General features: G+C 36.6%; 1 protein-coding gene across 1 annotated transcript; it reads left to right on the top strand.

Moving 5' to 3' along the window:
• The first annotated feature begins 44,255 nt into the window (after positions 1-44,255).
• On the top strand, positions 44,256-69,561 carry TYRP1 (tyrosinase related protein 1). Its single transcript, XM_072596601.1, has 8 exons — positions 44,256-44,491; positions 44,993-45,488; positions 47,821-48,143; positions 53,363-53,567; positions 58,355-58,522; positions 61,049-61,228; positions 67,512-67,658; positions 68,165-69,561. The coding sequence occupies exons 2-8, from the start codon at positions 45,110-45,112 to the stop codon at positions 68,368-68,370; spliced, it is 1,608 nt and encodes a 535-aa protein (XP_072452702.1). The 5' UTR covers positions 44,256-44,491; positions 44,993-45,109; the 3' UTR covers positions 68,371-69,561.
• Positions 69,562-72,089: the final 2,528 nt, after the last annotated feature.

Raw genomic sequence — 72,089 nt, 5'->3', positions numbered from 1 at the left:
CAGTTTCCTCATATATAAAACACAGGATTAGATTAGATTAGATTCTTTCAAGTTCTAAATATCTGATTTACCTCTACAGCAGACATGTAAATAGATCCTGAACTTGAGGAATAAGGACACCGGACAATCCAAGAATTCAAGAACCCATTTAAGTAGTTACAATGTTCTACTGATCTTTAAAGTCCAGAACCAATTTTCAAAGAATCAAAAAAATTCAGTTAAAGGTTACCTAATCCAAGCTCAAACTCATTTGAACCTGAAAGTCTCTACAAAGCTTCAAAAAACAAAAAAATGGTCTTTCAGCATCTACTTGGGAAAACTGATACCATTTGAAGTAGCTCCTCACACTTCCAATCAGTTCTGTTGGATTCGCTTTCCCTTTACTCTTCTAAAAATATCACTGAAATGTTCACTTAATGCCTATAGTTCTGCACTCTAGGGTCAAGCAAGATAAGTGTAACATTAGGGATCATGATGGAACCCAAAGACTCTGTTAGGTGACACATTGGAGAGAGCACTGGACCTGGAGTCAGGACAACCTGAGTTTAAATCTGACCTCATACCCTGACTAGCTATGTGACTGCGCAAATCTCTTAAACTCTGCCTGCCTCTCCCCAACAGTAAAATGGGGATAATAATAGTGCCTAACTCATGTGGTTGTGTGCTTAGCACAATTGCTGGCATAGAGTAGGCACTTTATAAAGTGAGCCAGACAACCAAGTGGCAAATCAAAATGTTAGGCTTACAGTGTGAAATAGCAGATTGAAAGAAAGCCAAAGTTCATATTAATTCTGTCCTGGGGGATTTAGTTATAGAACATATTAATAGTTTGTCATAATGCTCCCTATGAGAAAGGGAGAGAGAGACAGAGACACACAGAGGGAGAGACAAGAGAGAGAGAGAGGGAGAGATAAAGATTATCTCACAACTGGCTAGGGGTTAGGATCCCAGACTCCTACTTGCAATAATTATCTCCTATGTCACTCCCAGAGCTGCCCCTATACCCTACAGTGGACATAAGGAAATAAGGCATCTGAGTGGACCACAGAAGTTTATGAGAAATAAAGCTAGATCTGCAAAGCACAATTAAAAGCAGAATAGAAGAATATGATTATAACGGGGCTACAGTCATACCCAGCCAGAGAAGTGAGCAATAAAAATAACATGTGTGTGGTCATTCATATCTATCTGAGTGATCTATCCTTCTTTGTATCATATGCCCTTTCCCTATGACCTGGAAAATGAAAATCCCATCTCAGGCTGCCGTTCCAAATGCCCATCTGGCTCTCTTCTGAGTGGTTATGGCAACCCAGCTCTCCATCCCTGTGTCCCTTTTTTTCTCTTTTCCCTTTGCAAACTATCTTAGTTTATGAGATGTCAACACTACAAACCCCAGCATGCTTTGCAGTTTTCTAAACTACTTCTCTAATAAAGACCTCAAATGAGTCGCAGAACTGTTTTACAAGTTCACTATGTCTTCCAAAAACAGTCCTTCAAATTCTTATGTTCCCTTGCCTTTAAGTCATCATTTTTGCAGTGCAAATATTCCTTGGTCCTTCCATTGATCCTCATGTTCCATGGTTGCCACTGTCCTAGCCATCTTGGTTTCCCTTTTCTGAATGTATCATAGATTTTCCTCTCTAAAAGATAGTTGCACAGAACTGAAGAGTTCACTCAGATGACATCTGACTAGAACAGAGTACAATGGCATTATCATTTCTTTCTCTTGGAAGACTATTTGTATTAATGTAGCTTAAGACCATGCCAGCTCTTTTGGCTGTTCTATCACACGTTTGACTCATAGGCCACTTATATCCCCAGGATTTTTTGGCATGAACTGTGCTCTATCCTTTCTTGTAATTGTATTGTTGAGTTATTGTTGGGTCATTTTTGGTCATGTCTGACTTTTCATGATGCAAATTGGTGATTTCTGGGCAAAGGTCCCAGAGTGGTTTGTCATTTTCTTCTCCAACTCACTCTACAGATGAGGAAAATGAGGTAAGTGATTTGCACAGGATCACACCGCTAGTACCGGAGACCAGATTTAAACTCTTCAGGTCTGGCACTCTATGCACTGCCCTGCCACCCAGCTAACCCCTATAATTGTGTCATTGATTAAAAAACAAGATGAATGAAGACACAGTAATTGAACACTTAAGTGATCTCAATGAGTTCAAGTCAATAAATTAACAGACAAGTGGGAGAGTCTGAGGCTTCCTTGTCACCCAAAGCATAGAAGGCCTACCCAAGAGGACTTACCATCTGAAGTTTTGACCAGAGCTACAGTGCTTCCCTAAAGGGAATGCCTTTCTAATGTGGCTGATCCCACATTTTCTTAATCTATGTCAGTATTCTTTTCAATTTCATAAGATGTTTTATTGCATTTTATGGTCCCTGTTGCCTTACTACATTGCTACCCACCTGAAGCACATGACTTACCTAAGATAAGAAATTTCCTTCCCAGATACAAAAGGAGAGAGCAAGTTTTGTGCGGGCTGTCCTAAGAGCAAGCTTGCAAGTCATGAAGACTTCTTTGCTTGACTTTTGGAGCTTCAAGCCCATTGACATCTGTAAATAACTGCCTCTTGTCTTGTGAGCTACCAAAGCTGCTGCTGCAGCTTATCCATGTTCACACCTCCATTCCCACTACAGCCACTTTATTCCCATTTCAGACTTAAGATTTAAGATTTTCCCAAGATTCATAGCTGAAACATTCTTAGTAGCTGTGGGGTTCAACCCCCTCACTGCCTAAAGAAACAAAAGGAGGAACAGAGAAGTTATGTCATTTGTCCAAGGTCCCAATGTTTGCCTCAGGGTTAGGATTTGATCTCCAGTCTTCCTGACTCCATGACTGACTTTCTTTGTACTTCATCTCACTACCTCTCAGAAAACATTTGTATTTGTTAAGTAGATTGTATTGAATTGTATAGTATTGTTTTTATATTAAAATCTTAAGGTAGAAAAAAATTTTTTAGTTGTAACTGGGACCACCTATAAGGGTAGATTAGTCTATAATGAAAATTCATCAATTGTTATAAAATTTAGTTAGCACAGTTGTCAATAACTAGTTCACAAAGGAGTTAAATGTTCTCTAGAGATGATACAAAGAAAGGAAAGGAATGAGTGCTTACAAAATGGCAGAGGAAGATGATATACGTACAACTCAAGGAGAAAGAGGGACAAGAAAACACCTGGGAGGAAAATTTCCCATCCCATCTTGCTCCACCAGCAGTTCCCAGATTCAATTCTTGTGCTGCGCCAGATGCTGTGACCAGATGCTGCTTTTGCTTTCTCCATTTTCCTCACCCACTCCCCTGAGCTATCACCACAGAAAGTCAAATTTTTAACAAATCTGTTCCTTTAAGTTTTTGGCATCCAACTTACAGGGCATCTACATAGGGCACTCATTCTACTGAAGTTAATCAAACCAGGCTTGTTATTAAAATGTTAATGCCAAAATGCACAATTGAGTGGTAGCTTCCTCAGACTTGTTTAAACATAGTGCTAAATGTACCAATTTGGTGTTGAAGATGCTGAGGTTGAGGGGGAATCCAAATAACAGGTTTATTCTTCTATGACTTCAACAGAGTCAAAAGTTGATGGAAGGAAATTGCAAAATTCAGATGCCAAAATGGTGCTTTCACTTCAATCATAAACACAATTGTGGTCATTTAAAGTTGCCATACAAAATCTGTCAGTAGTTACAACCACAAGAGAAGAAAAATACTGGTTGTAGGGAAAACCAAATTCATTACCCTCAAAGAATTTTTTCAAGAAATTCATGATACTTTCCCATTTTAAGCAGTATGCATTTTTCTTCCCTCATTAAATAAATTCAGATTTAAGGATTAAATTCAGAATTATAAGCTCTTTCTCATCAAGAATTTATACTCTGGACCTTGGAGTGTGATTAAAAGATCATTGCAGAACTGCTAGCTAGATACCAGGTCACTTAAGTGAGTCAATAGGTTCCTCCTTGCCTGTCCCACTGAGTTAGAAGTTTTACAGCTGTGGAACGGAGGTAGTGAGCATACAATTTTCTTGGAGAAAAGGCCTAAGGTGAATCAAATCTATCAGATTCATCAAGCTAAAAGTAACTTTTAAAATTGAGACAGAGATGATATTGCCAAACATATGCTATTTTGGAAGGGGTATTTGTTCTGGACTTGGAGGACCTTTTTTTTCAAATTTCATATCTATTGTTTACTACCTACATGACCCTGGGCAAGACACATAAGCTCTTCTCCTCAGTTTCCACATTGTCAAATAGGAATGTTGCACGAGAGGGCCACTGAAGTCATTTAAAATTCTAAATATACAAATAATAAATTCTATAACTTGCAATCAAAAAAACGTGGACCAGTCAGTACAAGTTGAAATGCCGGTGAAAGGAATATAAGAAGGAGAAGAAACTCCTGACTTTTTCTTCTCCTTCCTCTAATAATCAATAAGCAACTCCACCTTTTTTCAACTTTCCTTTGAATATTATTTCACCCAGATCCTACTTCTCTTCTCTGTTAAAAGTATCATCATTTCCAGCCAGCCATGTTCCTAACTCTAAAGTCAGCTTTGAGTTCTCATTTTTCCACTCATTCATATACCAGGTCCTATATACTTTACCTCTACAATCACCATCACATCACTTCTCTTCTTACCTTCCTATCTTCTACTACTTTAACTCAGTCAATCACTTCTTGAATACAACTGTCTCATAGCAGGTGTCCCCAATTCCATTCTTTTCCCTTTTAAATATACTACACACTGATTATAGATTTATCCCCAATCTACAGATATGATCATGTCAACCAACTACTCAAAAATTGCAACGTTTTCCCATTACCTGTGGAATGAACCCCTTAGTCTAGTATTCAAGGTCTTCCACACTATGGCCCCAAGTTAACTTTCCAATCTTATTATATTCTATTTGCCCTAACATTTCCTGTTACAGTCAAACTTATTCATTTAACACCAAACACACACACACACACACACACACACACACACACACACACACACACACACCCACACACACCTTCCAGCACATTCCCCTTACTATTTTGGCAGCTTTCTTCAACCTATTCTTTACATTGACCCCACTACCACAACTACTATAACATCTGTCCTTATACACAACAGAACATTCAATGTAGATGCAATTTCTCTCATCTGAGCTGGTTACCCTCAGAAATGCAGCATTTTAATAATGGAAATATCATTGACTTTGAAGTTAGAAGACCCAGATCTGATTCCTGGCTTTGCTAGCTAGTTGTGGTAAACTATGAAAAATTACTTTACCTTTCTGATCCTCAGTTTCTTTATTTGTAAAATAGAGATTATGCTTTTATTATTTCTGTTCCTCAGAGAGTTATTGTGAGATAACTGTAAAGAGAAATATAATTGGGCTATTGTTATCATAGCACTTCTCAGATAATTGTCGTATTCTAGTTTGTATACTTATTTGTCCGATCTTCTTGTCTTCCCCCATCCCCATCAACTAAATTTTAAGTTCCTTGAGGGTAGGTGTTATGTCTTATTTATCCCTCTGTTTTCTTTGGCTTCTACCATGTTGAATTATACACTGGAACTGCTTGATACATGATTATTGAATATGATTGAATTTTTTTTGTCCTTGAAGTAAAAAAATAACCCAACACACAGACAATTTAAGTATGGAGAAGTGTAGAGAAGTCCAAATACAACAAGGGCTGTCATTGGGTGGCTGAAAGGGAGTCAGGGTCAACATTTCTAGCCTATTCTTCCCCTGCCCTTCTTCAAGGGAAATTAATTCCTTCTAGGAGTGGAAACATGAAATTGAAACTGGAGGCCACTCCAATTGAAGGTCCCCAGAGAGAGGGAGTGCCAGGCTAGAATTATATCTATCTTCATTGGCAAATATTATTAATTTAGGGGATGTGATCAGTTTCAATTTAACTTCTGATTGCCTTGTTATAATTGGGGGAAAGTGGGACCCTAAGCTCTACATCCAAGGCTTGGTCTCTATCCCACCAAATAACAATTCCATATGATGTATGCATCATGAATAGCAAAGAAAAACCACTTGTCCAAATCAGGAGCAAAACAGAAATCAGAAAAGGCATACATAGGATTTACCAAACAATACAGAATGAAAGAGCTCTCCCATTGGAAGCAAGATAACTCAGCTCAACCAAGAGAGAGTGCTAGATTTTACCCAAGGAGAAACTCCCTGAATTCTAGAGTGTAGCAAACCCACTTGAAGTGGGTTGTCCTCTTCCATCTTCTCTCCCAAAGCTCAAAGGCAAAAATTTCAAAAGCAACTCAATGCTTAAAAATTGTGGGAGAACTCATGAAGATTGAGTTGCTAAAGAGGACTGAAGAAGGATGGAACTTTCCTGTTTTCCATAACTCTGCTCCACCCCTCACATGAATGTGATCCCAATCAAATTAGTATCTTTTGCTGTTTTTGTTTTACTAAAAGTGCCTCTAATTGAATCATATGATTAAAGAAGATCTTCCCCACCCATTGATGGGCCTGTCCATTGTGGGAAGCTTGATTAGGGGAGTTGTTTTGAAGGAGGGTCCCAAAAACCTTTCATTTTTTCTGTTGAGGCACTGGGTAAGAAAGTTATGCCCTCTGGCTGTAAAAAGTGTATAAATACTCTGAGGGTGAGGTTTTACTTTGGGGCTTAGTTTTTGTAAGAAAGTTGGAGTGCCAGACAAGGACACTGGGAAGCCACTTTAAGGAGACCCCCAGTTTTGAAAACCCAGATGTCAGTGTTGCCCTCTCTAGTAACTGTGGTCAGACAGTTGTACCATCTGTTGAATTATGGTCAGGCAGAAGAAGCCATGTCTGTTGATTACTTCGGGGTTTTCTGACTGGAAGTGTTTATTTGGCCAGATGAGGACTCTGGGAAGCCACTAAAGGAGCCCCACTACCACCACTCCCAACTTTGAAAACCCAGATGTCAGTGTATCCCTCTCTGGTGACTATGGTCAGACACTTGGGGTCCAACTGTCTGTTGAATTCAGGCAGAGAAAGCCATGTCTGTTGATCTTTTGATCTCTCTGTATTTTCTTTGAAATTCAGGGCGCTGAATCCCCTGAAATAACTGAATTATATATGTACTTGGTTAAAGGAATGATATATGTGCTTGATACATGTGCTTGTTAACCCTTTGAAAGTTGCTTTCCTTTTATGAATGCAGATCTAAGAACCTGTGATAGCCACCCCCCTTGTGTATGTTGGGGTGCTTAATGATACAACAGGGGAAGGAATTGATCTATCCCAATGAAGAGAAATTCCCATACAAATGAGCTTTGGCACAGAGGTTACATAAGGAATATTTTTCAGAAGTTGAAAAAAAATAGTAACAAGGATAAAATTGTATGAAGAGATGGGTTTTTATTTTCTTGACGTTCCAAAGTGTGTACATAGGATCAAAAAGTAAGCAGAATAGCACTGTGTAAATTACTTGAATTAGTGAAAATCCTAGAGCCAAGATTATGAATTCATAGAAAGCCAGATAAAGGAGAACCAACAAATGTATAAATATCCTCTTCATGTGCACAGAAAATTGGACAGGACATGATGAACTCCTTATCATTCCCATCTGATTGAACTCCTCTGGACTTTCCTCATGCTCTCAGAATCTGAATCTCATCATCCTACAAGATTATATCAACTCTGAAACTCACACCTCCTTAGTACCACCTCACCATGGGTCCATCCCTCCTTATTAGAGATGGCTGAGGGTAGACAGTGGAGGTATGATCTGTCCCAGATCCTTCTTGGAGGCTGGCAATTCATCTCCTAGCTGCTTGTGCATTTTACATGATTCTTACAGATATGGAGCTTCAATCCTAAAGATTTAGTTTCTATTTTGGCAGCTGTAGAATTTCAAAACAATGCATGGCTTCAGTGATTAGTTGACAGACTTCTTAGTTTTGAAGTTGTAGATCAAGTCCCTATCTGATTTTGTAGAGTGAATTTCCTCATCATGGTGAGTTGCCTATCCCAATGAAATCAATGGCTTCCCCTACACACACACACACACGCACAGAGGAAATAAAAAGCCTGAATTCTATCTCTAGCCCTGGTATCAACTGACTATGTGACCCTGGGTAGGTCATTTAGTGTCTCAGAGTTCTAGTTTCCTCATACATTACGTGAAAGAGTTGCGATAGATGATCTCAAAGGTCTCCTTCTTCTCTAATATTCCACAATTTCTAAACTACTTGGAAGATGAAACTAGGATCCTACAGACAAGTTTTATTCCTGTTTTCACCTCTGACTGAAGACCAACTTTGGCAAATCAAGCATTGTTTTTGTCATCTAGTTTCTCAATTTTCAAGACAAGTATAATGTCACCTGTCAATGTCTCACCAACCTTGAGACTGACTCCAATATTATAAAAATGAAAAATTCCGAGGAGTTTAATAAACTAATGAAAAATTATGCAAGTAGAACCAGGAGGAAAAAAGTACAATAGCAGCAGCATTGTAAAAGCAGAAAACAACTCTAAATACTTAAGAGCTTTGATTAATACAATGACCATCATGATTCCAGAGGATCAATGATAAAAACATGTTATCCGTTAGGAAGGAAGGGAACAAGCATTTATGCAGCACCCACTATATATTAAGCACTTTATAAAAAATCTTTCACTTGATCCTTATAACAACCCTAGGAGATGAGGTCTATTATTATCCCCATTTTACAATTGAGGAAACTGAGGCAAACAGCGGGTTAAATGACTTACCCAAGGTCACATAGCTAATAAGTATATAAGGCCAGATTTGAATTCTGGTTTTCTTTACTTTGGACCTAGAACTCTATCTACTGTACCACCTAACTATCTCTTGTTAATGCAGTAATGGATTTAGGGTAAACAGTGAGATATATGTATTTTCATAGACAGCTAATAAGACGATCTGTTTTTCTTGGTTATGTATATTTGCTACAAGAAATTTGTTTTTGTTTTTTTTCCCTTCCCCCTGCCCCCCATGGAATGTAGGATGAAAGAAAATAGATTTCTGTTGATTGTTTTTTTGTAGATAGAGGGGTGGACTGGAGCAGTGCTGCAGATATGAAATGCTGCATATGCTTTCAGATGAAGTGACTCTATTGCTCCTTTTATTTAGCTGCTTTATTTTGTTATGCGTAACTCTTCACAAAGTAAGAGTGATTTGTAAATATTTGCAATGTAAAAACCAAAATGCATCAATAAAAAGCTTTTTTAAAGTAGTGCGTCGGATTTCCTTAGTCCCTGGTTCAGCATTTGCAAAATATTTAGAGTTCATTGGAATAAAGGTTCAATAGGAATTGTAAAATATAGTTTTATCAATGTAGCATAATATACACCAAGCCACAAACATGTACTGGAGAAAAAATATCAGTGGTCACCTATATCTTCTTTGTTTATAGTTTTAATATTTACTTTTACTGGATTTTTTTAAAAAAGGTGCCAGAGACATACCCAGGTGTCCTCAGATAATAAGAAAACTGTCCTGCAGAAAAGTTCTTTCACTGGATTTTCCCCCAAAGAGTTCTGAGAAACTAAAAACAATATCTAGGAATCTAATTAGGTGGTGTAACAGATGGAGCTCTGGGCCTAGAATCAGGAAGAACCGAGTTCAAATATGACACAGATACTTACTAGCTCTTCTACTCTGAGAAAATCAGTTGATTTCTGTCTACTTCAGTTACCTTGATGGTAAAACTGATGTCAAAATAGCATCTGTCTCCCAGGACTGTTATTGAAAATCATTGAGATGATATTTGTAAAGCACTTAACACATTAACTGGCACATAGTAGGGGCTCAATAATATCTGTTCCACTCTTCTTAGTCAGAAACTGTTCTTGAGAAATAGAAAGAAGGCTAACAATGGGAACGGACTAAAGACCAGCAAGGAAATTCTAAGGCTAAAGCAACAGTCATTGGGAAAAAGGGGGAAGAAATAGCCAATGAATATTTAATAAGCATTTACTATGTGTCAAGCACTGTGCTAAGCCCTGGGGACAAAAAGAAGACCAAAACACTAGTTCCTGCTCTCCAGGAGCTCACAGCCTAATGGCGGGAAGAGTAAGGTGTAATGTGCTGGCAATATGTAAATAATTATGTACAAAAGGAATCTACTTGATATTTGAAGATAATCCATCCCCACACAGGAATTCACTAGCATTAAGGAGGATTAAGAAAGACTTCTTGTAGGTTGGGACTTGTGTTGGGATATGAACAAAGTGTGGGAAGTCAGGAGGTCAAGACAGAGAATTCCGGACAAGGTAGACAGCAAGTAAAAATGCCTGAGTCAAGAGGTGAAAGTATCTTGTGTGAGGAACACCAAAAAAGTCAGTGTCACTTGGTGAAGGAGGGCCAAAGTTTCAAGAGTGGAAAGTGGAGGAAGTGGCAGGTTACGAAGGACTTTGAACTCCAAATATGATCTTATAGTTGATCCTGTGGTTGACAGGGAGTCACAGGAGGAAAATGGCATGGTAGACCTGCACTTTAGGAAGATCACAGAGGCAGGGAGATTAAGCTGTAGGCTATTGCAATAATATAGGTTGAGGGAAGATCACCTATCCAGACTGGTGATTCTGTCAGAGATGAGAAGGGACTGTATACAAGAGATGTTACAATGGTAAAAAAAAAAAAAAGGAAAGAAATCCAATAGATGTTAGACAAAGACTAGGCCAAAATCAAGCTTCAGAAGTATGATGAAGGTCTTTGCTGGGCCTTTATTTCATTCAATTCAATTTAACAAATATCTTTTAAAAGTCTATTGTGTCACAAGAACCAAATTTAAGATTGAAAGATTATTTAGTCAGCTTTATTTTCTCTTTTAACAAACTACCACTACTAAGTCCATTTTTAGAATTTTTTCTTTTAAATAGGTATAACTATACTAAATTTCATTTCCTTGTTTGCAAAATAATTATTTTTCAAAGAAAGTTTGCTATGCGTATAATGTGACAAGGATATCCTGAAAATATTACACTTGGTCAGAACTCTTTGTTTTAAACTCTTGTTATGGCCAGAATTTAATATTCTCAAAAATACTTTAGAAAAGGACTTGTTTCCTTTTTTTTCCTTGTTTTTAGTTCTCATGGATATTACAGTGTTTTATAAATGTCTTATAAATACATTTATAAATGTTTAAAAAGTTATGTCTCCATTCTGTTGAAAGTAACATAGTAATTTCTAAAAGCAAATTATATTGGAAATTTCTGTGGTAGGATTTCAGTGAGAGTGTTTTGTTAGTTATAAACCAAAAGCCTTCAATAGTAAAACATTTCTAAAAAAGTTTTCCTAAAAATCGCTTACAAACTTTGCCTATATGTGTGTAGATAGATAAATAGACAGACAGAGAGAGAGATAAACTTCTTTCGGTTCAATTCAGCAAATGCTTTTTAAGCACATACAGCTTGCAAGGAGCAGTTGGGCCATGAGAGATCTAAGAATACAAAGTCAAAGACCAAGAAGTCCCTGACTTCAATACCAAAAAAAGGGAGAAAAGAAAAGGAATTCTCTAACATGCCCAAAATATAAAATAAAAAAGGATTTTTAGCGCTGAATTATTACTTTAAGATAATCCCCTCTAAGGTCATAAACATTGGACAAAGATGTTAAGCTTATTCAATAATATTGCTCTTAATGAATGAACGAACAAAAACATTTATTAAATACTTAGAAGATGCAAACACTGAACTAAGTTCTGGGAATACAAAAGAGAAAAGCAAGACATTTCTGGCTCTCAAAGAGCTCACATTTCAATGGGAAGTCAAATTTAGGAAAAGCTGGATGACAATACTTATACGGTTTTAGCTGCAAGTCAGAGGGACAGGTCCCATGGTCCTTAGAATTCAGCTGCAAAGCAGGAGGTAATTAATATTTTTTAAACTTTTCCATTGATTATCTTATGTGTTTCTGATATTGAAACATCTGGATTTTGGTGATAAGAACTTTATTTTCTGAGTCTTCAGTTGCTGTGGGTGATGAAGAGGGAGGGGCTCTAGCATCCACAAAAGTAGTTGTCAGCTCCCATCTTAACAGAGGTTGCTTCCCAGGATGGTAACTATGAGACTTGAACTGGAAGAAGGACCAGTGCTGGGAGACTTGGAGAGGGGAGAGGCTCTACTTGACGGTGGCATGGACAGAAGTTGGTATTGATGGAGACAAGAAAGGTTGACCCCTTCTCCATCTTGATTATTCCCCTCAATGATAGTTATAAGCTCAGGTATATGCAAATTTGACTTCCTTCATGAAAGTATTCCACTAACATCTCATGGATGGAGAAATTAACCTGATATATCTAGAAAGATATATCAAGGAAACACATGCTTTGGCACACCCAGCTCGTCTGGAAAGAACTTAAGTACAGCTTAACAAAACACTGTATGTCTGTCATCCAAAAAAAAAAAAAAAATACTAGCTTAGTTCAAAGGGGCATATTGATCACCAAAGGACACCAGATGATGATTTATTTAGGGCACAACAATTTATAAAGACCATCTGATAAAGAGCAAAAGAGTTGTGATTTGCATAATTAAACAGAATTATTTTCCTCAATTAAAAAAAAAAACATCTTTTGAAAAATTAAGATAAGTTTAAAATTTAGGCTAATGTGAATGTCACTTATATAATGGTTTAGAGTTATAAAACACTATACCTAAATTATTTCATTTGATTTAAGGGCAATTAAAAATGCTAAGTTTAGAATCAGAAAATTTATGTACAAGCCTCTGTTCAATTATTTACTACTTGTATGTCTTCTGGCAAATTACTACACAGTCAGTACAAGTGAGACACTATTTATGGCGTGATAAATTTTAAGCAGATGGTACACAGATACCCAGCATTCAAAATAAAATACTTTTATCTCTAATTTGGTCATGATTTCATATTGAGGGCATGAAAATATTGCTGGGAATACATTAATAACAACCATGAATTATAAATAATAAAAAAAAATCTTCTTATGGTTTAATATTTGTCTATTCAGAAGTTAATTGTCAATACTAAATGTGTTTCAATAGCTACCAAATATTTTAACTTGGAAAAAATAAATACAGAATATATCTCAGTATCATTATTTTTATGTTTGGAAATATGTTGTTTTGATTTCTATACCTAGCAAAGATAAACCCGAAAAAGAAAATTATAAACCAATATAATTAACAAACTATTATTACAAAAATATTAAACAAAATGCCAAAATGTAGAGTAACAATACATTTGTAACTTTTAACCTTTATAGCCAAACAGGTTTTGTATTTAAAACAAAGACATTTTCATATCAGAAAAGTCATGATTATCATGAATGCTGTATGTGATTATTATTTTCAATTCAGAACAAAGTTAAATAGAAGATTAATTCATATTTTAAGCCCATTAATAAGTATATGAATAATCGTATCATTCTCTTTAATTATAATTATATTCTAAAAGCAGAATATTTCTTCTAAACACAAATTGAAAGTAGAGCTATCCTCCCTCATGATTTATAGTTTACCTAATGTTGGAAATGATAGAAGTAGCTAGTCAAAATAAAATTCACATAAATGTGGCAAGAATTTCAAGAACAATTAAAAATTATGAAGTAATTGTCATATGAGATTTTAAAATCTATTAACCAAGCAATTATTTTTAAACAACAAAGCAAAATTAATGAATAAATGTCTTTTTTAAGCACCAATCCTTTTCATCATACCAAAAGAGCAAAAAAATAGCCTAAATAAAAAAATAAAATTAGGAAAATTATAGGTGACTTTGATATGCTTCATTCAGATCTTGAAGAGTCTAATAGAAAGATAGGCAATTGGAAACACCAGATTTGATACATTAAAGAATATACTTTTTTTATTAATACATAGCACCTTTACAAAAATGCCTTCTTAGTAAGTCATAAAGAATTCATTGATATATAAAAAAAGAGAAATATTAAACACATTATTCCTGTAGCTGTTTGGGTGTGTTTGAGCATATGATATGAGACATAGAAATAAAAGATTCAGACATAAATGAAGGCTAAACCATTGCACCCAAATAAATGAGTCAAAGAAGGTATCATATAAGCATTGCTCTAATGTTCCAGTGAATCTGTGATTTTATTTATGTGAGTATTCCACCCAGTGATGCAGCTCTCAGTCTATTTATTTCCAGCTTGTCTTATGATGCTTGTATTCATGTCCTCCCATCAATCCACCCTAAGGGATCCACCCAATATGCTGAGTGCTTTCTTCATGTTCCTAACCAATCACAAACATTTATTTATTTTCCAAAATAAAAAATAGACAGTAATAGCTTCTACTGCATGAAATTGTTGTGGAGACTATGAGATAATATATGTAAAGCACTTTAAAGCTTAATGCATTATTTACTTTTAGGTTCATAAGGAATGGGATTATGGATCGAGAGTTGTAACATTTCTAGTCCAATCCACTCATTTTAAAGATGAAGGATACAAGGTCCAGGAAAGATGTGATGTTTTCAAGATTACTCAATTAATAAGGATCAGAGGCAGTATTTGAACCTATGTGCACTGATTCCAGAACCAGCACTCTTTCTACTCACTATTACTATCATGGAACTTTCCATTTTTGTAGCTGTTAAACTATTTCATTTTTGCTTTGCATCTTCAGAGGTTCACAAAGAGCTAGACAAATAGTAGGTGTTCATTCAATACTTGTTGATTGATTCCTGAATGTTAACAGAAAATGAGGAAGCTTGCCTAAACTTTAATAGTGTATTATGATAAAATTTGTTGCTTTTGTGAATTACCTTATCCATCTGCTGTGTATTTTGTCCTGTTAACTCTACTTTCTTTACTTTTATTTGCATTATCTTCAAATATTTCTCTAAATTCTATATTCTTTATTTCTTTTCAAATGCATTGATAGACCTATGATCTTAGAACTTCTGATCTCAATAATTGTATAGGTCACAACCCAGCCCTGTCACATTGGGAACTTGTTCATATTCTCCCATAAATCTTTCATGAGGAATCTAATCAGTATGAAAGAGGCTTCCATTCTATTTCTTGAGAGTATACAGGTACCAATTCAAAAGGCAATTGGTTCATCTATTATTTTTTGCTTTCATTATGTGGTTGGCCAATGTTTTTGTTTGTTTGGTTTGGTTTTTAGCAGTGTATCTATCTAATGATATTCTTGAGTAGAAAATTCTTTTACCTTTGTAATTCTTCACTGATAATGTTTTAGGTTATGAACTGACCATATGTCTCTCTGTTGCCTTTAAACTATATCCCATGATTCATAGCCATTTAGAATGAAGACTGTTAATGTTATTATTTAGATTAATGCTAAAATGCAGGGTGTTTGTTTCAGAGAGAAGTGCCTATGTCATTAAAAACATTATGAGATTTCCAAAATGCAATCTAGCCCATTCTGTACCTTTTATTCCATGCTGGCCCCAGAATATTATTCACCTTCAACACCTATTGAAGATATATGAACTGATGGATGAGGTCTAAAGACCTAACTGACTTCCTGTACAATTTCAAATCATTGTCTAGACCACAGACAATTTTTATCTAATTTATTTTCTGTGTGGATAGTTTGGTTAAATTATTTTCAATCTATTATTTTCTTAAGTAATTTTAAATATCAATACACTTAAAAGCATTTTGTAACTATTTATTATTAACTAAATGAAATTCATCCAAAAAAATGTCATAAGTAACCATATTTTAATCTCTATAAGCCTTTACCAGACTTCTTTGCCCATTTTCAGGCATTTTTCCTCCTAGAAAGTCAAAACTGGTTCTCATTTTTTTTACTACATATTATTTCATAAGGTTTTTTTTTTAATATTCCTTCAAACTCTTCATATTTGGCAATCTCAATTGAATTATAATATCTTGTTATACTGATGTATCATTCCACTATTACTGGACAACACTTCCTTTCTCTTTTTCACAATTACAAAGTTGGTATAAATCTCTGTGAAGAAATAATTCTTAAAACACACACACATACATACACACATGCACACTTTTAAGGTATATTGTCAACATTACAATTAGTGGATCAAAAACTATGATCATTTTTTAGTACATTCTACTTGATTGCTCTCCAGAAAGATTCTAAAAGTTTAAAAATCTGTCAGTGATAAATGTGTCCCTCCTTCTCCATAACCCTATCAACAATGAATTTTTTGTGTCTCATTATTTTGGCCAATTTTATCTTTTGTGTGAGGTAGTACTTCAAGGTTGTTGTCTTTTTTTTTTTTTTAATTTTCACCTACTTGGTTATTTATGAGATGAACTATTTGTTTCAAGTGATTATTAACATTTTTTCATCCTCTTTAGAAAAGCATCTGTTTAGACTAAACTCCTTTTAATAACTAGGGAGCTTAGCTAGATATGCAACGTTGTTCTTGATTTTTCTAGGTTAAATAGATTAAGTTGGCTCAATTGCATTCATCTTCCTTTCATTTTTATTTGTATTTACATTTATGTTATGCCATACTCATCTATGTAAAGCTCTGTATTAGTTACTTAAAATTTAAATATATTTGAGTATTAGGTATATGTTTGTTAGAATTTCTCTACATCCTCATCAACCACAGCAGATATTGGTATAGAGCTCCTTTATGGTGGCCCCTCTGTAATTGCTCATCATGTGTAAAGCAATCTAGGATGAAAGTCTTGCCCATGCAATGTTTGCCAATGCAAATGACAATGCAATAATTTTTGTTGCCTTCAGATGTACAATAAAATCAAATATGCCATTTTAACCTCTCCAAAAAGAAGCCGTGAGATAAACTTTCATTTGAATACAATTTCATCATGTTTTCTGGTTTAATTTATAAAAAAGTGTCAACACCAATATCATTTAGTTAATTTAGTACCATGTCAACTCACTTGTCATTGGACAAGGTTTTCAAATTATAATGTATGAAAAATTCAGTTATTAATGTCAACAGATGGTCTAAAAATTTAGTTTCAGAAGCTTTAACTCCCTTTTTTGATACTCTGTCATTATTATGGCACGAATAATGGTGAATATTTGTTGAGTTACAAGGGTTTTCCTCTAATAATTGCCTTAGCTATATCACATGAATTTTGGAACAATATGTTACTATGATCCTTAGAAATACTTTCTAGGTTCTCATATCAATGGTCCCCATATAAAGCAAAATAAACAAAAACATATTAAGAATTGGTTAGTTTGAGAATTAGGGAGTGGGGTTTTCTTATCAAAGAAATGGCGTCACCAAAAGTCAGACATGACTGAAAAACAACTGAACAACAAGCAGGTTATCAGAAAGAATATTTCTTGAAAGACCAAAAGAAAAAAAAGTACCCTAAGGAGAAAAAAAAAGAATAACAAAAACCTGATAAGAACTTTAACCTCTCAATTTTCTTATTATGCACATTCTCTATAGTCATTGCTATCCTAGGTCCTGAGATTGAAAAGAGTTCCCTACATCTAAAATTAAGACATTGTTCCTACTTCCAAAGGGCTTATACTCTAATTGAAAAGAGAAAACAGAAAGGAAACAACAGCAAACAATGTAATATAAAACTTTGTTGCCCACTCTGAATTGACCTTCTAACATTGTAGGCTAGTTATTGAATTAAACAAAATTATTTAGGTTAACACGGGTTTCTGTGATAGAACTTTATTTGTTGCAGCACTTCAGAGGAGAAGGAGATCAATAAATGTAGAAGTAGTTAGAGAAGGCAGCAAAAGAGGATCAAGACTAAGCATCAGTCTGTAAGTTCCAGTTAGGACTATTGAATACCACTTTGCAAATCAACTCTCTCATCAGTTTCCCTAAATTTCAAATGAAATTTTCCTTAGAGTACACAAATTTAATTTTATGAGGACAGATAGTAAAGTACTTATTTTTATAACTAGCATTGAATTTTAATCAATAATTCAGATGTGACCTGAAATTATTTAATGAAATGAAAATTAAACCACAGTTTTCTTTTCCTTTTTAAAAAAAAAATAAAAAACCTACCATACTGTGTATTGAGGCCAAGTCTTATACTAAAGCATAATATATAACATATGCTTTCTTAAAAATGGAGCTTCTACCCACATGGGGCAAATTACCTCCTCTAAAAAGCTAACAGATATGAGTGATTAACATTCTACTTTGTACTGGAATAAGAATTCTCTTTATTGTATAGATGAAAAGTGGGCATTCAATCACTTCTTAAAGAACTCTCACTACCATCTAAGGCAACTGATCCCTCTTTTCAACAACTATAATTGTTCAAAAGTTTGTTTTCCCCATAGATCCTTGACCAGTGCTGTAGATAAACATTGAAAGGGTTGAATAGGAAGAGCTGATTGGATTCAGTGCCATCTTCTCAGTATGGCCAATGCTTAGTAACATTCTTCCACTTCTGCTTTATGGTGTCAAATATTGAAACACCACATTCCCAAAAGAATCAAAATTGCAGTTTCTCAGAGAGCAGTGGAAAGACATAGAATGGATTTATGTAGGATGTACTCTAGTACTAACAATAGCCTGCCCTTGAAAAATGACATAAAAGATATGATCAAGGGAAAAAAGGAAGTGAACTTATTATGTTATTGTATAGTAAGAATGAAACAAAACCTGATTGACAAGAGAATGAATGCAAATTTGCCTAAATGACTACATCCAACTGGCCCCAGATAAAGAGTCATAACCATCTAGCCCAGATATCTTGCAGAATCTTGCCATCCACTCCATTGCTATGCATGTACATTTCCACATCTTCTCTGGGAATAGTAATCAAATTAATAATACTATGCATCTAAATGCTACCAATAGTCTAATCAAAAATGAATGCTAGTGGACTATTCTTTGGCTCTGCCCACCATTTCTGTGATTTCTAAGACAAAAATTTCCTTCCCTTATCACTTCTTCCTTTCATATGTTATCTTCTCCATTAGAATGTAAGCTCCATGAGGTCAGGTCTATTTTATCTTCATTTCCCTAGCACTTCATGCGGTCCCTGACAAATAGCATGTTCTTAATAAATGTTTTTAATTCATTTAAGAATAACCTTAAGATATGAAAAGAACCAGAGGCAGCCTTCATTCGAGTAAATGGATCTTCTAAAAGTGGTTTATGAAAAAGCACAGACAAGCTAGATGTGGTCCTTGCTAATAGGAGAGGATGAGGCTGGTGAATTGTTTGAGTTTGAGAGTTCTGTACTGAAGGTTAAAGTCAATTGATGTCCATACTAAGTCTGACACCAATATGGTAAGTCCTTGGGTACAGGATGAAAGGAGGATAAAGACCGTAAAGAGGGTTCCATCAACTGAGGGTGCAAATGGAGAAGGTCAAATGTTTTACAGCAGTTAGCACAAAGATTGGGTCACTGCCTTTCTCACCTGAGAAAGAAAGAAAGAAAGAAAGAAAGAAAGAAAGAAAGAAAGAAAGAAAGAAAGAAAGAAAGAAAGAAAGAAAGAAAGAAAGAAAGAAAGAGAGAGAGAGAGAGAGAGAGAAGGAAGGAAGGAAGGAAGGAAGGAAGGAAGGAAGGAAGGAAGGAAGGAAGGAAGGAAGGAAGGAAGGAAGGAAGGAAGGAAGAAAGGAAGAAAGAAAGAAAGAAAGAAAGAAAGAAAGAAAGAAAGAGAAAGAAAGAAAGAAAGAAAAGAGAAAGAAAGAAAGAAAGAGAAAGAAAGAAAGAGAGAGAAAGAAAGAGAGGAAGAAAGGAAGGAAGGAAGGAAGGAAGAAAAGAGGGAAGGAAGAAAGGAAGGAAGGAGCAAACAAAAGGAAAGAGACAAGAGACAACTGTAAAGAAAAAGAAAGGAAAGAGATTAAGAAGTATGGACAAAGACTGAATAAGATAAGAATATAGAGGGGTCTATATCAAGAGTGAGACCACCAATGCCAACCAAGGATGGTGATGATGATGATGATGACATTTTAAGACTCTTTAACGTAGATAATCAGTTTCTTTATAGCAACATTATGAGGAAGATTATGCAAGGACTGTTATCTTTCTTATAAGAGATGAGACTGACATTAAGAGGCAATATGATGATTCCAGGGTTACACAGCTGGTAATTATCTGAGGTAAACATCATACTGAGGTCTCCTGATTCCAAATCCAGTTCATGTTCCATTTTGCCTCTCATGAAATTAGAGATCCATCCAAGTATGATATTAAATTTGATATTCCATTTTAATGAGATGATAATTCTATTTTCTTAATATGAAAACTACATAACACCATTTCCGCAAATCTAGAATAGTGTTACTATTCAGTGACATTTACCCCCCCAAAAAAAGTAATGGAAAAAACCTAATAATGAAAAATGTGTTTGAATATCTAGATAAAAATGACAAAGATTATTTTAAATGTTTATGGTTCATTAATAAATGAACTTTTTTTTCTTAGATGGTCAGTGGCAGAAAAAGAAAGATTTTATATTCATATCTTAATTTCCTGTTATATGGAAGAAGTTAGGGTAGGTCAAAGATTATTTTGAACTTTGTATGTATATTTCTGAAAGCTACATTCACATGTTAGAAAAAGGTCACTGCATTAACATGTGTCATTCTTCATTTTATTATATGCTTTACAATAATTGCCAAACCAAGTCCATTGTATGAATTGTGCTTCCATATCCATAGATACCATTTCCATGTTTGTAAGCTAATTATATCCCCCTAAATGTCAGCTAAATGACTTTGACATTCAGGATCCATAGCAGCATTTCGAACACCATGATATCTGTGTTATTTGTAATTCATATTCATGCAAATCCCTAGCCCCTTTTCCATTACTCCATCCCATCTGCTACACAGGTTCTCACCCTTTAGAATCCTATCTGGCTAGAGTGAATGTCACATGTGAAAACCACATTCAAAAACACAGTCAAGCTAGTTGTAGTCATTCCTAGCAGGCAAGATGCTCTGACTATTCAAGTCTATAGTTATAAAAGCTATTCTGGTATATTTATGTCTATCTCCAAATAGTTAAAAATATAACTGTATGGCATCTCAATGACAAAAATAGAGATAACGCGCAAATATAACTTTTAAAAAACTGAGGAAAGTATAATAACTTTTCTAGACCATATGCAAACTAAGCTGACTCCTGTGTTATAGTCATTAAAATACATATTTGTAAACTATCACCCGCTAATGGAATATGAACATGAATAAATATGTTGGTGCAAGTAATATAAGAGGAATTTAATAATATCAGAGTTAAGAAAGGCCTCAGACAATATATGGCAAGTTCCAGACTCAAATAAAAATACACACACACACACACACACATACACACACAAGAATACGATATGTCAAGGGAGCATTCTTCTAGTCTTTTCTTGAAGATCTTTAAAGACAAAACCATATATGTCTCAAAGCAATGAATTCTACTTGTGGAATCCTAGCTTTCCTCAAAGCACAGCCCAGGTGCCATTTCCTACCCAAAGCCATTTTCCTTCAAGAAGCCTATATTGTGTTGTATAAGAATCAGTAACAACCTTTCCAGCTGCCATGTCCTTCTGAAGGTCTGTGTGGGTGGGTGGGGAGAGCAGGGGTCGGGGGGAGAGGTTCCTTTGTTGGTTTTTCCTGAGAATTAAATAAGCTGTTTAGCTGTAAATGTTTGTGGGTTCTTGGCATTCTTGTTTTTTGACCACATTTTCCCTTGTGCTTTCTTAAGACTGAACTTTTTTCCCAATGTGGGCATGAGCAACGTGTTAAACACTGAACTTGTCCACACAAATAGTCACTGCGATACCTCTTACAGTAATGGAAGCATCTTCCTAAAATCTGCAACTTTCAGAGTTGTAGGGGGAGAGGGCTGGTGGGATGGAGAGAGGACCGGTGAGGAGAGAAGATAAGATAACAGGGCTAGGGTAAAAAGAGAGGCTGAGAGAAAATGGTGAGTAAAGATAAGATCAAGGGAAATTCACAAATGGCAATTACAACTTTGAAAGTGAAAGGAATGTTTATAGCAGCTCTCTGTGTGGTGGCAAAGAACTGGAAATTGCAGTAATCTCTATCAATTGGGGAATGGTTAAACAATTTGCAGTGTATAATTACATATATATGTCTATTATATATATAGACATATATATGGGGAGGTGGGTGTGGCGGGTGTGTTTGTATAATATAGATATAATTGTAGTATTTACTTATGTATAGTATGCATGCATACATATATGCATGTGTGTACATATATGTATATATGTACACTAGACATAAGTAAATACTATAATTATATATACATATATATAACTCATATACTTCTTATAGCCATTGTGCTATAAGAAATGATGAGTTCAATGATCTTAGAAAGACAGGAAAAGACTTGCATGAATGTGAAGAAAGAAGTGAACAGGACCAGGAGAATATTGTATGTAGTAACAGTAATATTGTTTTAAAGAACAACTTTCAGCAACTAAATCATTTTGATAATTATACACAAAATAAAAATAAAGGATATATGAAGAAAAATGCTCCCTGCATCTAGAGAAAGAACTGATAAAAAAAAGTATGTATAGAATAATTTTTCACATACACACACATATGTATGTGTATATATGTATGTATGTGTGTTTATGTATATTTGTATCTAATGGTTGCCATCTCTAGGGCAGGGTAAGAGGAGAGGGAAGAAAAAAAGGAAAAAACAAATTTACATGATAACTAGTATATATTTAAAAGGAATTATAATTTGTGTATAATATATTTGCAGTTTCATGTGCAATCATCTTTTTTTACATTACACTATATTATGGAAATGCTCACTTTATTCCATAAATTAAAAAAAAATAAAGACTTACAACTTTCACATGTTTTCTTAGAATAATGACCATTCTTAAAAACTCTTTAAACTGAATTTGTGTCTGGCACAAAATACAGGACTCAACTCACAGAGACCTAACTAAAGGTCAGTGTTCAATATAGTTTTCTTCTAAGTCAGCCTAGGGCGAAAAGAATAATGCAGACATGACCATTGCTGTCACAAAATGAAATATCAAAATGATTGCTCATCCCAAGTAATTCTGGGATTGAGGGAGGGGAAGAAGACAGACAGACAGACGCAGAGAGACAGAGACAGAGATCAAGAAACGGAGACTGAGAGACACAGACAAACAGCAAGGTGTAGGTATAGGGGAAAGAGAGCTGACCACAGGGTCAGGATGACCTGGGTTTGAGTCTTATCTCTGATAAATATTGGCTTTCTAATTTTAGGCAAATACCCTTCAGGATCTTTATACAGGTATATACACATGTCCGTAAATGCTTATACTCAAATATGTATACATATGTATACATGTAATAATTTACGTTGTTTTCTCATAGTCATTAACATGATGATAGATAATAAGCTGAATAAGAAGTTCAGGTAGGATCATATAGGAATTTGTGTGGTTCTTTTGATCTCAGATTGGCTACTCCAATAAAAGTCCTTAACACTAATATTCTTCAAGTAATAGGACGTATTTGTGAATCATGAAAGACCACGGACTAAATGACGACAGTACCTTAAAGAATTTTTTTCAGAATGATTGGTCGCAGAAGACTTAAAACTTGAAAAAAAAAATCTAGAAGCAAGATGGAAGTCGCTAGACTTCAGCTTTAACCATGACCTGCTTGTCAGATATTATTGAGGAAATACATCACCAGAAAAATATATAGTCTGGCCATGTCCTAAGATCAAGAGATAATAAATGGATAGGCCAGGTATTACACTAGTACCTCTGAGCTATTAAAAAGAATATAAAGAAGCGTCTAGCACATGGGATAGAACCTCTCCGAAAGATTTAGAGGAAAACATGAACAAGAATCCCAGAGGATGAAAAGACAAAACATAGAAGGGATACAATTTATATCTGTGGAAGAAGAACTCAAGATGGTGACATAGAGCTTTAAAATATGAGAGAAAGAAGTGACCTTACAGGTCATCTACTACAACCTGCTCATTTTATATTTGGAGAAAGTGAGACCATAGAGAGGCAAATTGAGTTAATTAGTGTAACTCATAACATTACATATAAGTGGAAGTTAGGATTCAAAACCAGATTTTCTGGCTACAGCCCAATGCTCTGTCCTTATTCTGCCACCTCTACCAAAATATCAATTAATATGAATCATAAATCTTGTAACAATATTAGCATATGCCCAATAATTTAATTATGAATAATTTATAGCTTAAATAGAGGCAAAATGCCAATAGCCAAGATATTATTAATTTTTAAAAAATCAACTGTTTCTCCAGCTATTTGCACTTGCATATTTTTGATGTATTTGAACTCCTGCAGTTTAGAGAGGGTGCCTGCCAATTGCATGACAAATCTAATAAATATATAATGTGAGAATATTGCCTTATGAGAAAAAAACATATATTCCCAAACTTAAAACTAATGACTTTCAAATATGTGGGTGAAAAAAATACAATATTGCATTCATCTCAGAGATCATGAGTTACTACTACTGATGTGCATGACTTACGTCAATTGATTCCGGAACAAACAGTACTAAATTATCAGTACATCCAGAAAAGACTTTTTTGGGACTTCATTTTTTTTCCCATGGCTCATCTTTCTTATGAGGACTAATGCTTTTAGTAGTAATTTTCCTATCTGAGAACCATTCTCTAGTTCATGGAATTATCAAAAAATAATAGAAAGTCATTTCTCACAACAAACATGAATATCTTAGTGTACCTACTACTTATATCTTAAGAACTATAGGCCATAAAATTCTTAAAGATGCTATCCCCATTCCATCTTTATCTATGCAACTTTAAAAAGAATAGATGTAAAATTTTCCAGTCAAATCTTACCCACTTCCTTAGAACTTCTCTACCAGGCTCACAACATTTTGGGAATATTAAGGCATCCTTTTCTTCTATGGATGCCTCATAATATCATGGAAGTGACTTTGGGTTCTCAAGTGTAAGGCCACTGCAATGTAATTTCTGGAAAGTTCTAAAAATTTAAAATTTTGAGTATGACTGCGGTAATGGATTATGTATCTGTTCAAGGATCAGTCTAAATTTAGAGAGGTTCATCAGCAAAAAGTTGGACAGAGGATGATGTTTGTTTTTGTCATTGTTACCATTGCTATTCTTTCTTTCTAAACAGTAATCCACAAAAACTGTATAGAGGAGTTGAAATCTATTACAATCACTCAGTTTCATAGTTGGGATGGACCTCAATGGCTATTAATCCAAAATATATCTCTTCAATTATAATATATCCAGGCACATTTAAAAAACTTGTTCAGTGAAAGCTATGAAGGACCAACGAAAGCATGAGAGTAGGAAGAATATTAGACTGGTTTGCAATATTCCTGAAGCTGTCATGGACTGGCTTCCTGACCTAGCACAAGCATCCTAACCATTTTGGTTCTGCTTTCCCATGTGTAAAATGAAATGCATGAAATAAATGTTGTGCAAGATTCTTTCGAATTCTAACATTCTCTTAGTTCATGATTTCAATTCCTTCAAATAAACAGATCATTCAGTTAATGATCACACACCATTTTTAATATCATGCTTATTGCCTTGTACCATAGTTGGGGAAATGTTTTTTATTTACTCTAGAGGCTCAATGATCTCCTTTCAATCTGTGATGACTTTTATACTTAAAGCAAGGTACACAAACAATCCTCCCTTTGATCTTCCTTCCATGTCTTTATTACTTCCTTTGGTCTTTCCTCCTTCTAAGGCAGTCAATGTGTTATAGAAGAAAAGGCACTCTGGAATAAGAAGAAAAAAGATTTCAAATTTCATCTTCATTTACTCTATCTGAATGACTTTAGGCAAGTCACTTTTCTTCCATGGTCCTCAGTTTCTTCATTTGTAAAATAAGGAGGTTGGACTAATGGTTTCTGAGATCCCTTCCAACAATGACCCTTTGCTTTGTTTTCTTCCTGTCATGGAGGATATTAAATATTTGACTTACCTGCCTTTTCTAACTAAAAAACCTTACATAGCCACTTAAGTTTCATATTATGGCAAATTATGGAGACAAACATAAAGGGAAAGGAAAGAAAGGATAACTCAATGAGGAAGAGAACATCAAGTTATGTTGAAGGCAACGTTCTTGCCACACCATGCTGTTTACTTGGATGTCAGTTTCCATAGAGAGTCATTTATTATCACTACCCTTTGAAGTAAGTTTATTAGTGGATTAATCATTGTCCACAGATCTCTGCAAACCCATGCTTTGTACCCAATAGATGATTGATAAGCAGTTTTGAATGAATCAGTGAAGAAATGAATTTTCAAATGTTTCGTATTGTTTATTTTCACAGATTCTCCTTTAAATGGGCTAACCACAGTCATCTACCAGAAGAAAATGATTTTGTAGGCTATAGAGGAAATTGCTAAAGTAGTTTCATGCACTGATCAAATAGATGAAGCTTCGGATCAGGTTCAGATCATGGGAGAAAGTTTCTCCAAACACCAGTTACGTAGCAGTGGATGTCTTAGATAGGATGGGATGGGTACAAATCTTCTGTACCACAGTTGGATGATGAAGAAGACTCATACATAGATTTATGAAGTACTCTACTGTGTCCTCAAGTCATTGGTATCTTAACCCAGACATACAAAACATAGTTACTATGGTGTGACAAACAAAACATAATTTGGTCAACAATCTGAATTCGTAAGTGTTCAGTAGCTGGTATCCAAACCAAAATGTTTGAGTTATTCCAGTATCACATGTTTTAAAGGAGAAAGAAGAAAGGAATGTAACACATTAGCTTGGGTTTCAACTCCTGATCTCAGTCATATGAAAAATCTGGAAGCCAATAGAGATTATACCCATAACCCTCCCTTTCTGAATATTTCTAAGCATTGTTATTCTAACACCATGAATTATATCAGCATCTCATAGCAAAAACATTCTATTCCAATTTCCCTCTATACTTAGGAGGAAAGGGGAAGATTAATTATTCTATAGAAGACTAATAGGGTTTAGAACAGGAAAAGACTTAAGAGATTACAGAGAGCAGAAGTGTTTAGCCTTATTTGTGTGTAAAGATCCTCTTTTGGCAGTCAGGAGATTCAATAGACCTCTTCTCAGAATAGTATTTTCAAATGTATAAAATGAAGTCCACAGGATTACAAATGAAATAAATTCAATTGAATTAAGGATATAATTTTTCCCTTTCAAGTTCACAGATCCCCTAAAATCTAGCCATCTGAGGACCCCATGTTATGAATCCTAATCTAGCAAGTGGGATAAGCAAGTTGGACTAGATGATCTCTAAGATCCCTTACAGCTGTTAAACTACGATTCTGTAATCATAGATCAATTCTTTCATGTTACAAAGGAAATTGAGGTGTAGAAACATGGCACAAGTGTTTTGCCCCAGGTCACATATGTGACATTTGAACCTTGGTTTTCTGACTTCTTATTCAGTGCTCTGGCCTTTATACAATGTATAATTTAGATGTTTTCTTATAGGCTGCCAAAAAGGAAACTTCTGTCACTGATTATCAGTCCTTTAAAGCTAGCACACATTTCATTTGGATTGGGATATTTTTATTTTAAATTTCGCAAACTGCATGACCCATGAGGTCCAATGTGCCAAATTGTGCATAGACCTATATTCAGGTCAGTGCTAGTAATCAAATAACATCCACTGATTTCCCAATTGCTGGTAAAACTCAGTTGGTAAACACAGATTGGCAATATGTGTCTGTCTTTGAGGAAAAGACATGATCAGATTCATTTCCTTGTATCACACTATCTAGAGTCTTACTGTGTGTAGGCAAACTACAAAAGAGGAGGGAGGTTCAAATCTTGACTCTTTCCCCACTATTTATATGACACTATGAGTGAGTCATTTAACTTCTTTCAGTTTACTAATGTGTAAAAAAGAATAATAATTAAGTTCCTTCTATGATCTACTCAATGATGGACTATAAGAGAAAGTTCTTCAGAAAATGAGATCTTCCAGGATAATGACATGGTTGCTGATTTTGCCTCTTCTAAACCTATACTGTTGTGCCATAAACACCTATTATTGCTCTTTTCTATCATTATTAGTATTACAATATAGAACATGGTCAAGGACCTTAGTGGTCATGCAGCTTTGTCTTCCAGCCATTTCAAGAATTCCTCTATAGCATTCTTGACAGGTAGGCATATGACTTCTGCCTGAATGTTTTGTTGGTGGGATAATCCGTTCCCTTGAAATGGAATGCAGATCCCATTGGAATGAATGGAAAAAGCCATCTTTTCCATTTTTGACAGCTATCATTTTAAAATTTTTCATACATCCAGCTAAAAACCTGAAACTTAATAACTATCACCCACTTGAAACAATGACAAAAACATTGATTCCCTCTTTTACATGGTAGTCCTGACATAGGAAGAACAGGAATCAATTATCAACACGTAATAAGTACCTGCTATGTACCAGATAAGGGGATGGGGGGGAGGAAGAGGAAGGGATAATCAAAGGAGATCAGATCTATGCTCACAAAAGGTGTTCTTCCCCATAATTAAAGAAATCCATCACAGACTCAAAGATGAAAAAAGATTTTCCCCAAAATAGTGAGATCTTCTAGATTTTCCTAATTTTTTTGGATGACATTTCTTTAGTCAGTCAGCAAGCATTTATTAAGTGTTTACTATATGTCAGGCATAATACTAAGTGTAGGGGATACAAAGAAAAGCTAAAATAACCCCTGCCTCTGAGGAGTTTACATTCTAATGTGGGCAGGGGAGTTGACAACATGTAAAAAGGTACGTAACTACAAGGTAGATAAAGGAGATGAGATGTGGTAGCAGAGAGGAAGGCACTATATAAGTGGGGACTATCTATAGGAGGCTCCTGCAGAAGGCAGAATGTAAGGTGAGTCCTGAAGGAGGTCAGGGAAGCCCCAGGAGATAGAAGTGAGAAGAAGAAGGAAAGCATTCTGGTCAGGGGTATAGTTAGTACAAAGGCACGAAGATAGGAAATGGAGTATTTTGTGGAATAGAAAATAGGTCACTGTAGCTGGATCATAGATTAAATGGAGTGGATGAAAGTATAAAAAGTTTGGAAAGGTAGAAAGAGGTCAGGTTACGAAGAATGTTAAATATCAAACAAGTCTCAGAGTCTCTTGGGAAAAATCTAAATAGTCCAAAAGACATTAACCTTACCATCCATATAGGAAAGAATAAATGAATGAAAAATCTCTATTGCCTAGATTATGATCTTAGCATCTGCAATGGATGGACAGCATACAGGATATGTGTGTGGATAGGAAGGGGAATATCTCTGTCTGTATCTAGATATGTGTGCATATACATATATGTGACAACATATAGAATGTATTCTTATATACATACATACAGGTGACTCCCATGTAGGTATATGTCAGACAGACAAGACACTGAGCCAGGAGTTGAATTGTAGAAGAAGAGAAGGCTGCATTGCCTTTGGGAAATTACAAAGTCCTTTAAAATAACTCCAAACTTCACAGGATGTTGAGTCCGTATTTTTAAAAATCATCATTCTATCAATATTGCTATATGGCAATAAGACATGGAATCCAACAGTCTCTGAAGAATTTGGAAGGAAATCACCCAGAGAATAATGGAGAGGCGTTTGATGGGTATGAGCAAGCTATAACATAACAAATGAGGTTCCCTGGAGAACACTAATAAAAGAGCTCATCAAGGAATTCTGAGTCAACACGTCAAGTCAACTACCATCTATTAAGTGTTTACTATGTACTAGGCACTATAGTCAGTATAATAAGAAAAGCTAGTCATATGGCAAGGTGAGTAGTCAAAATATTCCGCTAGTACCCTCTTGAAAACATGAAACACAAAAGAGACCTCCAGAACATTGGGCAGATTCTCTGTAGTGAACCTATTGGGAAGACACGGAAAAGGGTCACACATAGAATGGTAGGTATAGAAATGAGTGGCTATCTGTATCACCAGTGAGAACTTCAGAATTCATGAGATTTGAGTACGACAGGCACTATGATAGGTGCTGAGAATACAACAAAATGAAACAGTCACTGCACTCAAAGCACCTTTATTATATTGAGGGAGGCAAGCTATATGTAAACACACATACAAAATATAAACAAGGAATAGGGCATTAGCACCTAGAGATAGGGAAAGACTACAGAGTGAGAGTTTCACCTGAGCAGTGTTCTGAAAGGCATGTCTAAGCATGGGAACAGCTGGTGCAAGGTCTCAGAGGTGGGAAATGGAGAAACCAAAAAGTAAAGTTGTAAGGAAAAATAATCAACTTAGGAGAAGCCTGGGTGCCCCCACTTTCATCATGTCTGAAGACTGGACACACGCTGAGACATTCCCTATTTATTCTTTCGAGCATTCTCAAGGCAAGTTTGCTGTTAACAAAGCCAGCAGCTTAGATATAAAGACATCATTCATGTCACCGCTGAACTACTAAATTAACTGAATTCCTGCAGGAAGATGAAAAGTCTGAGAAAACAAATTGCTTTGGTCATTTTTAAACTGTTTTCTTCTCTACTCAGATACCATTCAGGTGGAAATACTCAGTGCACATTCATTCCATTGAAATCAGTAGTAAGTCCAGGTGAGGAAAATGATAAACATCTTTAGAGACATTTTTTTTATGTTGAAATGCATTATGGATGCACCTTACCTCTACCCTCTTAGTACAGACAGGGGCTATTCTGTAGCCAGAGCACTCTGCTTCCACTATTGTAAAGAATAATCTTTTGTCTCTCTTGATTTTAAAATCATATATTTATAGCGATGGCTTTTGGGTCTGAGGACCTGTGTTCCAACCCTTCCTCTGATGTTTACTACTTAGGTGACCTTGAACATGCCAGCTCCCTGGGCTTCGGTTTCCTCGTTTGTAAAATTACAGGATTGGACTAGATAACATATCTTCCTACTCCATAGCTATATTCCTTTGATCCTTGGCAAACTGGAAGGATTTCAGATATATAGTTTAAGTCCTATATTTAATAAATGGGGACACTGAGACCAAGAGAAATTTAGTTATCCAAGGTTACAAGGAGTAAGTAGCAGAGATGAGACTCGAATCTACATCCTCTGACTCCATATTCAACATTCTTTTCACTGTACCAGGTTGCTTTTTTGTATCAATTCATCAGCTGGTTTTGTCTCCTCTTATGAGTGTTTCTCACCCTTAAACTTTTCAAACGCTAGTGTATCATGTTGTGCTTCCATCATATCTCACTCTCCATGAGCTTGTTTGAGGGTTTTCTGGCAGATACTATAATGGTGTTTGTCATTTTCTTCTCCAGCTCATTTTACAGATGAGAATCTCAGGCAAACAGGGTTAAGTGACTTACCCAGGGTCACATAGCTAGAGGTCGAATTTGAACTCCAGGAGAGAATCTTCCTGATTCCAAGCCATGCTCTACCCACTGTACCACCCAGCTTTCGTACAAAAGTCCCACAGACAGCCCAAATTTTTACCACTCATGTAGAACTTGATTTTTGCTAACCTACTTCTGTTCTTGTTTGTTGTTCAATTACTTTAGCTCCTTGCATAAGAATAAGAATTTAATCACTACAAAGAGAAAAAGCTTTTTGTAAATAGTTAAGTCATGTCTAAATTTGCTATAGCTATTATTATTATTAATTATATTACTATCTTTATTGGGTCAGGATGTGGGATTTTATCAGTTTACTAAAGTATAGGTGAAGTAACATCCTCTCTCAATGGAGATCAGCAATTGCTCTTCAATTGATTTTTACAGTTACCTGTGGGCACTTCAGGACTAGTTTCCCCAGGATCACACAGCCAGTATGTGTCACGGGAGAGACTTAGAACCCAGACATTTCTGACTTTGAAGCTAATGAAGACATGATGTCTTCACAGTTCTTATAACTATCTCTCGAAAAAGTTGGGGGGGGGGGGCAGGGAAGGAGGGAGAGAAGGTTCACCAGTGGAAAATGTCATACACTGTATATATTACCTAAAACAACTGGGTGAGGGAGGGAGAATGATTAATTTGTCATAGCCTATTTAACCAGTATGTGGTGGGATGGGGTAATGTGGTAGTGAAAAGACTGGCCTTGAAGTAAGGCACAGATTTGAGTCCTTATTCTGAAACACACTGATAGGTAAATTAGCAACATAGAGCCAGAATCAGAAAGCCTTCTAGTGCAAATATCTCACAGACAGAATAGAAACCTGAGGCTCAGAGGGTAAGGGACTTTAACCAGGTCACACAGGTAGTAAGAGTCAGAGGCAGGATGTCAACCTATGTCCACTGACTCCAAAGTTGATTCTCTTTCCCTTGTCCATGTAGCAGAAATAATACCCATTTCCAGCTTAATATAGCAGTGAGTTTGCATGTGTATAGATAGATGTCTCTGTCTATGTGTGTATGTATGTATGTATGTATGTATGTATGTATGTATCTATCTATCTATCTATCTATCTATCTATCTATCTATCTATCTATCTAGTACACTTGAAAAAACCCTGGGCAAATCACCTCAATTCTCTGCTCATCAGTCTCTTCATCTTTTATCAAGGGCAGATAGGTGGCACTACGCCTAGAGTAAAGACAGACCTGAGTTCAAATTTGCCCTCAGACAGTGAGTAGCTATGTGATCCTGGGCAAGTCCTTTAACTTCTGTCTGGCTCAGTTTACTTAACTATAAAATGGGGATAATAACAGCACCTGTCCCTCATGGTCGTTGTCAGAACAAAATGAGATAATATTTGTAAAGGACTTAGTAGACTACCTGGCACATAGTAGACACTTAATGGAAGCTTCCTTCTATCAGTTGCAGATTAATATTTTCTACTACCTATGTCAAAGGGTCATTGTGAGGAAGTCACATTATAAATCTGAAAGAACTGTATAAATGTGTTACTCTCACTGCAGACCACTAAGGAATGGTGAAAAAATTCAGTTGGTAAAGCAATTGTTGATATGTGATACCAATTTAACATATCCACCCATCCAAACAAACTCACACTCCTTCTCTGTCTATCTGTCTCTTTCTCTCTGTCACTATCTCTCTCTGTCTCTGTCTTTCTCTGTGTATCTGTGTCTCTCTCCCCCTTCATTCTAATTTCATGTTATAATACAATACATTCTCTGAAAATTATGTTATTATCCCCAGGCACTAAGTTAAACAAAGGCCTCCTTCTCTACTCAACAGCATTTTTGTTTAAATGAGAAAGACTTTGACCATTTGACTTTTCTTTTAATTCAAGAATATTTAGGCCACTTTAAATATACTCATAACAGGGCACAAGAGTTTGGCTCCAGCTTAAATATATATGTATATACGTATACATATATATATATATAAATATATATACACACATATATATATACATACACACATGTACACACACACACACACACACACATATGCTTTCTAAAGTAGTGATTAAGTAAGCACACTTTTGCAAAATGTATACAAAGAAGTATGCAGCCATTTTCCCACCCAAAAAGTAAATTGGTGTTCCCTGAGCTCCTTCTTGAGCTCACAGATTTTCAAAGAAACAAAGCAATGGGTGGAAACCATGGAAAAGAAAGCGAAGTGATCCAGTCGAATTGTCCTTCTACATATATTCGACAAAAACGATGAATTTGGGAGGTCTTAACTGAGGCCGAAGGTGGCAGCAGCCACAGCAATGGCACTAATATTAATGCTATTTTATTTTCTAAGAAAAATATAAACAATTTAACTTCAAAAATTTTATTGCAGAGGTTTGAGTAAGAAAATAAATTAGAGACATAGCTCCGAACCCACAACCCATAGAACGGCTACAGGGAAGTAACTCACGGCGAATTCTGCACCCAGAGGCCACGGAATATTGGAGCGAGGGAGATTTCTGTTCCAGAGAGACCTGCAAACCTCTCGCGGGGAGTCCTTCGCGCTGCGGACTGGGCGCCGGGACTGGGAGTTGAGTGCAGCCCTGCCACGGCCACGGCACCGAGAAGAAAAGATCCGAGCGGGTTTCAGGAACGGTATCTCCAGCGGCCACGCAGGTCCCTCCACCCACAGAGGGACCTGCAAACCTCTCGCAAAAGGTCCGTCGCGCTGCAGAAGCGGAGCCCAGCCCAGACCTGCCGGGGCCGTGGCACCAAGAAAAGCAGATCCGAGCAGGCTTCAGGGACAGGATCTCCAGCGGCCCTCACAAGTCCCTCCACCCACAGGTGACAGGGGTCGGTGAGAGAGTCTCTTTGGCGGGTCGAGAGGGGAGTGGGGCGCCCCCATAACTCAGACTCCCACGGGAGGTAGAAGCTGAGAGGTGGCTGCAGACCAGGGCTCCCCAAGCGGGCGGGAGCCTGGATCCATTGTGGAAGGTCTGCGCATAAACCCACTGAGGGAACTGAGCCTGAGAGGCGGCCCTGCCCCGACCTCAGCACCCGAACTTAATCTCACATTGAATAGCAGCCCTGCCCCCACCAAAAGCCCTAAGGCTGGAAGCAGCATTTGAATCTCAGACCCCAAACGCTGGCTGGGAGGATCAGGAGGCGAGGTGGGTGTGAGGAGAATATTCAGAGGTCAAGTCACTGTCGGGGAAAATGCCCAGAAAAGGGAAAAGAAATAAGACTATAGAAGGTTACTTTCTTGGTGAACAGGCATTTCCTCCCTGCCTTTCTGATGAGGAAGAACAATGCTTACCATCAGGCAAAGACACAGAAGGCAAGGCTTCTGTGTCCCAGCCCACCCAATGGGCTCAGGCCATGGAAGAGCTCAAAAGAACTTTGAAAATCAAGTTAGAGAGGTGGAGGAAAAGCTGGGAAGAGAAATGAGAGACATGAAGTCAAAGCATGAACAACAAATCAGCACCCTGCTAAAGGAGACCCAAAAAAATGTTGAAGAAAATAACACCTTGAAAAATAGGCTAACTCTATTGGCAAAAGAGGTTCAAGAAGCCAATGAGGAGAAGAATGCTTTCAAAAGCAGAATTAGCCAGATGGAAAAGGAGATTCAAAAGCTCACTGAAGAAAATAGTTCTTTCAAAATTAGAATGGCACAGATGGAGGCTAAGGACTTTGTGAGAAAGCAAGATATCACAGTACAAGCCCAAAAGAATGGAAAAATGGAAGATAATGTGAAATATCTCATGGGAAAAACAACTGACCTGGAAAATAGATCCAGGAGAGACAATTTAAAAATTATGGGCCTACCTGGAAGCCAGGATCAAAAAAAGAGCCTAGACATCATCTTTCATGAAATTATCAAGGAAAACTGCCCTGAGATTCTAGAACCAGAGGGCAAATATTCAAGGAATCCACAGAACACCGCATGAAAGAGATCCAAAAAGAGAAACTCCTAGGAACATTGTGGCCAAATTCCAGAGTTCCCAGGTCAAGGAGAAAATATTGCAAGCAGCTAGAAAGAAACAATTCAAGTACTGTGGAAATACAATCAGGATAACACAAGATCTAGCAGCCTCTATATTAAGGGATCGAAGGGCATGGAATAGGATATTCCAGAAGTCAAAGGAACTAGGACTAAAACCAAGAATCACCTACCCAGCAAAACTGAGTATAATACTTCAGGGGAAAAACTGGTCTTTCAATGAAATAGAGGATTTTCAAGCATTCTTGATGAAAAGACCAGAGCTGAAAAGAAAATTTGACTTTCAAACACAAGAATGAAGAGAACCATGAAAAGGTGAACAGCAAAGAGAAGTCGTAAGGGACTTACTAAAGTTGAACTGTTTACATTCCTACATGGAAAGACAATATTTGTAACTCTTGAAATATTTCAGTATCTAGGTACTGGGTGGGATTACACACACACACATGCACACACTCACACATACATAGAGACAGAGTGCACAGAGTGAATTGAAGAGGATGGGACCATATCTTAAAAAAAAAATGAAATCAAGCAGTGAGAGAGAAATATATTGGGAGGAGAAAGGGAGAAATGGAATGGGGCAAATTATCTCTCATAAAAGAGGCAAGCAAAAGACTCATTAGTGGAGGGATAAAGAGGGAAGGTGAGAGAAAAACATGAAGTCTACTCTCATCACATTCCACTAAAGGAAAGAATAAAATGTACACTCATTTTGGTAGGAAAACTTATCTCACAATACAGGAAAGTGGGGGATAAGGGGACAAGCAGGGTGGGGGGGATGATAGAAGGGAGGGCATGGGGAGGAGAGTGGAATTCGAGGTCAACACTCATGGGGAGGGCTAGGATCAAAAGAGAATAGAAGTAATGGGGGACAGGATAGGATGGAGGGAAATATAGTTAGTCCTATACAACACAACTATTATGGAAGTCATTTGCAAAACTACACAGATTTGGCCTATACTGAATTGCTTGCCTTCCAAAGGGAAGGGGTGGAGAGGGAGGGAGGTAAAGAAGTTGGAACTCAAAGTATTAGGATCAACTATCAAGTAATGTTCTTGCCACTAGGAAATAAGAAATATAGGTAAAGGGGTATAGAAAGCTATCTGGCCCTACAGGACAAAAGAGAAGACAGAGACAAGGGCAGAAGAGGGATGATAGAAGAGAGAGCAGATTGGTCATAGGGGCAATTAGAATACTTGGTGTTTGGGGGGGGGAGGGGTTAAAAGGGGAGAAAATTTGTAACCCAAAATTTTGTGAAAATGAATGTTAAAAGTTAAATAAATAAATTTAATTTAAAAAAAAAAGAAAATAAATTAGAAGTGAGAAAATCCATGAAAAAGGAAGCTGTAACTATTGTGCCATAAGAAATTTCCAAAGATGATTTCAGAAAAACCTGAGAAAACTTATTTGAGCATGTATGTAGGAAATATAAGCAGGGGAATAATTTATAATACAGCATCAACACTGCAGACACAAACATTTTGACTCTGATGATACAATAATCTACCATAATTCCAGAGAACCGGTGATGAATGGCACCCCCCTCTAGACAGAGAGGTGATGTATTAAGATGCCAAAACAAGACCTAAATTTTTGTACATGGTTAATGTGGGAATTTGTTTTACTTTACTATGGTTATTTGTTGAAAGGATTTCCCCTCCCCCTCATGGGGATGAGGGGGTAGGGGGAAGAAAAAATATATATGCTTGACAGTTGAAAAAATAAATTTTAATTGCAAAAAGAGGATATAGACAATTTTCTGATCATCTATATGATCCAACACAATGAAAAGAAAGCTGGTGGCACTGTTCATGTAACAAGTAAGAGAACACTTATGTCATAGGAAGTGACTAGTTGCTCCACAAAACTGAAAAGCAGTGGGGGTGGGTGAGGTCCATAACTATTCACTCAAACAGTTCAGAGTTACTAGCAAAGTACTTTACTACTTTCCTTTCAGATGAAAGCTTGATCCCACCTTTAATAATGGAAAATATCATAGAACTATTAACGAAATATGAGAAGATCAGTGATCCCTCCAAATACAGGCCATTTGGGTATTCATGTACTCTATACAAAGCATTCATGATGTATATCTTTTTTTTTTTAACCTGTAAACATCTACTAGAAAAAAAGCCATGTATATATATACATACATCTACACTTGTGTATGTACACATGTTTATACGTATATATGTGTGTATGTGTATTGGATGAGGAGCAAAAAGTATGCCAAAAACTTCCCAGAGATATAAAGAGCAAAGTCTTACTGATGGTAATCTTTGAACAAACTGCCCCAAAGTGCCATAACATTTATTCTGCCTTTGTTGAATTATCACATTGACTTTGACCTTCTCTGTCCATAGTCTGATTTTCCCCTTGATTACACATGTTAAAAAATTAAATTAAAAAGAAAAAAACCTTTGCTAAGCTAGGAAAATTTATAGTATTAAATTAATTGATTGACAATTCTGGTGCCTTTCCCCATAAAGAATGCTGTATGAAAATTGAATTCCTACTTTGGCTGCTTGAATTGAAAGGGGTAGGGAAGGATAGTAAGGTCATAGTACAAATTTGTCCTTTCCAACACATTCTTCTGAAAGGAATCAATGCAACCAAACTTTTAATTTTTCCTATCTTTATCCAAGCTACTCAACATGAGTAGACACTGAAAATGTACCACTGGTGTACTTGTAATGTCAAAAGAACTTGAGCAAGGTTACTTTAGTATGTTGGCTGGATGTCTGCTGCAAACTTAAGGTAAGATATAGGCAGGCATAGAGGGGTTACCGTTTGCATTTGTTGAATGAAAAATTCATAGCAATGAGATTATAGCTTTGAGTATTTGTGAAAAATAATATTAATAATTGTTAATGTGTATATAGCAGTTAAAGATTTGCAAAGCACATCTTCGTGTTTTATCCTCACAACAAGCTTGAAAGGTGGATATTACAGTTATTATAATCTCAGTTTTATACACAGGGCTTAAGCAGGGTGCCCATGGTCCCACAGTTAGTAAGTGTGAGAGCCTGGAAAGGTAAATGTGTTGAGTTCAGTTGAACTATGGAAGGTTAGAAAAGAGCTATTGATGTGCCCGAGATGTTTGCAAATAAATACATAACTTCTCCATCTTCAATCTTCTTATCCTAGTGACTTAGAAGAGCTTTGCAATCAAAAGCCACCTGATGCTAAAACTATTCATGGGGGAAAGGAAAAATCAACCTAAGGAACAAAATCAGTTGAAATCCCATGATACACTGATTAAGCCCAACATTCTGGGGAAGCTCAGCCGCTCTCTAAGCATATGATGGGTTCATTAATTTTAAGCTTCATATTTCTACTTCAGTGAAGTCCCGAATTCTTCTGGGACTGAAAAAAAGGGATGAATTGATGCTGTGAGACCTACCCTGTTGCTCTAAGCTACTCCTTGCTAGACTTGATGCATCGAAAATAACTGCAAATAGGTCCAATAGATGGGTAAGGTAAGTATTTATAACACCCAGGAGCTACAGCAGCAGAATCAACAATGATTCATAAGGAATTGTGCACAGACCACTAGTCTAGGTATTTGGAAAGATACAAAGTTCAGATCAAACTAAGTCCCTTTCTTCATGAGAAGTTTACAGTCTAACAGAACTAATGCCTAAAAGTGTGGAATACTCTAACATGAAGCTTCCTTAGACAAGCTTCTTAACTCTAGATGTCATACCATATATTTGGGATTATAGAATTTTAGAGCTGACAGGACACTAGAGATCACCTAGTCCAGGGGTGGGGAATCTGGGAATCTGCTGCCTAGAGGCCACGTGTGGCCCTCTAGGTCCTCAAGGGTAGCCAAACTTCACAAGTTTGGATTCAGTCAAAGGGCCACCCTTGTGGACTCCTGATAAATTGTGAGGAAATTAAAGCAGTCAGAGGAAAAATGAGTTCCCTAAAATTGCATTCCTGTAAGTGGCCAAGCTAAGATTAAAACCCCAGGCTCTCCCAATACCAAATCCAGGGATCTCTATTTTGGTGATTTTGTTCTCAACTTCTTAGAGAGACAACAGGTGATGAAACTCTCCCTCTTGCAGTCAGTTTTCATTTCTAGCAAATGTGCCCATTTATTTGATTCTATGTTTTATATATTTCCAAATGGAGCCCAACCAACCCTTTGTCTTCTAACCAAATCCCATAGCAATTACTTTCTGTTCTGACCAGAAACATTGAGTGTCTTCTCCACCCAGATTGATATCTGTGATGCCAAATTTGTCTCACTTCTTACCCAGCTCTCAGTCATTGAATAGACATGGTCTAAGACAAACTGAGACCTGGGAAAGACTTTAATTTAGAAAGGCCAAGGTCACCCACTGTACTCTGGGCCATTGCCAGTCATCTTGACCTTTGTCCTACCACTGGATCTTAATGATTCTGGAGGACAGAGTAGCCAGATGACTTTGTGCAGCTCTACCCCACTCATATCCAATTCACAGGCAAGTCAAGACTTCACCCTCATGATGTCATTGGTCTTCTTCAAGAATGAAGGGCCAACAAGGACAATGAATTGGCTTCTATTTTTATGCCTGTGTTTGGTTCTTCATTCTGTAAAACCCACTGTTTCTCCAATGTACTTGATGACTTCACCCTGCTTATTTATTTCAGATTATCTACTCATGGTACAACTTTCCCTTCCTGAAATCCCCTTCTGTTGCTTTGGGCAACGAATCACAGCATGAGACAGATAGCATGTTTCCCCTGATGCCAAAATGTTGTCAGCCTTCAACTTTGTCCTTCACAACTTGCCACCGAAAGTCTACCATTCAACTCACCCATACTCTTGCCCAGCCCCTGTGCTGTCAATTTCCAGGGCCTCATTTATGTGATCAAATTCTTTTTATGTAATCTCTGGGTATTTAGTCCCTCCCTCTCTTTCCTAATAAGCTCAATACCTGTGTCATCATCTTCTCCACCTTCAACCTTTCTCCCCTAAATAACACCAGTCTAGCAGTAGTCAATCTACTCAGTTCCCATAATCTGTCTGTTATCTACCTCAAGTATATACAGAAGTATTTGTACCTTACTACAAACTCCTCTCCCAACTCAAGTGAATTTTCTCAGTGTCAGAATTCCTAGCTATAGTTTTGCACAGGATCAGAGACTTAAGAGTTGGAAAGCATCTGGCGACATAATTAATGCACAGCAGACCCAGCTAATTCAAATCCAGGTCCTCAGGCTCCAAAGCCAGTTCTCTTCCTCCTATACCACCATGCTGAGTCTTAAGCAATTCAGTACTGAACTAAAAGTAACCCCAGTGATATTCATATCACCCTTGGAAGAAAACTGAGTTACAATATGGTCACAGCCACACCTTTGAGGTCTAGATGGAAAAGAGCCAATTCAACTGATTCTTTATCCAACTTATTTTCCTCTCCTAATAGTCAGTACCATGCAGTTTTATGGTAAATTATTTCTGAGTATTTCATATGTTTTGACTTTTTCTGCCTAGTTAGGCTATAATTGAAACTGTTAATCAAGTATTGGCAGCATGCTATATACAAGACATTATGCCAGGGACATGCCTCACTTATATCCCCTCCCCCAAGAAACTTGCAATGTAGTCATAGAGAAAAGACAAGTAACTATAATTTAAAAGAGGGTAGTAAACAAACAAGGTAAAAGAAAGGTATTAAAATATCTGCACTTCTTACCCCAAAAGCTAATTACTAATAATTAAAGGAGAAAAATGGGATCTGTCTTTGATATCTTTATATGACTGCTATGGCAGCTCAGAAAATAGAGAAGTAAACTCTGACTTAAGAATTCAAGAGAGAGTTTAGTTTATAGGCAACTGAGCAATATTTTGAGGGATGGGTATAATTTCAGGCAGAGAAGGAAAGGAGAATACTACAGGAGTAAAGGGGAAGGAGAGGAGGGATGAGCAAAAACAAAAAGGCATAAAAGTAGGAACAATGGATACTACAATTTGTATTGGCTAAACCATAGCCTGGACAGGTAGACCGGGCCCAGAATAAAGGACCCTAAACTCCAGGATAAGAAGTTAGGACTTCAATCTGTAAGTAATGGGCAACCATCAAAAAAGTTCTAAACAAACAAGTTCACTGGCTGTTAGACTACTCTGGCCCTGGTATGTTTGTGATAGAGAAGAGAATGACTAAAGGGGAAGGGATACATGAGGAAGAGACCAAGTGAGAGCCTCAATTTGTAGACTAGCCATGAGAGCAGAAAGCAGGTGACACATTTAAGAAATATAGATATAAAATCATTAAAACGTGGAGATTTCATGCATGATGATCAAAGGGGGAATTAAAGATGTCTCCAAGGTTCTGAATGCAGATGGCAAAAAGAATCGCCATGGCATGAACATAAATATATATTCATGCGTATGGAAGTTAGAAGAAGGAACAAGGATTTTTGCTTTGCTTTTCTTAGTGGAAAGGAGAAAAGAAGCTCCGTTTGGGACATGTTTCATTTAATGAATCAACAGAACATATAAGTAGACTACAAAAGATCGTAGAATCATACATTTAGAGCTGGAAAATACCTTAGTAGTCACCTAGCTCACGTCGCCTCATTTTACAACTGTTCAACAGGAAGTTAGAAATGCATGTTTGAGACACAGAGGGGTAGGCATAGCTGAAGACAGATTTTGTATCTTTCTATATATGTGTGATAGCTGAGACTTTGAGAGTGAGTGCCATAAGAAGGTTAAAAATAAAGGCTTGAGGAAAACCCACACTTAGGGGGCAGAAAGAGGAAGAGTAGTAAATAAGGAAGACAGAAAGATTCAGAGACATAAAAGAATAAGCAGGAAAAAGCAGCATCACAGAAGAGGCAAGACGGACTGGGACAATGGTCATAGGGAGGTTTAATCAAACAATAAGCATTTATTAAGCATCTACTATGTGCCAGGCACTGGGCTAAGTTCTAAGAATATAAAAAAAGGCAAAAAACAGCCCCAGAATCTAATTGGGAAGACAAGAAAGAAATATACACCAAGCAAGCTATAAACAGGATAAATAAGAAATAATTAACAGAAGCAAGGCATTAAAATTAGGAGGGATTGGAAAGGCTTCTTGTAGATGCCGGGATTTAAACAAGGTGATCTCCAAGAAAAGGTTATTGAACTTGTTCACGAGGACCTATCCCAAAGGCACAGTTTACTTTAATAAGAGAGTGGACTCTGCTTCTCCAGACATCTCCAGAGTCAGCAAGAATACTTATTGGTGAATGCTATCCAAGTGTGTGTTGGAGATGGAAGCCCTCAGGTCCATTCCAACTTCAAGTCCTTGTGATTCTATGATATTAGACTAGAGGCTCATGTACTGTCTTAGTTTTCTCTCTTCCTCAGCCCCTTGAACTGTGAAGTCTCCACGGAATAAGTACTTCTTAATCTTTTTGTTTGTTTGTTGTCATTATGGATATGGATATGGATCAAAACTGATATCCTGGAACCTCACAGTTATGTCTCTCCTTTTCACAAAAAGTAGATACTTTTAGCTCTTAAAGTTAGCTCTTTACAACCATGCTAGGAGGAACAAACTGAACAAGTTACCCCAAATAGACTCGGAAGCTATGTAAAGGGTGGTCTCCATATTAAGGAGAGAAGCCTAAGGGGAAGTAGAAGATGACAAGGTCTTTATTCTTCTAAATTTTGTTGAACGATGGCCCCTCAAGACTTCTACGTTTGAACTTCAAATGACCCAAAGAATACCATCTATTTTGCCTACAGAGGGTAGAACTGATACACCTATGACTTCTCCAGAGTGAATTTTAAAGTCCTTTAAAGTCAAATCATTAAGAACATTTATTCTCTCTCAAATCTTTTCATCTCCATTCCATTACTACCTCACTCTCTGCCTAACCTTTGAAAGTATTTTTAACTTTATATACATAATGTACTATTATTTTATGGTAAATGTGTGAATTTCTTTTGTCTGAGTAAGTTTATTAATTTCAAAGATTTTTTTTGAAGTTTTGGGGAGAGGACACCTAATGAGAAAGAAATGGCAAACTACTTCAGTATTGACGTATTTTTTAATATACAGAAGAGAACAGAAGGACATTTAGAAGGAATCATAGACAACCAGGACAGCTTCGAAGGAAACATATTGAATTTATTATGTACTTGTAAACAAAACCAATTGTAAATAAATATTAGTGTTTCAAATATAACACTATTTTTCTGTTCTAAAAAAAAGAACTATTTACGTAATGACTACCACAAATTCCACCATTACCTAGTAATTTGTAAATATTGATCTCAAACAGCAGTTTGCCTTCCTGTCCTTGGTGGGGCATTCAGTAAGATGGGTTTAGAGAGGGAGCCTGATACTGTAGGAAGCATTTGTATTATGTTCACTTTATATGTGCTATATCACTTGTATATTATTTGATCCACACAATACCCTTGGAATAGATGCTATTATTATCCCCACTTTACAGATGAAGAAACTGATGCCTACCTAAGTTAAGTGACTGGCCCATGGGCACAGACACAGAGTAACAGGGCTGGGGTTTGAATGCAAGAACTACAGATCCCAGGTCAGTGTTTTTTTCTCATCATACTACACTGTTCCTCCAAATGTAATTGTTTCCTGCTGAGGTAATACACAGTGCTGACCTTTCGTCTTAGAACTGGGGCCACTTTTTCCGACCAGTCTTACGAGTGAGATCACAAGCACCATATACATCTTTGGCTGCTAGGCCTCAGGGCTTCCCCCACCATTATGCCTCCCTCTGTAGACGTCACTAAAGGAGCATGTGCTCAGGCACAGAGAATGGACAAGTATCTGTCTACTGTGATTAGGAGATGGACTTTGCTTTTGTTACCTCCTGCCCCTAGCAAATTTTCTCATCTGATAATGAAGAAAAGGTCATGAATCTTATTTTCCATATCTAAAAATGAATGCTGTCACATAAAGAAATCCACCCAAAACAAAAGCCCCCACAGTTTCTCTGACTCATTTATTTCAATTACAAGCTTCTGCCCTTTCCTTATCCCTCTAAGCATCACAAGGAAATCAGCATGGAAGGAATCATGTGCTGGCCAAATACTTAAAGACCAAAAAAACTCACTGAAGCAAGAAGGGGATTAGCAAGGTCTGGTGGGGAGGACAGCTGGGCCAACCCATAGCTTGGTTAGAGCATTGGAGATTAGTAAGCAGTCAGAAATACAAAACAAATTAGTAGCTGTTACATCAGTGGAGGAACAACTTAGAGGTGCAAGAGACACTGGGCAGAGAAGGGCCTAAGGAAAGGTAAGGGAGGAAGCAATTCCTTTCAGAGTGGGGGGGAAAGAAAGCAAATGCTATTGAAAATATATGGCTCTCCATCATGAAAAATAACTCAACTGAAATTTGCTTTCAGCCCTTTTCAGAATTCCATCGTTTGGTTTAATGAATGGTAGCAAATTGATAATGAGCTCCTTTGATAAATGGCTTAGATGAGAACCATATTCATTTTTGCTGGAAAAAAGAATACTGAAATTTCAGTGAATGAAAGAGGAATGGTTGCTACAGGAATTATGCAAACTAAAATTCCTCATGATAGATTATTATGATGATTGAACTGAAATGGCACATTCTATCTCTTCTTATTTCATGGGGGAAAATGTAGAGAGGAATTTTGATGGTGGAATGGGTAGTGGCAATTATGATAGAAACCTGGTTTAATTGTGCATTATCATTACTTCTCTCTCTCTCTCTCTTTCTCTCTCCTCTCTCTCTCTCTCTTTCTCTTTCTCTTTCTCTCTTTTCTAGCTTAATTTTATTGTGTATTTGAATTTCATCAGAGAAGAAAACAAGGTAAGAGGTTTGGGGCTGCATTTCTGAAGGACTTTCTTCTCCAGAATTTTCCAGCTTCTTGCCTAGACTAGAATGGCAATGAGGAGACATCTCTTTTGGCTGCTTTGGCCACTACTGCTCCTTCACCAGGGTCATGCACAGTTCCCAAGGGAATGTGCTACCCTGGATGCATTGAGAAGTGGGGAATGTTGTCCAGACTTGAATCCAGGACTAGAGCCTGGAGCAGACAGCTGTGGCTCATCAACTGGGAAGGGCAGGTGCGATGCAGTTACTGCCGATTCCCGGCCTCATGGGCCCCAGTACCCACATGATGGCAGAGATGATCGTGAAGCCTGGCCCACTAGGTTCTTCAATAGGACCTGCCACTGCAATGGTAACTTCTCAGGATACAACTGCGGGACATGCAAACCCGGATGGAGAGGATCAACATGTGACCAAAGGATCCTTACAGGTAAATACAATAAAATAGGTTGAGAACACTGTATGAGAACTGAGGCAACAGTTTAAAAAGGGGGAGAAGCATTAAGTAAGAGAATGTTAAACAAAAATATTACACAGCAATAGAAATAAATTTTTTGAAAAAGGGAAACATTGAGTAGAAATAAGCAGATTCAGATTAGAGAATCAGGGAGCGAAATGGAGAAAGATTACCATAGGAATATGGAGTTGGAAAGGACCCTAAAGGTTCTCTAGCCCATTTCTCTCATTTTGCTGATGAGGAAACTGAGGCCCATAGAGATTAAGCAACTTACATAAGGTCATACAGGTAGGATAAGTGAGATTCAAATTCAGTTCCTGTGACTCCAAATAATAATAATAATGATGGAGTAAATAGTGAAAAAATAAATGAAATTAGAAGGAACAAGCTGAACAATGATCATGGTCACCATGGTAAAAAGCGGGGGAGAGATATTAAATTTGGAATGTGTGAACCTAGGACAGGATTCCAGCTTTGTGACTTACTATGTGTATGTTCTTTGATGATTCACTTAAATATAATTGTCCTCAGTTTCCTAACCTACAAATGAAGAAGTTGTATTACGTAACTGGAAAGTCTCTTCCAGCTCTGAATTAAATGAAATTATTATAGTAACAATGGAATTTATATTGATATTTGTATCAAAATATTAATATAATTCTTTAATGGATACTTCACCATATCTCATGGTCGTTAACATTAAAAATAAAAAGGAGGATGGAGTCATGTAAGGCAAAATGTTGTTCATATTCATCCCCCTCTAACTTCCTTAGGTGAATAGTAGATAATCAGAATAAAGTCATATAAAACCAAGACTCTTAATGAATGTCTGCCAATGTGGACCTGCCCCTTTCTCCAAAGAACCAAACACAATGACTGGCTGGGATATCATGAGGGCTCTGTATCAAGAGGCAGCTCCCATATAACCACAAAATCTAATTATCACCTCAGGAAAGTTTATGACCCAACCAAGAAGGAATGATCTCCCTGTCTCCTCTAAGAGATCCTCCACTATTGCTAAAGCACGATGGTAAAGCATGAAGGAAATATAGCAGGAGCTGGGATGTTTTCAAGGACTATTTCCCAGACTTATGGGGATGCTTTCAACTTCATAATCTTAAAACATTCTGACTAACAGCTATCCAACCAGAGAAAGCATTTAGCAACTACAAGATTACTTATAGAATTAGAATTTAAATGTATAATGAGTCCATTCCTTTATAGTTTTCCAAAGGATTTTATTCACAACTACTTGGTGATATAAGTAGGGTAAACATTATTATCCCTGTTTTATAAATGAAAAAATATTCAGTTAAGAAAAATGAAATGACTTGCCCAGGGCGAATCAGTTAGTTAATAACCATCAGGTCTCCTTGACACCAACTACAATGCTCTTTCCACTATTAACTGAGTAGCCTCACTTTAGTGATTTAGTGATTCAGTAACTGAATGTTAGCCAAAAATCTTCAAATGCAGAGGTTCCACTATCTACCTCACATACATATATCCTACTTTCACCTGGTTTTTCTCATATATCACTAACTATCAGAAAGAGTAATTCAAACTCACTAGAATTGTTTGACTTTACAGGTTACAACAAATACAATGGGACCTTCAACTTCAAAATATACTCCTTTATGTAGTGTTCTTTTCATAAGAGACTATCGTAGTAGGTAAAGAATGTTGACTAAACTTATACCTATGCTAATTTATGCATGTCTGATTCTCTTGTGTCTTTAGTGTTCTAGATTCCCTGGTGTATATTTGGCTTGAGGTAGAGTTGTGGAAGTTGTTTCCAGCAAATCTGTCCCAAAGACAGCTCACTACTTCATTTCAATTCACCCCATGTAAAGCATTTAGCACAGTACCTGTCACATAGTAGGTACTATATAAATCCTTTTTCCCTTCCATGTCCTTGACCTTAGAGCTCCTTTGAAATAAGAGAAAACAGAGAATACCATGGACAAAGAACAACTGGAAGTCTTTACTGTAAACTGATTTGATTTCTCATTAAATTAAGAGCACTAGATTTAGCATCAGAGAACTTAGGGTCAGACCCCACATCTACTGTTTGATCCTGCTATGTCTCTGGGAATGTCATTTCTTCTCTATTGGTCTCCATTTCCCAATATAAAATGAGGAGATCAGACAAGATCATTTCTAGGAATTTTCTTCCACTTCTACTTCATATTTAAACTACTGAAAAATGTATGAGCCCCAGTTTTCCAAGAACCACAATTCTACATCTTTCTATTTTGTGTATTGTCTCCTAGTATGGATTAATACTTAATTCTTATCTTCCAAGTTAGGAGAAACCTTCTAGACCTGAGTAAAGAAGAAAGAGACCGTTTTATCCGTGCCCTTGACATGGCAAAGCGCACTATTCATCCCCATTTGGTCATAGCCACCAGGAGATCTGAAGAATTACTGGGGACAGATGGCAATACACCACAGTTTGAAAATATTTCCATTTATAACTATTTTGTGTGGTCCCACTATTACTCAGTCAAAAAGACTTTCCTTGGGGAAGGGCAAGAGAGCTTTGGGGATGTGGATTTTTCTCACGAAGGCCCAGCATTTCTGACCTGGCATAGGTACCACCTACTGCAATTGGAGAGAGACATGCAGGTAAGCTTGGGGATAAATGCTGAGTGGGTTAGCTTTTAAGAATCTTTGCTTGGAAGCAAATTGCTTCTGAAAAACCAGTGTAATTGATGAGCTAAATACAGGGCTGGGAAGTAGCAATTCCATTGTTTCACTCTGATCTTAACACTAACTGGTTATTTAGCTATGTTCAACACAGTCCCTAAATATGACTTTTATGCTTCATAAACTGTCATAGAGGAGGAAACATCAGGTCTCCATACCTTTTAGTGCCATAGGAGCCACTTATAGGAGTGAATTCAAGCTTTATAAAACTATTGCAACCTTTTAATTAAATGATTTTTATCTTGTCTATCCATTTTCATTTTGTATAGCACATATCAAAAGATTGTTCCATTTATACTTTACGTCAAAGAGTGTAGATTATCCTCCAAAGTCATGATGTAGTAACTCTGAACTTTGATAGGTCCCTGATATTTATCAATGTATTTGAAAAAGAAAACTTTGTTGTTCAGCCATATCCAGCTCTTTGTGACCTCATTTGGTGTTTTCTTGGCAACATTCTACAGCAGTTTGCCATTTCCTTCTCCAGCTCTTTTTACAGATGAGGAAACTGAGGCAAACCAGGTTAAGTGACTTGCCCAGGGTCACATAGCTAATAAGTGTCTGAGACTGGATTTGAACTCACAGAGATGAGTCTTCCTGAATCCCAGCCAAGTGTTCTATCTGCTGGCCACCTAGCTGCCCTAAAATAAAACAAACAAATAAAAAAACCACAGAAATAGGCAAGATGATCTTATTGTGCTACAGAATAGTTTCTGTCACCAGGCACAGGTATCATTCTCTGTATACTGTGCTATTTTCATCTGCATCCACATTTCTAGTCTCTTGCCATCTAAGTCTAAAGTGGAAACCTGTTTAAAATGTTCCAGTGTGCTGATCTCATTTTTCATTGAAGTGCCTTTTCTTTATGTGACAAATCCTTAACGTGCCTATCTTTCTGATGGCCTCTAGCTTGGACAAAGCAATTTCCTGACTACTATTGAGGGTATGATAAAAATACTTTGAATCTGTTATTGAAGTGAGGGCCCTCATGCTATTTCTACTGGACTATCACTTGTGACAAGTGCTAGAGAGCATAAAATCAATTAGAAGATAACAGAGGTGAACTAGGGAAGGCACCAAGTACATACTGTTTAAGTGGTAAAAAAAAAAAAAAAAAGAAAAAAGGCATTGTACAACAAAAGACTTTCTAAAAAATCCTTATATCTTAAAACTATTTTGAAGGCATTTTCAGAATCTGATTTAATAATTTTTAAAGCAGGTGTGACAATTTCTGTTCATTGTTTTGCTTGCACTCAAAAAGAATGGCTGAAAAGAAGCTATCCAATTCATTAAATCACAGAGCTAAAGATAGTCCCATGAAATATTCTCTGTGTAGTTCCAGGATGATTAAATGATCTCAGCTGATACTTGGGGCTTCATATTTTATAGCTCTGATTACAAGTAAGACATTTAGAGGATTATGAGTAGATAAATCTGTCATCTGTAATTGGGTGCACATCCCTGTGCCCTCAAGTTATTTTCTCTTGGGCACATCATAATGAAAGGGCAGCTGGAAAATATGTAAAACTTCAATTTTGCCTATGCAAACTCCAACCACCTTGACTAGCATTATAGAAAACCAACTGCCCTGCAAATCTGGTCAATTAAATCCTGATGTGCAATGCTGTGGAAATGCCACATGAAGCTACTGGTACTTCAGAATGTTAATTATCAAACCACACATGCACTCTTGATGATTACTTTAAAAGGTTGCTACTAATTTTGAGAACGTACATGACAGTTTCAAAGTGAGAAATCTGTGTCCCACAGTGGACAAAAATCAGGAAAAAAATATTTTCTTGGCTTTTTGGCTATACAGATCTGCTAGAAGGGCTTCTTAGAATGTGATTTAGTATGCCAGGCATAACAGTAATTTATTGAGAGGAAAGAAGGGAAAGAAATGCAAGACTAAAAACAACACTTAAACTGAAAAAAGAGAAACTAAATGCAATTTCCCAAAGTACAAAAAAACTTATCAGAATTTATAAGTAAAATAAATGATTATGTTTACCTAGAACTCTTTAAATTAAGCATGGGCTCATGGACCTCATTAAAAAATGAGGGTGATGTTAACAAAAACCAGACCACAGAGCTAAGGGAACAGACAGAAATTAACCAAATTTTGACTCTACAGAGGTATATAAAATGTCCTTATCAATGTAATTGACATACATTATAACCAAGCTCTTACCTAACACCTTCTTCCCTATTAAAATGTCCTTTAAGAAGTCCCCAGAAACCAACCAAATTTATCTCTGGTATCCAGTTTGAGTCTTTATTCTTCACTTGGGTTGTTAAATGTCATAGAAAGTCACACCATCTTACCCATCAAGTAGGTAACTAATAAATGCTTGTCAAATAAATAAACTGAATTGAATTGAATGAAAGGGTTTCTTTTAACAGCAGTCCTAGTCAGTACAAAGATGCTGAATAGCACCTCAAGTTGGTCGGTCAACATAGTTACAAAACTCTGGAATTCAATTTATTTTTTAAAATATTAAGCATCTACAATATTCAACGCAGAGCACTAGATAAATAAAATACAAAGACAAAAATTAGACTTTGCTTTCAGGAAGCTTTCAGAGGGTGATTATAAAACACATGTAATGGAATTCAATTTCTTTTTAATGTTAAGCATCTACAATATTCAAAGCAGAATGCTAGATAAAATACAAAGACAAAAATTAGACTGCCTCCGGGAGGCTTTCATAGGATGACAAAACATGTGTACCAATCAATTAATACAAGATCATTTAAGGAAGGAGAGCACACTAAAAACTAGAGGATTAGGAAAGGTTTTATAAAAGAAGCTAACACCTAGTCTAGGCAATGCCTTGAAGGCAGCTAGATCTTCTCAAAAATGCAAGTGAGCAGGGAGTACATTCCAGGCATAGAGGGCAGCCTTGAAAAGGGATGGCATGGCAATGGAAGATATAATGAAAAGGTCATAGAAAAACCATAGTCCAGTTTGACTGGAATGTAGAATACATAAAATGAAACCAGTTTGGAAAGATTGATGAGAGGCAGATTGTGGAAAGAATTTTAATGCCAAATTGAAAAGTTTATATTTTATCCTACCAGAAATAAAAGAAATTAAGATAGTAGAACAATAGAACGGGAACTGAAAAATGATTATATTAAAAGTCAACTGAAGCCTTTTCCACTTGGCAGTGACGTGGTCAGATCTGTGTTTTAGCGATACTAAATGTCAGTTCTGGAATCCAAACACAAGCACCAACTCTATAAATGACCTTGACCTTCCCTTTCCCTCATGCTCTGGTGCTCACTGCTTTTTTGTTGCTCTTTTCCTGTGGGATGATGAATTGTATCCTTCCAAGCTGAAAACAATAGTTCTATCTATAGAGCTGTTTATTTGAGGGGCCATGTCCAAATTAATTGGAGAGCTGTCATCTCCAGCTAGATCTTAAACTAGAAGTTAAAGAGAGTGGGGAATCCTGGGAGATGAAAAAGATCATCACTCTTCCCAACCTTCTCCTAACATGTCACCTGCATCATTGATGTCTGTTTCTTTGACCTCTGGCCATGCAGTTCTTCATGTGTTCCTCTAGTCAGTTAACAGCCAACTGCAAATCTCTCAAGACTCCCTTAGGTAACTTGCTATGTCAGGTTTTCATGCTTCCAGCTTGCATGGGTCTTAATCCTCCCTCATCCAATCTGATTCTGTTTTACTGTCAGGCTCTGAAAAGACCTATATTAAACTGCTAGAGTCCTAATTCTGACTATAGGGGCATAGTTTTCATTTACAACATTGTTTACAGCCTTGGGGATTATCTCCGATGCTTCTGTTTTCATGGCTTTTTATATCCAGTCAGTTATGAAAGAGTATCTATCCTACCTCAAAACCACTTGTCATTTCTGTTTCCTCTTAGTTCCACTGCTACTACCCTATTCTAGGCCTTTGCTACCAGTCTCTTGGTCTAAAACTCTTAACAGGGATTTCTATTCTACTCCGTTCTAATAGTAATCTATCCCACCATTCACACAATACTAGAGTAATCTTTCTTGCACATAAAGCTAGTCATGTCACTTGTGATAAGAAAAAAAAAGTCCCCATTGACTAAAGAGTAAATTTCAAACTTCTTTGTCCACAATTCGAGGCCTTCCATAATCTAGCAATATCCTGTTTTTCCAGTGTCATCTCATATGTGTACACTCCACACACTCTGTGCACCAGCAAACTAGTATACTGAATATACTACACTCTTGTTCTGCTGTACCTTCGTTCGGTTCACCCTGTTTCCTGTGGTTGCAATGTTGTCTTCCCTCATCTTTTAATCTTCCTGCCTATAAATTGGACTCAAGTACTACCTTCTCTAGAAAGCCTTTCTTAATTGTCCAAGGTACTTTGTGCCTTAGCCTTCACCTGCCTCTTGGCTTTGCGTCTCTCTAAAGTCTTTATCCTGCAATGTTGTATATGATTGTGATCTGTGTTTCTGTCTTATTTCCCATGAGACTTAAGCTCCATGAAAGGGTATGGACTATGTGTTTTTTAAGCTTTCTGTCTCCCTCTGTAAACACAATGATTTCCACCTCGTAGCAGTTTAGCACATGTTTACCGAATGAATACTGTTGTTGTCTGAAGAGTTGCTATTTCATTTAACTGTTGAATACAGTTTTGCCTAAAGCTGTGTTTTCAAGCAACCAATTAACACCGTTAGGTGGGGTTTGACTGCACCTTTTATCCCCATCTTGTTAGTCTTTCACATCTGCTTGAGACAGATGCTTGTGTGCCTTTACTTCACTGACAGAGTAAACAATAGAAGAAAGTAGAAACTTCTAGGGGGAAAAATGGTGTCACTGACAATTGCTGCTGAAAACCAAGTAAATTTTGCAGATTAAATCCTTCATATCTTTAAAGAAGCTTTCAAATGATTTGTGTCATGTCATATCATATCATATAATGGGCTTAATTTTCCAGTGCCTAAATCACTCTATTAGCTTAGGGGCTCATTTACATACATTGGTCCTGTGTAGGCACTATCAATACTCTATGAAAAACTAAGGGGAACAGAGAGCTAGTTATCTAAATTTCTATCTGAGAGTGACTTTAGCAAAAAAGAAAATTTGACCTGAAAGTGATTTTATTAGGAAACACTAATAGCATTTCTGTGGTTTAGGAGATGCTGCAGGACCCCACTTTTGCCCTTCCATATTGGAATTTTGCTACTGGAGGGAACACCTGTGATATCTGCACAGACGACTTGATGGGCTCAAGAAGCAATTTTGATTTTTCTCTGATAAGTCCGAATTCTGTCTTTTCACAATGGCGAGTTTTGTGTGAATCTGTTCAAGATTATGACACTCTGGGAACCATTTGTAACAGTAAGTTACAATTTCAACCAAGGACCCTGAATTCTTTAACAGGCAAAGGCATCAAGCAAATTACCTGGGAAGGGGTGAGATAGAATATGCCTATCAATACTTCAAAGAACTAGGATGCTACTGATAAAGGCTGAGCAAGTGCTAGTACTTTTGATGCATGGAGCAAGCAGCACAACTTAATCAGTTTTTTTATTCATAATATAAAAATAAGGGAGATACAGTCTAGACCTCTGATTTGATTGTTGTAGGGAACTCCCAGATGAGGAAACTGTATCTGCCAATGCAGGCTGACACATTCTATGCAACTTATGACTTCTCCAAAGTCAAACAGATAATACATATTGAGGCCAGACTTGATTTGAGATTTTCCTTATTTCAAGTACAGCTTGAAGCACAAACTATCTATGAAGGCATCTTTCACAAAAATAATACAAGAAGTCATTAAGACAGATTCAGTTGAGTAGCAGGGGATACAGTACCACTACAGTGGCTATTACTCTGCTAGAGTTCACCCTTTAAATTCTGATGCCTTGGGAAAACCTCAATTGTAGCAAATGTAGGAAATGAATAAGAAAGAACTGAAAGGTAAAGTCATACCCCCAGCTAATTTTGTGAATTGGCTGCCGTGCCTGCTTATGATTCTGGTATGAATATATTCCTTCTTTGCTGCAAAGCCTAAACTTTCTACTCCTTACTAGTTGCTTTGTGAGTTGCTTTGCTCCCCCCCAAAATGTATCATCTAATAATTTTCGGATTATCTAGCCCACTTTATTTCATTCCAATTTTTACTCAACAGCTCTCTGAGGTGATCCAGAGGCTATAGATTGTCCATGCTTTTCAGACCCTTTATTGTTGACCAGAAATCTACTCATTTTAACATTAATTTCCACATGCGTTCTTTAAAAGTAATAGCTGTGGATTAATCCTCTCATATTCAATACTGATCAGAGTCTTTCTGCCATAATCATACTTCTTGTTGGGCTGTTTAAAGTGAAAAATTTTCAGTGGAAGATGCCAAGATGGTTATGGAGTTAGAAGACATATAAAAGGGAAGAGGGAAAGAACTGCATTTACTTCATTTTGGAGTATAAGGAGTTTCATTAACTAACAGCCACTCTCTAGAGCTGTGTAAGTTTAGAGCTGGAAGAGAGCTTAGATATCACCTCTTCCTTTTATAGATCATAAAAATCGTAAGACATAGTCCTCAAAGAGACCTTAGATATCAGCTAACCCAATCCTCTCCATCATCCTCCATCATCTTACAGATAAAGAGACTAAGACCAAAAAACGGAAGAGACTTTCTCTACCTGAAATGGTCAGTAAGGGATTCAAACACAACTTAAGTAATTAAGGATAAACAAAAGTGAGAATTTTCTAGCCAGAAGGATAAAATTTCTCACTTTGAATAGACGTAAAGAATATAGTCATGGTAATAGCTAACATTAACTTAGCATCTAATATGCTCTTTAATATGCCAGGCATGCTGCTAAAAGATAGTCTCATTTGATCCTCACAAGAACCTTGAGAGGTGACTTGCTATGGGATATGCAGCTAGAAAGCACCTGAGGTTGAATTTGAACTCAGGACTTTTTGACTTCAGGTTCTATCACCTTCTATAGAAGATGTTTTGTGTTGTATAAAAAAAAAAAAAGGAATGTATTGAATTCTCATCTGGGAAGTTGGTTCAGAATGGCTCTTCCTCAAAGCAAGAAACTGGAACAAAGGTTTCTCAAGGGTCCTTTAAGCCCCATGACTTTTTTATATCTCTCTATATAACTATCATTTTGTTTGGGGGCTCCCACAGTGCTTCTTAAACATCATGATGATACCATACTGGGAAAATATAAGATGATAAGTGAAATTAGAGAAGAAAGAGAAAGGATGTAAGTAGGGAAGGAAGGACAGAAGGAGGGAAAGAAGAAAAATAGGGAGGAAGAGAAGAAGGGAAGAAGGAAGGAAGGAAGGAAGGAAGGAAGGAAGGAAGGAAGGAAGGAAGGAAGGAAGGAAGGAAGGAAGGAAGGAAGGAAGGAAGGAAGGAAAAGTGAGGAAGAAAGGAAGGGAGGAAGGCAGGCCATTGTTTCACTCAATAGTTGCACCCTCTTTTTTATGTAAGTCAATAGTAGATGAAATACATCTTTTTTGTCTAATATTTTACAATTTGCACAGCAATTTCACATTCATTACCTAAACTAACACTCACAACTCACAGCAACAACTGGAGATTTTAAAGTTTAACATGATTAGTAAGGGGTGAAGTCAAATCCAAAACTCTTGAGGTTTTTTGTACTCCTAATTCTGTGCTCTTTGCTGTTGCATTGTTGCCTCATTATAAGGTTCTACTTATAATTTGCAATGTACAAGTATTTAGGGGCAGAAGCAAGTGGTTTAGAAAAGAAAAACATTGTACCAGCCACACACAAGCACAGTCTTGCTAGGTTTGTCCTTTATGGTAATTGAGCACATGAACTAGAGATAGACAAGCAGCAAGACAGATAACACTAGCAAGCACTGCTTTGCCCTGTCATACAATACAACATTTTTGGAATTTTTTACTAAATGACTATTATATGTGTATATATACATATATGTATATATGAAATATATACATATATGTATATACACATATATGTATATATGAAATATATACATGCATTATATATATAATATGTGTAGTACTTACTTTATCAGTCTAGTTAATCAAACCACACAATCCAACCAGACTCATTAACTTCAGGGTCAATGTATTTTAAAAGAATCTTCATAAAAATACATGTTTTCTTTTTTTCTTTGAGATAAAGTTGGATTACAAAGCACCTAGAGGTGCTTCTAGGGAACAAATAGTCCAACAGTTCAAAAGCATTTGCTAAAATGGTTAGTCTTATAATTTATAAGGCTACATAATCCTCAATTAAATAATATGCTTTTGAGGTAGGGGAGGTGGGGAAACTGTTATGAATTCTGGCATGTTCTCCATCTGCCTCAGTCTGACTGTCCCCTTCCCTCCCTCTCCTCTTTATTTCTCTTTCTCCCTTCTTTACTCTCTATCTCAATCTCTCTCTCTCTCAGTCTTTCTCCCTGTCTCTCTTTTTCTGTCTCTTTCTATATGCCTTCCTATCTGAGTCTCTGTCTTTCTGTATTTGTCTCTTTGTCTCTCAGTATCTCTGTTTCTCTGTCTCTTTCTTTCTGTGCCTTTGTCTATATCTGTGTGTGTGTGTGTGTGTGTGTGTGTGTGTGTGTCACTGTGAGGATCACTTAAATGTGGAACTTCTTCCAAAAAAGGAGATTAACAAGTCTTTTCTAATATGTGCTTTGAGACAGTTGCCTACCTGAGACCCTGAGTGCTTCAGTTATTTGCTCATGGTCACACAGATAATCCAAAATCAAGGGCATTTGAAATCAGAGTCTTTCTCGGGACATTTATTCACTAAACCATTGTCGCTCACATATGCAAAGTCTTTGTTTTCTTATTTTCTTTGAAGTCCTAGCTTTTATAGTGCAGATTTTCAGGCCCTGGCTCTTTTACCTTAAACTCACTAGTTCACTTAAGTGCTCTAATCCTTGTTAGGTGCTTGGGAAAATATTCAGGCTTTTGTTTAGAGTAAACAATTCTAGAAGAAACAGAATGGATCATATTTCTATAGTTCTCACAGCTTTAAAAAACAGCTTTCCTTACAACAATCCTGTAAAGCAAGCAGTTCAAGGATGTTTATTTTCATTTGACATCAAGGACAACTGAGATTTAGAGAAATTTAGTGATATAGTTCAGTAGAAAGAGTTTTGCATGTAGTCTGAGGACCTCAGCTCTGATCCTGTCTCTTTCACTTAGTAGCTAAGTGACCTTGAGCATTTCCCTCTCTTAGGCCTTAGCATCACATCTGTAAAATCTAGGGTTGGATAAAATGATCTCTGAAGTCCTTATATATGTCAAGTAAAGCCTGGGTTTGAGGTAGGGTTTTATTTAGTTAGCAATTAATTTCTAATTAATTTAGTTAGTAATTAATGTCCAATTAATATTGTTTGTTGAAAAATACATTTATATTGATTTCTTTCATTTGACATTACTTACATTTGCTCCCCCTCCCAGGGACCCATCCCTTAAAACAAAGACTAAAATGGAAAGAGAAAAATAAGCCAGCTCAATAAAAAAATTTAATATTACATATAATTCTTCACATACAGTCTCCCACCTCTATAAAAAAGTTGGGAAAATAATTCCTCTATCTCTTTGGGGGGGGGGGGCGGGGCAAGCTTAGTAATGATGAGGAGGAAGAAAGGAAGAAAAGAGAAGAAAAAAAGGGACATCATAACACTCAGTTTTGATTGTTTTATTGTTTCGTTCATTTACATGGTTGCATTCATTTTATTTCTTTTTCTGGTTCTCCTTATTCACTTTGACTTAGCTCCTATTAAGTCCTCCTGTACTTGGTGTGGGCATTTTTTTAGTTAATAAACTCAAACCATCCAATCAATATTCTTTTTAAAATATTAATAGGGATATTTAAAGTGATACTTTAATTTTAATACATTCTCCAGAGCTAGTCCTGAACATATGTATGCTTGCTTGCAGCCTGGCTTGTTTGTTTACATCTTTGTGGAGGGGAAAGGGCTTAATCTCCTATCTCCTGTCTATTATTCAGTCCTTGGTTCCCTCTCACCTTAATACCTCTGCCCTTTTCTATCTCAGGAAACTGTCTTCTGTTGTTGAGACTGTGCATTTGTGATGTTTTAGAACCATGACAGGGGTTTGACTAGCTGTAAAATGTCTCCTTTCTTTCCATGATTCCAAGGCACAGAAGGAGGACCTATTCGAAGGAACCCTGCTGGAAACGTAGCAAGGCCCATGGTGCAACGTCTCCCTGCACCACAGGATGTCGCTCAGTGCTTGGAAGTTGATGTATTCGATACTCCTCCCTTTTATTCCAATTCAACAAACAGTTTCCGAAACACGGTGGAAGGCAAGTAGACAAAGTGAGGGATTTGGACCCCTTCTGCTTCAAAGGAGTTACAAGGAGACTTTAGACAGCATATAATGTCAGTGGAGCTTTTTTGTGTGCATTGAACCCTGGTGGAACCTATGAATCCCTTATCAGAAACACAGTTGTTTTTTTAAAAAGTGCAGCATAAAATACATAGTATTATAAAAGAAACAGATTATAGTGAAATACTGTTACCAAAATATTTTAATAGCAATTTTATGAACCACAAGTTAAGAACCCCCAGATCTGGTTCAATTCTATAACAGTGTAATAAATGCTGCAGTTCGGGTCTGATAACTTTAAAAACCACCTTGATCCTGTGGTTTTATTTCAATTAGTCACCATTGTTTTCCCCAGGAAGGACTTTCTAATTGAAGAATTCAGACTGTAGAACTTGTTCTAAAAATCTTAAAAGGACAGGCCTCAGATTATGTTACAGGATTTCAAAGCAGGGGCAAAATCTATTTTCCATTGTGTTCAGAGAACCAATTTAAAGCTATAAGAATTCCACATTTCTGTTTTATTTCTGGACTTTTGTTCTTTCCATATCTAGGCTAGTTTCAGCGCTTTTTTGGTTTATTTTAATAAGCAATTAGGCAGACAGAATCAGGAATAGATTTAGTGAATAATAACTATAGCATAGCTAAAATGGGCATATACTGAGTACAATCTGTAACTCTTTTCTGAAAAAAAGCACTAGTTTATACTTAGCGATACTCATTTTAAAAAAGAATAATGATGGGGCTGGTGGGAAAGATTAGGCTTGGGAGAATGACTTCTAAAAGTTCAATTAATGATGAGAGGTAAAAATATATTTTCTTTCCCCTTTTCCCTCATTCCTACATGACAATCAAAAAGAGAGAGAAAAAGAGAGAAATAAGGAAGGAAGGAAGGAAGGAAGGAAGGAAGGAAGGAAGGAAGGAAGGAAGGAAGGAAGGAAGGAAGGAAGGAAGGAAGGAAGGAAGGAAGGAAATTATTATGTTAATGATTGTTTTAAACTTTTCTTGTTAATAACAAGCGAACAATATTATCACCCCAGGATTTCATGTGGCATGTTCACTGGACATGATCAATTTCAAATTAATCCATTGAATGGGTTGTACAAAACCGGATAAATGCTTATAACAAGGTGCTTCAGAACACTGAAAGAAGAAGGCACACAGTGATCCAGGCTTCAATGAGGCATATCCCTAGAAAAGTTCAGTATCAGAAACACAACACGGATACAGAGGCAATTAGCAAAATTTGATAAACATTTTGAGACTCAGATTTCCAGATGGTTAGGACTAGTGCAGAGATGGCGGGGAAGCTTCTCTGAGAAATCGTAGCTTCCCCACACCATAAGGTAGGTTTCTAAATATAAATGTGCTGACAGTCGTTTGTCAGGAATAAGGTAGGAAGCTGAAATAACAGCTGGTGCATTCGGATGAGTATATATGATAGACTGGGTAGTATCCCTCGGAATTGTGTCAGCAATTTTCAGTTGAATTTGAAGTTTTCCACTTCCTTTCTTTCCTCATTTATGGAAAGTAGCTGTCTATTGTTCTAGTTTTAGTACTCTAAATATTTTGCCTAGTGTCCTTAGTGGTGATTTTTTTTAATCTGGAAATCTCACATGCCTGTTAATTTCCTCCCTTTTTCTATTCTGGACTGCTCTCAAATCCTTCCTATAATCATCTTGTTTGAATAGCCAGATAGGGTGACAAATTTGGGAATCGATTTAATGAATAATCATACTATCCCAGGATTTAGCTCTAGAATAGATTCTTAGGCATCATTTAATCTAGGAGGTCAAGCAAACTGCAGGTTGAGGGCCCAATCCACACTCCCCTGACCCCTCTTTTGGTATGGCCTTCAAGCTAAGAATATTTTTTACATATTTAAAAATGCAAAACGTTATAAAAACTTCTTTTAATATAAAAACCATTCCTAGCTCATGGAGCCAGATGAAAACAGGCAACAGGCAGGAAGGGAAAGATTTGGTGAGGCCATAGTATGTTGCCACTTGATCTTATCCAATCCCCTCACTTTACAAATGAGGAAACTGAGACTGTGATGAGCAAAATAGCTTGCCGAATCCCACAAAGATAATGAGAAGAGCCACGATAGATTTCCAAGTCCCTGGATACCTAATCTAATACTCTTTCTACCACGTTACATTTCTTCTGAAAATTATTTTATGGAGACTAAAGTGATAGATACAGTGCGTGCAGAACTCATATCACAGTATTCTTTTCTAAAAAGTATGTGGATTAATGCTTACTAATGTCAACCAAAAGAGAGAACAAAACTGGCAAAGTGACCCTCAAGTGTACATTCAGTGTTTCCTATTATAAACCTAAAAATAGTGTCATCTTGCAGGGTGACAATCAATTGTAGGTTCCTAAGAAACAATCTTATTATACATATAAATGGGGCAATCTGATGAGTTCTGGAAGAAAATTGCTTCCTATTTTTAAAATTTTAATGGTTATCAGACTGTCCATCCTTACTTTTTACATCTAGGTTACAGCGATCCTACAGGGAGATATGACCCTGCAGTGCGAAGCCTTCATAATTTGGCTCATCTGTTTCTGAATGGAACAGGAGGACAGACCCATTTGTCTCCCAATGATCCTATTTTTGTCCTTCTACACACTTTCACTGATGCGGTTTTTGATGAATGGCTGAGGAGATACAATCCTGGTAAGGTATTTTTGTTCATGGTTTTTGCAGGCTCAGCAAAGTGAACCATTCTGATAGAGTCGTTATCACTACACCAACTACTCAACAGACATAAAGTGCCCTTTAACATTAGAGTAGAATCGCCATAATTTCCAATCATTTCCACAACATTGAAAGCCACTTAGAGAGAACAAGCATCAGATGTGTTCAGGATAGTTAATATAATTTGACAGTTGCTGCAAAGCATGCTAGGATGACGCAGGTCATACCCAAGACAACTAAGATTTCCATGAAAAATTACCACCACATCCTCTCGTCTTTTTCCTCCTCCAACTCCCTAAAAGAGATTAATTCTGCCATAACTGAATTTGAAGAATGACTATTCAAACCTGCTCAGAGGCCTCAGGGACTGAAACAGAATTAGATAGTGTCCTAATACACTGTGCTGTTTTATATCACATGTTGACTTCTCACAAATGAAAACTTGATTGAAGTTGCAAAGTTAATCCTTAATTTTCCTGCCCCATAGTATAACATACCTTTTAAAACTGTCTTAGGAAGAACATTTTAAATTTCCTACCAATCTCCTTCACTTTGCCATTCTAATCTAGTAGTCTCAAATTACTTTCCAGTTAAGTAAAGTTGATTCTACTGGTTGAAAGGGCATAAATGGTTCAAGGATTAGAAATGTTCTACCTGTCTAGACTCTTCTCATCTGTATAGTGAAGAAGCTAAACTAGATAATTGCTATGCTTTCTTCTGGTTCTATCAGTTCATAATTTATGATCTTATGCCTCTGTCTTACAACATACACATACTAAAGTTAATTTTTATTAGTCCTTTTTTTCCTGCAGTGACTTTCTATCCTGAGAAAAAGGTGATTTTTATATAATACACAAATGAAAATGGTAGAAAATAATTGCAAAGTCTATTTAATCACATCAGTAATAGCTAAAATTTATGTAACACTTGAAGTTTTATGAAATGTTTTATAAATATTATCTCATTTTATTATCACAACTCTAGAAGTCTTTTATTCCCCATTTTACAGATGAGGAAACTGAGGAAGGCAGAGGTTAAATGACTTGCCCAGGGTCACACAGATAATGAATATCTAACAGTGAGTTTGAACTTCCTGACTCCAGGTCTAGCACTCTCTCAAATGTACCACCTTGCTGCCTCTAAATACAAAGTATCATTAACATATATGATAAAATATTCAAAGTATAGGGTCATTAAACACAAACGTATTTATAGAGTTTCCTAAATATTCCATGTGTCTGAATGTGGCCCTTAGAAAAATATTTGTAGGAATATTAACTTAAATAGTGATTTACGGCTATAAAATGTATTCATTACCACATCTTATTTTCATATTACAAATGCTTGTGGAATGAGTGAATGGATGGATGAATACTATGGCATCATGTGTAAACTGTTATTTTCACATCAGAGTATAGTTTAATGATATGTGAAAGCCCAGGCAGCTACTCAGTGGTCGTACCATGACTCAAACCCAGGCCCTCTGCCTAAAAGTATAGTAGTAACAATGCCATTATGTTGGAGAGAGAAACATACTTGGGTGAAAAAAAAATAGTAACTACTCTGACATTATTTAAAGAGGAGAATTTTTCTATTGTAAATAGATATCATAGTTACCCCTGCCCCTGGGGAGACTGAGCTTGACCTCAAGAGTTCTGAGTTGAACTGGGCTAGAAATTCAGTTTCACAAGCAACTAGGTAGAGTGCCAAACCTAGAGTCAGGAAGACCTGAATTCACATCAGGCTTGAAACACTTACTACCTGTGTGATCTATATAACTTATATAATCCTGTTTGCCTCACTTTCCTCCTCTGTAAAATAAAGTGGAGAAGGAAATGACAAACCACTCCAGTATCTTTGCAAAGAAAACCCCTAAAGGGATCACAAAGAGTCAGACCTGATTGGATAACAACAACAAAAATTCATGGAGTATTTGCACTAAGTTTTGCATTGATGTGGTAAACTGAGCCCCTGAAACAGTGTTAGGGGACAAAATACCAGATTGTCTGAGGAGAAGCAGAAAAACCCAGGAAGGAAGGAAAGAAGGAAGGAAGGAAGGAAGGAAGAGAGAGAGAGAGAGAGAGAGAGAGAGAGAGAGAGAGAGAGAGAGAGAGAGAGAAGGAAGGAAGGAAGGAAGGAAGGAAGGAAGGAAGGAAGGAAGGAAGGAAGGAAGGAAGGAAGGAAGGAAGGAAAGAGAAACAAAGAAAGAAAGAAAGAGAGAGAGAAAGAAAGAAAGAAAGAAAGAAAGAAAGAAAGAAAGAAAGAAAGAAAGAAAGAAAGAAAGAAAGAAGGAAAGAAAGAAAGGAAGAAAGAAAGAAAGAAAGAAAGAAAGAAAGAAAGAAAGAAAGAAAGAAAGAAAGAAAGAAAGAAAGAAAGAAAGAAAGAAGGAAAGAAAGAAAGGAAGAAAGAAAGAAAGAAAGAAAGAAAGAAAGAAAGAAAGAAAGAAAGAAAGAAAGAAAGAAAGAAAGAAAGAAGGAAGGAAAGAAAGAAAGAAAGAAAGAAAGAAAGAAAGAAAGAAAGAAAGAAAGAAAGAAAGAAAGAAAGAAAGAAAGAAAGAAAGAAAGAAGGAAGGAAAGAAAGAAAGAAAGAAAGAAAGAAAGTCAAAAGTTTGGGCTCATTTTTGAAGGGAAAAACTGAAAATCAGTGTATTCAGAGTAGACATGTAAAAACTAGTTAAGGGAAAATGAGGAGTTAAAACGATTTGCTAAATAATTAAATAACCTACTCTAACAATTAAAGAATCATCAAGAGAAATATTCTCCACGAATAGTCACCACTCTGGGTGCTAAAGCCCCTTTTATTTGTTTTTGACAATGTATGTCTTCTTCAGGGGAGTTAGGTGGCACAGTAGATAGAGTGCTGAGCCTGGAGTCAGGAGGACTTATCTATGTGAGCTCAAATCTGGCTAGAGACACTGGCTGTGTGATCCTGGGCAAGTCATTTAATCCCCTTTACCTCAGCTCTTCATCTGTGAAAACGAGCTGGAGCAGCAAATGGCACGCCTCTCCAGCGTCTTTGCCAAGAGAACCCCAAATGGGGTAACAGAGAATCAGACACAACTGAACAGCAGCATGGAGGTCTGCACATAATTCAATTACATGCAATTCAACAATCCCAAATTACAAGATGGCATAGAATGTGTCTTTTTAAAAGGCAAAACTACGATTGTTGGTCATGTATATAACATCAGTTTTGTAATATGTTTGAACAGATTGAAAATATCTCTTTTCATTTGAAATATGGCAACTTAAATCAACAAATAAATATGCATTAAACGCCCACATGCAGGACCCTGTGCTAGACGCTGGGGAAGCAGAAACAATAATGAGACTGTTCTTGCCCTTACACTTTACTTTACTAGGGTAAAATTATATATATGCAGATGAGTATATAAGAGTCAGACATGACTGAAAAATGATTGGACATACAGATAAGTGAACACAAAGTAATTTCAGAATAATAGATGAGGGATCTGTATGGGTTTCTAGAAGGAGATGGCAGCCGAACTGAGCCTTGAAGGAAGTTAGGGAATCTATGAGACAGAAGTGAGGAAGGCTTGCATTCCAGACATCGGAAACAGACTCTTGCACAGGCCTGGAAATCAAAGTTGGCATTTTAAGTTTGTTGAGAACCTACTATTCCATCTTGGCCAGAATATAGAGTGAATGAAGGGCAATGGAATTAAATAAATCTGAAGAGTTAGGCTGGGACAGATTGGGGATAAGGAGTCTTTAAATGTCAGGCTGAACAGGTCTCCCTCAACAAAGGAAGTGTTTTTAAGGTTTGGTTCTGAACTGCTCATGACAATAGTAGGACATGGCCTCATTGTGCATTTAAAAAGGAAGTGAATTTTCTAGTGCAGAAACAAAGGTGTGGATATTTATACTTTCTATGATGGTTAAATTCACAATTTTATAATGAAAGTGAATTATTTGCATTTGTGAGTTTCTACAAGTTTCAGTCCCTTCATTTACACAAACACACGCACACACTGAGTCCCTTCGTTTTTACATTAGTTGTGTTACTATAGTAAAAGATATATCAGTGTTTCCATTGCAAACCTTGATTTTTAGGGAATTATAACTCAGTCATACAACTTCATTCTGCACTTCAGTCCAGAATAGTTAATTTCCTTTCCCCTAAATATGCATACATGTGCACCCTGTTAGATCAATGAAGTAAAGATAAAGTCCTGTATTATCAGGATTTATGATTTTTCTTAAATTTTATTCCTTTAAGCAGGGGCTTGGTTATGGGAGAAAAGAATTTCCCAAATCAGAGATTTTGTCAAAATGGTCTATGTTGTAACCTGCTTGGTTTTCTTAATACATTCTTTTCCATAAGCATCTCTGGTCATAATATGGCTATCATCCTCTTGTACATTAGAGTTATTCTTTCCTATAAGATTTCTTGTGCACATTCAGGTTGGGGCTTTTGTTTGGGGATTTTTTTATAAAACAATTAACTTTTAAAAAATAAATATCAGGCTAGGGAGTTCTCCTTCACTAGAGGTTTTCAAGCAAAGGCTGGTTGTCACTGGTTGGGTAAGTAGTTGAAGCTCTTAGTCATGTACAGATGGGAATAGATGAGTTTTGAAGTCTCCTACTATTCTGCAAATTTGTTATTCTGAGTTTATCTTGTATCTGAGAGATAATAGAATGTCGCTAAAAACTTTTCAACAGGATTGTGACATGGTCAGACCTGTGATTTGGGAAAATTTGTTTTCTAGGTGGAAGCAGCTAGATGACTCGATGGATAGAGGACTCGGCCTGGAGTGAGGAAGTTTTGCTTGGTGTTTACTCATTCCTCAGTTGTGTCTTACTCTTCATGAACCCTTTTGGGGTTTTCTTGCCAAAGACACTGGAGTGATTTGCCATATCCTTCTCCAGCTCATTTTATAAATAAGGAGACTGAGGCAAACAGGATTAAGCAACTTGCCCAGGGTCACACAGCTAGAAAGTGTCTGCAGCTGGATTACTCTGAGTCGAGGCATAGTGTTCTATCCAGTGAGTCATCTAGCTCAGTGAAGACTCAAATTCAAATACAGTGTCACATACTTACTAGCTATGTGACTCTGGGCAAGTCACAACCTCAGTTTACCTTGGAAACAGCTTTGACAAGAAAACTCCATGGACAATATTGGCATGATATGATCCAAGGGGACATGAAGAGACAGACACAATTGAATGACAACAATTTTCTAGGTACATGGAGGATGGACTAGAAAAAAAGAGAGATGGGAAGGAGCATTTATAACAGGGACACTCTTGCACATCAAAGATGATGAGTTACAGTAGTGGTTGTATAAGGACAGGTGGCTAAGAAAGATATTAAAGAAGAAGAATCAAGAATTCTCAGCAACTGGTCGCAGGTTCCTTATTTTCATCTCTAAATACTTCCCCTTCCATATTTTCTGATGGACCTGGATGTATTCCTTAAAGTATCATGCAGTAATCATGTTCATTTCTGAATGTGTAGCAACCCACAGAAAGGCTTATTTGTAGCAAATCAAAGTCAGAACGAGAAAACCTTTTCCCAGGAAACACATCAGGGCCCAGCAGGATGATAGCAGCAGCTCTATAGTATTACTGTTATCCCATAGGTACCCTGGTTTGTCACAACGGCTTTATATTCCTAGGGTAAGAGTTTCTTGGGAACCAATGAATGGGGAGGATGTAAGTCTAAAATTCAAGCTGCCTGGGATTGACAAAGCCCATTTCCCACAGAATAAATTTAGTTATTGATATCGACAGCTCACCATTCAAAAGTTTTAATATTAATTAATTAATATTTAATATTAATTAATATTAAAGTTTAAATATTCAGTCAAGGACAACTCTTTTCCTGTAGGTATATTTGTTTTCTTATTTAAATGACAGTGCTTCTACAAACTACAAACCCAGCTTTCTACAGCTTTGAAATAAAGTTTCGTAAATTTATATTCAAATTAATTTCCAGTGTTTAAAAATAACACAATTGATGTTGATCTGCATATGAAATATTCATTCTGTTCTAATTCAATTTTCTTTCCTTTGGGGGCAACATGTTCGTGTTATATTAAGATTATTTGTACAGTAATTCTTTCATGTTATTCCCAGTTATCTTTTAATGAAGCATTTTCTTTGACTTCTTTATCCACAGTGAAATACTACAGGGTATTTAAATGTTCTCATTAAATATTTCAGTTACTTTGGGAGGAACATTAATATTATTCATATTAATTTAATTGTATCTTCTAACCAGTTTTCCTTGGCATTTTTAGATATATCAATATTTCCATTGGAGAATGCCCCTATTGGACACAACAGGCAATATAACATGGTGCCATTCTGGCCTCCAGTAACCAGTACTGAAATGTTTGTTACTGCTCCAGACAACCTGGGATATTCTTATGAAGTTCAATGGCCAAGTAAGTAGTAGTAGTAGTAGTAGTAGTAGTAGTAGTAGTAGTCATAGTAGTCATAGTAGTCGTAGTAGTAGTAGTAGTAGTAAAATGACAGTGATGATGAGGATAAGAATGAGATATATAGAGCACTTTTTAAAGCATGCTACATACATTACTCAGCTGATCTTCACAACCCTGGTAGTTAAGTACTATAGGTATTCTACTCTTTTTATAAATGAGGAAACTGAGAATTAGTCATTCATGACAATTCAACTGGTAAAGATCATTTTCACTCAAGGAAAATTTTAAGGACTAATTCTTACCTTCAAATTATTTAAATTTTCTTAGTTGATATTTGATTTCCTTACATTATTGGGGGATGACTGATTATAATACAAGTAATTACATAATATCTATCCTATATGAAGAGATAGTAGAACACGCTCTGAATTTTATAGAATTTGAACTTTGTTAGATTTGCTTTGTTTTAATCATTGTCACTTATTTATTCCCATTTTCTTTCTGAGTAGGTCGAGCTTTCAGTGTTACTGAGATTATTACTGCCACAGTAGTGGCTGCCCTAGTACTGGTAGCAATTGTCTTTGTTGTCACCACTTGCTATATTCGGATCAGAAGAAACAAAGATGAATCCAATCAACCCCTCCTCAGTGATCAATATCAGCGTTATGCAGAAGAATATGAAAAATTGTCAAATCCTAGCCAGTCCATGGTATGAAGAAGAGATGAAGCATACCACATGGCAGTTCTATGCAACATTATATAAGTCCTTAATCTTGCCTGTTTCAAATGATCCATTAAGTCAATTATATTATTTTACCCCTGTCTTACATAGGCATGTGATTAGAATTATTGAGTTCATCATAAGCAATTGTCTACAGTTGAAAAACTCATGAATTAGTGTTCTATTTATAAATTAAGGAGATTGTAATCAATCAACTTTGAGGGTCCTTTGGTTCTAGACTCTAGAAAACAATGGAATCAAATGAGTTCTAAATTTGGAGTCATGTAGAAGCCTGGGTTTGTTCTTTCTCTGAAGCTTATGTGACCATAAACAAGTGACTTAACTTCTCCCCATCTCATTTTCCTCATTGACAAAATGGGGGAAATAATGCCTTTACTTGTTGAGATGCTCAAATATATGTAAAATCTATTTGAAATGCAGTATGAATATAATATTCTTAGACACAGAAAATAATATTTATACATATTTTCTTATTTCAATAACATCGTGTTACTGCACCAATAAGATTACATAGCCATTAGAGTATAATGTTGTGAAGGATGACCATGTCTTGCTCAATTCAACAACCTTCTGGGCCATATTTTTGGTTATCACTATACAAAAAATGTTGACTGACTTAAGGTACCTGCTGAGTATGAATTTCTACAGCATTATTAAGATAGCACAATTCACTAACAGAAGCTAATGACTAGAAGGCAGAAGACCTTAGGTTAATAATAACAAAAATAGACAAACATGTTTAAGTTCATTGAAAAATATAAACAGGAACCTAACGAACATTCTTATTAGTTTCTTTTAGATTAAATATGGCCTCAAGTCTGGCATATATAAGATGATGGCACTTCCAATGACGATTGTGAATAAAACAACTTTTAGCATCTTTGCCATAGTGGAAGTACATTTGAAACTTTTTTAATTTGTACTTTCAGTCAGTATTACCTACATCTATCGTTATTTGTAACTAGGCTTTCTTGCCTTACATTCTGCCTCCAAGCAGCATCCATCTCTAAGAGTTCTCCTTTAACCTCACCTGCTTGGTGAAACAGAACTACTGACAATCACACCTCCATGTTATTCAGCTATTGTTATCTCCTTTACAAATGTCAGAGTTTTACCTTGGGTGGTACATTACATGTTATTTGCATAATAAATACTTTAATCCTATTGTTTTCTCTCTGTGTGTCTTTCCAACGTGGAGTAAATAAAATGCTCACTCAACCATGTTTTTCACTGACCTATCACCTGAAGAAAATTTCCAGAGAATTACATGGAATGACACAGGAACAGTCGTAGTAATTAAACTGATAATAAAAATGAAAAGTGATATCCTAAACAAGACGGCTATCCCATAGTCGAGACATTTTAACAAGAAAGTGTGACATAGACAGATAATCCTGGAGTCAGGAAGATCCAACTTCAGCTCTCACTTTGCCACATATTAGCTTTGTAACCCCAACCATGTTACCATCTTTTAGTGCCCCAAGCATCTGTAAGAACAGAAGTCACAAAGATGCTTACCTGTACTGAGAAAATTCCTTGATGAGAGCTCCCAACTCCTTCTCCTTGAGGTGAAAGAAAGATTCCTGGTTGAGCCCACAATTAAGTCTAGATTGAGGAATTTCAGTCATCATACCTATGTTCCCTCCCATGTTCTATGTAATCTGCCTGTGCAGACAGTGTTCATCTTGGTTAAATGACTTCTGAATTCCTTCCAGCTCTGAGATAGTAGACAATCAATAGAAACATACTGTCCAGAGATAATCATATGCTGTTTATATCTGGGGCATTATGTTTGGGTCCAGGAACTGAATAAAGTGGAAAGATTATTAATAAAAGTGGAACGATTATTAATAAAATGAAGCCTGTCTAATGGATGTTTATCAATGTCTTGAATAAAAGTATAGAGAGTATGTTTATTAAATCTGTTTATGACACAGATCTGGGAGAAATAGCTGACATGACAAATAACAAAGCAAATGTTCAAAAAAATATTTTAGGGTTAGGGTTAAAGTTAGCTCAGCCAATCAAGTAAGATAAAGTTGAAAATGGATTCACTTACACTTGGGTTCAAAAAATCATTCAAAAACTGGTTGATGGGAATGGATTAAGTGTAATTCAATCAAAAAAGACCACAATTTTTAATGAACAGAAAGCTTAATGTGAGTCAATAGTGTGTTATGGCAACCAGGAAGGCTAATGGGATCTTTGGGCACATTGAGAGGTACATCTTTTCAGGAATAAAGAATTGATGGTACCCCCTGTATTGTGCCCTCATCAAAACATAACTGGATAGCAGATTTGTTTCTGAACATCAAATTTGGGGAGGATTTTGATAAGGTAAAGCATGACCAGAGTAGGGAACCTACAATGATATAAGGTCTCAACTTCATGCTGCATAAGGATTGGTTGAATAAAATGGGAGTGCTTGGCCTGTAAAAGAATTGAAGGAGGGGATGTGAGCTATCTTCAAGTACTTGAGCATTTGTTATAAAGAATAAGATTAAACTCATTCTTCTTGGGTCCAGAGGGCAAAGATAGGAACAACGGATAAAAGTAGCAAAAAGGCTGATTGAGGATGTAAGGAAAAGCTTCCTAACAGAGCTATTCAAAAGGGTAATGGATTGCTTTGCAAAGTAAGGAGTTCCCTTTTACCAGACATCTTTAGACAAAGGCTACATGACCATTTGTCACATATGCCACAGAAGGAAGTTTGGTTCAGGTACCATTTGGACTAGATGATCTCTCAGTTCTTCCATCTCTGAGATTCTACAAGTTCCCAAATAGTAGGTAAAAGGAGTATATATGAAAGGACTCCTCCCTGTCTAATGCCTAAATGCACATGTTCATAGGATGATTGATTTCACACTAAAAGGGACCTTTGACCTGATGAGGTTAAGTGATTTGCCCCAATCACAAACATGGCTGGTGGTAAAGTCAGAATTTGAATCCAAGTTATTTGATTCCTGATCCATCAATCTTTCCATTATACCCTACTGCATCATATTCTCACTCATTGTGCATCTTATAAAGTTGATGCAAGCTTTATTTTTTTAGATCCCTCCCAGTCACATTAAAAGGTCAAACAGTCCTGTTTTCACACATTATGAGTATTCTCTTTGTTTCCAAGTGTATCTGTAACTAAATCCTACTACCTGCTAAGCTGAGGCAAAAACTGATCTTTATCAAAGGATTTTCCATTGCATATACTTTTCCCTTCCTCCTACTAAGGGTCAGGGTGCCAAGCAAAGAATCAGAATATTTTCATCTTTGAGAGGATGATAGTTTCTCCTAGTTGAGTGTAAGAGAGATACAGAGTCAATTTGAAAGAATTTATGATACTTTTATGAAACTAAAAGCATATAAATCTGTCTTATGTAATTAGTATGCACTTTAGAGAACCAAACTCATGAGAAGGATACAGCAAATTAGCAAAGAAGATGCATTTCAATGACATATTTTATTGTTAAGAAATTCATTACCAGAGGTATAAAAATAATAGCTCATCTTTCTATATTTTGAGGTTCATTAAGTGATTTCTTCACAGTCCTTTGAAGGAAGTTGTATAAATATTATTATTCTTGTAATTCAGATGAAAAAGCTATTGTTCTGACATATTAAGTGGCTTTCTCAAGATTCCACTGTGTCAGTCTGAGCTATAGCTCAGGTATCCTGATTATAAGACCAGTGTTCTA

Source organism: Notamacropus eugenii, chromosome 1 (assembly GCF_028372415.1).
Source record: "Notamacropus eugenii isolate mMacEug1 chromosome 1, mMacEug1.pri_v2, whole genome shotgun sequence".
Classification (NCBI taxonomy): Eukaryota; Metazoa; Chordata; class Mammalia; order Diprotodontia; family Macropodidae; genus Notamacropus; species Notamacropus eugenii.
The sequence above is the reverse complement of the archived record's forward strand: the minus strand, read 5'-3'. Positions and strand labels throughout refer to the sequence as shown.

Bases quoted from the DNA above. Each gene is read 5' to 3' on its own strand.
- TYRP1 (XM_072596601.1), top strand. From the start codon at position 45,110: ATGGCAATGAGGAGACATCTCTTTTGGCTGCTTTGGCCACTACTGCTC. The intron at 45,489-47,820 runs GTAAATACAATA...TTATCTTCCAAG, and splicing joins TGACCAAAGGATCCTTACAG to TTAGGAGAAACCTTCTAGAC. The intron at 67,659-68,164 runs GTAAGTAGTAGT...CTTTCTGAGTAG, and splicing joins TTATGAAGTTCAATGGCCAA to GTCGAGCTTTCAGTGTTACT.